We start from the raw sequence: 72,089 nt of genomic DNA, 5'->3' as shown, positions 1-72,089 counted from the left end.
CCAGGTTCTTTTATTCTTCCGACCAGACAGAGAAGACACAGACTCAGAGTGGTCAGAGTATTTATAATCATTTTATTCAATACCTACCGTTCTGCAGATCTGAAGCATTACAGGCCAGATGTGTATAATATAGTCTGCTCCCTCCTCCCCTACAAAACCATCACTTCATCTATTGTAATTATACATGTCTGCCACTTAGAGGCAAAAACAAATGCACCCGAGCTCCTCGTGTCTACTTTTTACGACCCAAAGGTCATTTCCTGTTGTCCTCTTTTAGCATTCCAAACATAGGCGATGGTCTCTGCACAAAGCTTCCTGTTTTCAGTCTTGCTAAACAATCTAATGACCTATGACACAGATTATAACGCAAAGGTGGACTTTAATATCCTGTTGTTAAATGCATAAAACAAAATGCACCACAAATAAGCCCTAGAAAATGTATTTTCCTAACACACTGAACAACCAGTGGTGTGGATATAGTGAATATATCCCATCATACTGATGCTCAAATTTAATCACAGATGAAAAAAAACCAGATTTTATCTTTAGATTGTAATGTTTGGAGATGATGTAAAAATTGTTTGGTTCCAGATTTCAATAGAGATTAAATGTTGGGATTCTTTAGGCCTGAAAAAGAAATCTAATTTCCTGAACTTATGAATGCTGGAAAATATACTAACTATGACACAAAATGTCATTTTTTTTCATCACACTATTCATCGTATGAAGGTAAAATTTTCAAACATTCATTAAATGTTCAAAGCCATACATACATACATAGCAAAGACTTGACGTGGGAAAACAGGTTGGAGACAGGTAGTAATTTTGAAAAACAAAACAAAACAATGAAATCTACAAAACAATGGGCAAGTGGAGCAGGAAGAAAAAGAGAGACCTTTAGTCATACTGGTCTCCTTATGGGAGGTCAGCATGAGAACACATATTCACATCACAATACCATAAACCTTGAGCTTCTCCCAGATCTTATCGGTGCTGCGTTCAATGAGCCCATTTGAGAAATCACAGCGGGCAGCATTGTGGGGTTATGAACAGTCGATTCTCCTTTCTTTAATCTCCGATAAGCCAGGGCCAAGCCAGCTCTGATTAGCAAGAACCCCGTTATCATGGTCTCCAAAAGGAAGATGTCTTCAATGTCCTCGATCGACAGACCCACCAGCCACACGACCCTCCAGTTCTTCCACCCGTCCATCGTGTATCCAACAGGGAATGTCCCTCCAGGAAACACACGCTCCCCGAGCCCAGGCTTCTCATTGAGAAGAGGCTGTCAATTGCAATTCAGGGATCAGTTGATCAAATCCATAATTCCTCTTTTAGGTTTTAAAGAACAGGCCGTGAGAGTGTTCCAGGGCAAAAAGTAGAAAAAGCACACAAGACTAGACAAGGACATTGAGAAACCAAGCAGGGAAGATAAGGGAGAGGGAGAGGAGAAAAGTGCAACTGCCTATGTTACGAGCCAAACAAGAATCACTTGTACTACAACAGTGTACCTAGTTTGTAAAGCTGGTGTTATTTTTCGGGGCCAGCAGGAGTAGTGCCTCTGGGCGGGTTCCTCTGCAGTTTCCAGCAGCTGAGAACAATCTGGGGCAATCAGCCAGTGGAGTACTTAAGGTTGTTGGTGCTGCAGGGCCGCCGGGAAATGATTTTCCAGGCAGCTCATTATAACCCCATGGCGGGGCATATGGGATCTGAAAAAACTCTGGAGGGAATAACGGCCCGGTTCTATTGGCCGGGCATCCGCGCGGATGTGCGCCGCTGGTGCGCGTCCTGCCCGGACTGCCAACTGGTTAATCAGCCGGCCATACCAAAAGCGCCTTTGCGCCCGCTCCCACTCATAGAGGTCCCGTTTGAGCGCATTGGCATTGACCTCATCGGACCGTTTCACCGGAGTGCACACGGCTACCGCTTTGTATTAGTCCTGGTGGATTATGCAACGCGGTACCCAAAAGCAGTCCAGCTGCGCAACATCTCTGCAAAGAGTGTTGCGCAGGCACTGTTTCAGGTCATCTCCCAAGTCGAAATCCCGAAAGAGATACTGACTGACCAGGGCACTTCATTCATGTCTCGCACACTGCGGGAACTGTACGAATTACTGGGCATTAAATCCATTCGGACCAGCGTCTACCACCCTCAGATGGACGGGCTGGTGGAGCGGCTGAATAAGACTTTAAAGTCCATGATTCGTAAGTTCATTTCTGAGGATGAACGCAATTGGGATCGCTGGCTAGACCTTCTGTTATTTGCAGTGCGGGAGGTGCCCCAGGACTCCACGGGATTTTCTTCCTTTGAACTGCTGTTCGGCAGGAAGCCGCGTGGGGTGCTCGACCTGATTAAAGAAAGCTGGGAGGAAGGTCCGAGCCCCGCCAAGAATGAGATTCAGTACATGTTGGACCTGAGAGCGAAACTCCACACTTTGGGGAGGTTGTCACGGGAGAATTTGCTCCAGGCTCAGCACCGTCAGCAACGCCTGTATGACAGAGGGGCTAGACTCAGGCAATTTTCACTGGGAGACAAAGTGCTTGTATTACTCCCTTCTTCCAGCTCAAAGTTGCTCGCCAAGTGGCAAGGACCCTTTGTGGTCACACGGTGAGTTGGGGGCTGTGGACATTTATGTGCTTTTGTGCAGAGGAGTTTTTTTGTTTCCTGTTCTCATGCTGTCCTACCATGGAAGCACAGCATGAGTAGAGGTCTCTTTTTTTCCTCTTGTACTTTCCCATTGTAGTATACTTTTCAGTGTTTTTCTGTAACGCTACCGATCTCCGACTTGTATCCCCATGTAATGTCTGTGTTGTGTGTGTAAGGTCGGGGGGGAGGGGGTTCCCATTTAACTGCAGGGCAACCTGCATGTGGCGAATAAAGCTTTGATTGATTGATTGACAGGCAAGTAGCAGCACTGTCCTCCTTAAAGCTCCCCTTGCTAGTGAAACGTACACTAGTGTCTGCGTGGTTGCTTTCAGTAACAGTTTCAGTTTACCAGCAGGGTTGACTTAAACCCAACATGAGGGTTGTGTGAAGAGCTGTTATGCCGTCCTCTGTCGACCCGTTTGCTCCGGATGCAAACTGGTATGGATCGAGATTTGCAAGGATGGCAGCTTCAGTGTGTAACATGATGAGTTTCTCAAAGCATTTGGTAATTATGGGTGTTAAAGCAACTGGACGGTAGTCATTCAAGCAGCTCACTGTGTTCTTGGGTACTGTAGTGATTGTGGTTGAGTTTAAGCAGGATGGTACTACAGACTGTAGAAGTGAGAGTCAGGACCAGCTGCTTTACTTGCGTTGACTCTGTGCAGTGTGGTCTGACCTGATGCTGCTTCAGCTGGATGGGGGCATCTTCCCTCTGTGAAACAGAAGGATGGGTGATTGTGTCCCTGTTTTGTTGGTCAAAGCAGGCGAAGAACGGGTTGAGAGGGTGTCAGGTAAATTGATGTCCTGGGAGTGGGTTTGTGTGCAAGTGTGTTTGTAGCCAGTAAGTGTCTTGATCCCCTGCCACATGTTTCTGGAGTTGTTTGTGTTAAAGTGTTCCTCGATGCGCTATTTGCGCTTGGCTTTTTTTTTTTTTTTATGTCTTTAAGCAGAGATTTGCCTCTTTGTCAACTTGTTGGTCCCTTGATTTGAAGGCACTGTCACTCTCTCCTCCTCGCTGTTGAGCCATGACTTCTGGTTTGGGAACACTTTAACAGACTTTGTTGTTGTTACACTCTCAGTACAGAAGTTGATGTATGAGAGTACGGCAGATGTGTGGTCTTCCAAGTCTGATCCTCCTGCAAATACATTCCAATTTGTGTTATCAAAACAGTCCTGTAGGGCCGTGGTGGCTTCCGTGGTCCGCTCTCATACAGGTATACTTACCTGTGCTTCTGTAGTTTGGGCGCATTGATCTGCTTGTAGGATTAGCTGATGGTTCATAACAGTTTTACCTTCCAGTGAGTGATATTTTTTTTTTGTGTTTATTGAAGTCTCAAAGTTTCTTCTGATTTTCTGCTAGATCATCCCTTACATTAAGGGATGATCTAGCATTTGGGTGCCTAGAAAAGCGCTAATAAATGCAATTCATTATTAACACTGAAAGGGAGTCAAATTACAATAGAATGTTTGCTGCAGAAAACATTTTCATTTCTTATTGGTGACAAGGTGCATGTATGGAACTTTTTTCTGATATTGGGTGATATTATGCTAGAACTAATATTCCATGGTTCCTCCACAGAGTGGACAATGAGAGCTCAGAGGTTCCCAGTGGTCAGTCTGCGCAGCAGCATCAAACACACCTGGACTCCATATTTATGGTCTGTACATTTACAACAACTACTTTTACATCTCTTCTGCTCACAGTTATCTCCATGCTGCTCTTTGTAGACCAGTGGATTGTCAGTGTGTCTAAAATGGATTCATAAAGTATTCTGCTCCAGCTGCTGGAGGAAAACGTAATCACTTTCGTGAAGAATGAGCTGAAGAAGATCCACAAGGTTCTGAGTACAAATTACCCAGAATGCTTAGAGAGTCAGAGGGAGGATGATGAGCAGAAGAGGAGCAGCAAAGAGGCATTTGTGAACATCACTCTGGACTTCCTGAGGAGAATGAAGCAGGAAGTGCTGGCTGACCGACTGGAGAGCAGTAAGAGGGTTTCTATAAAGATTTAAGATGCTGATAATAGATTTTATATTTATTTATGTATACAGAGATTAACCAACATTTAATGAAAAAAAGATTACGTATTGATTAAATTTTTATGTGCCCCTTTTAAAACTGAATCTTGTTTTTTATTTTTTGTTTCTTTTTATTTAGAACGTTGCCTTGCTTTTTTTCAACATAATCTCAAGTCTAAGTTGCAGACGAAGTTCCAGTGTGTGTTTGAGGGCATCGCTAAAGCAGGAAACCAAACCCTTCTGAATCAGATCTACACAGAGCTCTACATCACAGAGGGAGGGACTGCAGAGGTCAATGGTGAACATGAGGTCAGACAGATTGAAAGAGCATCCAGGAAACCAGACAGACCGGAAACAACAATCAGACAAGAAGACATCTTTAAAGCCTCACCTGGAAGAGACGAACCAATCAGAACAGTGCTGACAAAGGGAGTGGCTGGCATTGGGAAAACAGTCTTAACACAGAAATACACCCTGGACTGGGCTGAAGACAAAGCCAACCAGGACATCCAGTTCATATTTCCATTCACTTTCAGAGAGCTGAATGTGCTGAAAGAGGAAAAGTTCAGCTTGGTGGAACTTGTTCATCACTTCTTTACTGAAACCAAAGAAGCAGGAATCTGCAGCTTTGAAGACTTCCAGGTTGTGTTCATCTTTGATGGTCTGGATGAGTGTCGACTTCCTCTGGACTTCCACAAAACTACAATCCTAACTGACCCTAGAAAGTCCACCTCAGTGGATGTGCTCCTGATAAACCTCATCAGGGGGAAACTGCTTCCCTCTGCTCGCCTCTGGATAACCACACGACCTGCAGCAGCCAATCAGGTCCCTCCTGACTGTGTTGGCATGGTGACAGAGGTCAGAGGGTTCACTGACCCACAGAAGGAGGAGTACTTCAGGAAGAGATTCAGAGATGAGGAGCAGGCCAGCAGGATCATCTCCCACATCAAGACATCACGAAGCCTCCACATCATGTGCCACATCCCAGTCTTCTGCTGGATCACTGCTACAGTTCTGGAGGATGTGCTGGAAACCAGAGAGGGAGGACAGCTGCCCAAGACCCTGACTGAGATGTACATCCACTTCCTGGTGGTTCAGGCCAAAGTGAAGAAGGTCAAGTATGATGGAGGAGCTGAGACAGATCCACACTGGAGTCCAGAGAGCAGGAAGATGATTGAGACTCTGGGAAAACTGGCTTTTGATCAGCTGCAGAAAGGAAACCTGATCTTCTATGAATCAGACCTGACAGAGTGTGGCATCAATATCACAGCAGCCTCAGTGTACTCAGGAGTGTTCACACAGATCTTTAAAGAGGAGAGAGGACTGTACCAGGACAAGGTGTTCTGCTTCATCCATCTGAGTGTTCAGGAGTTTCTGGCTGCTCTTCATGTCCATCTGACCTTCATCGACTCTGGACTCAATCTGCTGGAAGAACAACACACATCCTCGAAGTGGCCTAAATTGATTAACAAATCAAAATCACAATCTCTATACCAGAATGCTGTGAACAAGGCCTTACAGAGTTCAAACGGACACCTGGACTTGTTCCTCCGCTTCCTCCTGGGTCTTTCACTGCAGACCAATCAGAGTCTCCTACAAGGTCTGCTGACACAGACAGGAAGTAGCTCACAGACCAGTCAGGAAACTGTCCAGTACATCAAAAAGAAAATAAGTGAAAATCTATCTGCAGAGAAAAGCATCAATCTGTTCCACTGTCTGAATGAACTGAATGATCGTTCTCTAGTGGAGGAGATCCAACATTCCCTGAGTTCAGGAAGTCTCTCCACAGATAAATTATCTCCTGCTCAGTGGTCAGCTCTGGTTTTCATCTTACTGTCATCAGAAAAAGATCTGGATGTGTTTGACTTGAAGAAATACTCTGCTTCAGAGGAGGCTCTTCTGAGGCTGCTGCCAGTGGTCAAAACCACCAACAAACTGCTGTAAGCTCTGTCATTCTATCTAGAGCTTGCTACATTTGGGTTCTGTTACTATATGCACACAAACACTTTGTTTTTTACAACCACTGAAGGAAGCACCATATACAAATAATTGGCCAATGAGTTGAAGCTGTGCTGAGCAACCCCACCTTGCACTATCCTTAAAATTAAATCCTGTATAAAAATGTTTTTATCTCTTTTCCTATTATTGTTTTTTTTTTTTCCAGACTTAGTGGCTGCAATCTTTCAAAAGGAAGTTGTGAAGCTTTGTCCTCAGTCCTAAGTTCACAACACTCTGTTCTGAGAGAGCTGGACCTGAGTAACAACAAACTTCAAGATTCAGCAGTGAAGCTTCTGTCTGCTGAAGTGGCGAGTCAACATTGTAAACTTGAAACTCTTAGGTAAGATTAAGTGACATTTCAAAATTTTTAAGTTAGGAAACTAATCAAAAAATACTGCATTTCTTCCATGCATTTGTTTTTTTTGTTTTTTTAATTCTTTCTTTTAGTAAAAGTATCCCATTTCTAGCTTGGTTGGGATCCTCACTTTCCTATGTTAAATAATCAACTGAGATCCAAGCCAGCAAATTACAACGCAGATCAAAACAGAAAATTAAATAAGATTTCACTAATAACTTTTCACAGCAACATGAATCAATTTTAACACAAGGATCATTTCTCTTTATGTTAATAACTTTTCAGATTAAGTCACTGTTTACTCTTAGAGAGAAGCTGTGAAGTTCTGTCTTCAGTTCTCAGCTCCCCATGCTGTACTCTGAGAAAGCTGGACCTGAGTAACAACAACCTACAGGATTCAGGAGTGAAGCTTCTGTCTGTTGGATTGGCAAATCCACACTGTAAACTAGAAACTCTCAGGTAAGACCAAAAAAAAATTTTATTATTAATTTTCTTTTATTTATGAAAATAATCACAAAGAATCTGAGCTTTATCTATCTGTTTTTGTTTTTCAAAGATTTTACTAAAACATTCCTAACACATTTCAAACTTGTCTGAAATCTTCACTTGCTAGTGTTAAATAATCAAGTGAGAACATAAGAAGAAGAAAAATATACCAAAATCTACTAACTCCTCACAAATAATTACTTGTGACGCCATGAGTACACTTATGTTGTTTGTTTCTGTCTTCATGATTTTCCAGACTAAGTGGCTGTAAACTCTCAGAGAGAAGCTGTGAAACTCTGTCCTCAGTTCTCAGCTCCCAGTCCTGCAGTCTTAGAGAGCTAGACCTGAGTAACAACTCTCTGAATGATTCAGGACTGAAAATGCTGAAGAGTCTAAACTCTACAATTATCAGGTCAGATCAAGTAATGCACTAATGAATAATGAGACATTATACATATGAAACTTTGTAAATGTCAGCATTTTCATCCATTATGAAGATAAATTGGTTGGAAAAAAAATTGTACACTACAGAGTATCAGGTTTTGTTTTTATTTTTTTATATTATTGCAATCCACCAATAATAATATTATTAATCAGCTGTTACATACAATATATAGACCAAAGCATTAGACCATACATTTTAATCACTGTCTTACTGGGCTTTGGCCGTTGCGTCTTAGTCCCAGACAAGAAAATTCTTAGTGGACTTGTTACACACCGGCCTGGGGGGGGGGGCTGGAGTGCAACACAAGAAAAATAATAAAAAGAAGTAAATCACACAGCCACAGCTTTACAATGACTAGTAGTTTTATTAACTTGACAGGTAGCGAGCGTCAGGGTGGGCACGGCCAAAACAACAAACAAAACACACTGGAAATGAATCAGAACTAACTTACCTATAGTGAGTCAACCCCAAAAGAAAATACAAACCTCTAACCTGTCTCCCTACCCGAAACAGGAGAAAAAAGGTTGTAAAAGAAATGGCTTCCCACCCCTACAGCTACCATGTCCAGATAAACGACTCTCTACACTGTTTTTACTGCAGCCTAGCTCTGTCACACGGCACAAAGGGCCCCAAACGCGCAGCTCACTGGAAACAGGAAGTAGGAGGAGGGTCTGCCGTCCCAGTCAGGTCCCAATTTGTAGCTGGCCTCATTCCCTCTTCCACCAATGGTCAGCCTCCACCTGGAAACTTACATAACACAGACATCACAGAGTACACACAATGCCCCCGCATGGTGTGGCAAGTAACAGCACCACACGGCAACAATGACCTGGGTCATAACAGGACTGTCCAAAGTCAGTGTCTGACTTCTTAAATCCTCTTCAAACTGAATGGGAAGAAATTCCCACAGAAACATTCCAAAATCTTGCAGAAAGCCTTCCAGAAAGACTGCAACCTATTAGAACAGCAAAGGGACAGTTCATCTTAGTGTATTCCACACTTGATGATGCCATGTCTGATTGTTTTGGAATTTGCCTCTAGTGATGTCTTCCACTGTTCCACTGACTTCATATATATTATCAGTGTACTGTTAGCACTCCAGTATTATTTGTGGTCCTTAGGGCCACATTTTTGAACATCTGACAGAGCATTCTCACCCTGCACAAAATAATGACTTTGTATGCAACATTTGTGCCTAAATTATATAATATATATACCTATTTAATTTTTTTTCCCAACGCTATGCATATATTAGTAAATCATAATTGTCCTAAACCGATGGCCTTGTGCTGAGCATAATAGAATTGTTGGGGTTTGTGTTTTTTTAAGCACAAGATATAAAGAGCTGGTGATTTGCTGTATATATTCATTATTAGTAGGAGTACTAAGAGTAGGAGCCTGACTTCTAAGACAGACAGGGTCTGATTTATTTGTGCATATGGTCAAAAGGATTTTAAAATATGTTTGTAAAGTATGAATAAATTCAGGTAGTAAAATATTGCTAAATCATGGATCTACACATGAAGGATTCAAAAGCACCATTAGTAAATGAGGTTTATTGAGTGCAGGCTTTCGTATGGTCAATCCATGCAGTGAGGTCCAGTCTGTCTGGTGTACCGCTCTATCAATTACTGTCTGGTGCTTTGAGTGTTTAGTGTTATACCTGATGCCCTGCTGAGCTGTACTCATGTGTTGACTTTTCCCCACTCAGCAGAGAGTCAGTAATTGGCTTTTGTTTGGCGGTGCTGTGCCTTCGCAGGGACCCTCCGTGATGAAAGAAAAGGAAACATGTAGAGGAAACATGTAGACCTTAAAAAAGAAATTGGTAAAATCAACAGGTAGAAATCAGCAGCTAGATAACGTAGTGGTAGTGGTACTTGCCTTTGAAACTTCAGGTCAGTAGTTGGATTCCTGGCTACATGTTCAGAATGTAAGTATGCATTATATGTTTCTTTTTGTTTGATTAGATATTGAAACAGGTTTTAATCAGGTTGGTACAGTTGTTGTTGTTGGATCATTTCTTATTTTTATTGCACTAACTAAAAGCTAAACTTCAGCTGAAAGCAATGTCTAATAGTCAGCATTGACAGCCCTACTTTAAATACTACCTGGTTAAAAGAAATGAAGAGGTAATTTGTATTTTTTACAAGTGACTTGGCAAACAGGGGAAGAGGTACATTTAGTAAACAGCACTGGGGACGTACTGGCTTCTTTAGCCATGTATCATCACATTATACAGCTGGTGTAGCATTTCTGTTAAAAAAGACACAATTAAAAGATGGTAATTTCAGTAAAGAAATCAAGCTTCTGTTTTAGATCAGTGATATAGAAATCAGAAGAAATGGGAATGATTTCAACTAAAAAAATAAGGATGTTGCAATAACATCAAGGAACCATATTTCTAAACTGAAAAAATATAAACACAAATGACTAGAAGATATGCCTAAAATAAAAAAATAACCAAGAGAATATAAACTTATTTTATGAAATGCAAATGTTATCAAATCTTAACCAAATCAAAGGCTTGTACTAGAAATGAACTTCAACACAGCCAGGTTTTCTTTGGGTGAGCTGGCTCAGCAATACATGAAGCCCCAATCAGAGATGATGGGTATCACAATGATGGCTCTCTATTTCAAGCTCTGAGAGTACACAAATGAAAAGGGGCATTTTACGTGTAATGTGACCCTTTTTCCACACAAAATGATACCTGTGAGTGGTGCCTCCTCTAATCACTTGTTATCAGATAATAATGATAAAATCCAGCACTATAAACTATTTTCCATTTTCAGGAAAGGGGACCAGAGGTTGAACTTGGTCCTCATATGTTGCATTAAGTCATACTTGTGTCCGATGGGTGTTTAACTTTCTCAAGGCTGCCCTTTGTCAGTGATTCTCTTCATAATTTTTATGGACAGAATTTCTAGGCATAGCCAAATGGTTCAAGGCTTCCACTTGGGTTGCCTCAGAATCTGTTTTTTTTCCCTTTTCATTTTAGCAGATGATGTGGTTCTGTTAATTCCGTCCTCAACTGGAAAAGGGTGGCGTGCACACTCCGGGACAGTGACAAGTATCAAGTGAAGGAGTTTAAGTATTTTAGAATCTTGTTCATGAGTGAGGGGATAGGGGAAAAGGAGATTGACAGACGGACTGGTGCTCTGGCTGCAGTGATTAGTCTGTACCAGCCCATTGTAGTGAAGAGAGAGCTGAGTGTAAAAGCAACTTTCTCAATTTACCAGTCAATCTATGTCCCTACCCTCAGCTATGGCAACGAGTTATGGGTAGTGACCAAAAGAATGAGATTATGAATTCAAGCAGAAGAAATGAGATTTCACTGAAGGGCGGCTGGCCTCTCACTTAGAGATTGGGTGAAGAGTTTGGTCATCAAAGTAATGAGCCAGTTGAGTTGATTCGGGCATCTGCCAAGGGTGCCTCCTAGGCAACACCATGAGGAGGCCTCGGGACAGACGCAGGACACACTGAAGAGTTTATATCTCTCTGCAGCCTGGGAATGCTTTGGTGTTCAAGCTAGAGGAGGTGGCTGGGGATAGAAAGGTCTGGTCTTCTCAGCTTAGGCTGCTGCCACAGCGACACAGCCCCAGATAAGCAGGAGAAAATGGATATATGGATAATGCTACATTTAGCTCATGAAATAAATATTTTAATTCAAGTTAATTTTTTCAGAGCATGCTCATTGGTACTCTTACTCATAATCAGCTTTTATTCACAGATCAGAGATGAGGAAAGCTCAGGGGAATAAACACATACTGGATATATTGTTTGGGAAATGGGATGTAGGCTACAACCCTTTAATTTTGTTTATGACAGGAGAATATGTTTAGCACCCTTTCTTAGTTTTCTACAGCTAAGTGCATTAGGAGATGAGGTGTTCTTTTGATTAGCCAACTTTCATGATGTGTGTTGATTTTGGAAGTTTAGTCAATAAAAGGACAGTTCCACAATTACACTGATGCATGCTCAATCGTTCAGATAAGGAATTCCCAAAATAGTTGATTCTGTTCATGTCAAAACTATTTAGGGATGAGTTTAATTTCTCAGCAAACACACTAATCCTTATGTTACTGTAAAGAATCGTTGGACGTTCTTCCGAAAAAAGTGAAAACGCTACAATCATTTGAACAGAATCAACTTTTTGAGAGTTCCACAATTGCTTGGAGACTTTTTTTGGCATCAGTTTCCTTATAGAGGTGACAAAGAAAGATGCAACACGGTTCGCCCAGAGTCACGTACAGTCACGATCAAAAGTTTAAGACCAATTGAAAAATGGCAAGAAAATCATATTTTGCATGGTTGGATCTTAACAAGGTAGAGCTTCAGCATGCAACAAGGAGAAATGGGAGTGAGATAAAAAAAAAAATTGAGCATGCAATTTATTGAAAACAAACTTTAAAGGCTGTTTTACAGCTGATCAAAAGTTTAGGACCACATGCCTTTAAAAGGCCAAATCTGTACAAAAATGCATATTCATTGTCATTTTCTGTCAGGTAGTCAAACTGTCATGACGTTCCTATGGCAAAGTAAAAAAAAAAAAAAAACGTTCCCTTTTTGAGTCTAAGGAGCTTGGAAAGAAAAGCGTCTGGACTTCTTTAAGTTGCTTGAAGACGTTTCACCTCTCATCCGAGAAGCTTCTTCAGTTCTAAGGGTCAAATGGTGGAGAGTCCCAGATTTAAACCTAGTGGGAGTTTCCCCCCCACTTTTCTTTCCCCCCCGCTTTTCTTTCCAAGCTCCTTAGACTACAATGACCTGGATGACTGAGAACCTTCACAGACATGTTCCCCTTTTGAATGTGGTCAGGTTATTGATCTGAATAAGCAGGCTCTCTCACAGCTCGCCATCACTGCAGAGGTGAGACGCAGTAAGACAGTCATTTAAAATATCTTAGATAATCCTGAGGGTTATGGAACAAAAGAGTCAAGTGGAAGTCCCCAAAAATATCACCAGCACTTAGTCAGAAGATCCAATTGGTTGTCCGTCAAGACACTGGACGATCCTCGACCTAAATTAAGGCCGTTACTGGTGCCGACTGCAGCCCCATAGCCATTAGACAGCATCTGAGACTTAAGAGCTTAAAAAAAGTAAAATAAAAGGCCTCATCTCCTTGAATGCCACAGAATTGACCATTTGGACTGTACAAGAGAGGACCAAACATGGGACATTAAAAGGGGAAAGAAAGCTTTATTCTCGGATGAGGAAAAAAACGTAACCTTTACGTTCCTGATTATTTCCAATGTTACTGGCATGGTAAGCAGATCCCACCTCAGATGTTTTCTACACGCCACAGTGGAGAGGGCATCATAATGGTCTGGTGTGCTTGTTCCTTCAGTAGAACAATGGTGCTTCAGGAGGTGAAGTGGCATCAAATGGCCACTAGCTATGTCCAGAGAGCATCCGACATGACTGAGGGCCCTTGTCTGTGTGGTAACGGCTGGTTTTTCAACAGGACAATGCTGTAGTACACAATTCCAGCAGGAAAAAGGACTTTTTCAAGGAGGACAATATCACTATTTTCCACCATCCTGCGTGTTCCCCTGATCTAAATCCAATTGAGAACATGTTGCATGTTGAAACTTGCTCTACTTGAAACTTGCTAAGATCCAACCATGCAAAATATGATTTGATAGGATTTTTCAAGTGGTCTTAAACTTTTGATATCTTCCACATGGCAAAATTGGTATTGCGCAGATCTGGCCCACACAATGTGCTTTCACATGGCCCACATACCACAAAGAATGACGGCCCTTTGGTGGCACAGATCTGGTTTGCCAGAGGTGGCCCATACATGGGCCAGCACAAGGCCAGTTGCAGACACACTGGTGGTCCTTTGCTGGCCCATGTGTGGATTATCTCTGGCAAACCAGATCTGGGCCACCAAAGGGTCATCATTCTTTGCAGTATGTGGGCCATGTGTAAGGTGTGTGCAACCATGGGCCAGTTGCAGTTTCAGCTCTGGCCCCAGATGTCAGCCTGATACGTACCTTAATTAAGCCATGTAATAAAAACATGTGCATAATAGTGCAAAAGGAACATAACAAAACTCTGTTCAGAAAGTGAATGGACTGCTTCTTATAGAGAGATGCTACTGTTGTTCATTTTATTATTTTTTAACATTGCATGCTAACCAGCAGCAGTCACAATTTAACACTCATCAGAAGATGAACAGGTTTCAGTCTGTGTATGAAAGCCATGTAATATCCATGTGTGCATGCTGAAAGAGACTGTGCTGCTCTGACCCCCCTCCTCCTTTCAGAGTGGAGCCTGCTGGAGTCAAATGGTTGAGACCAGGTCTGAGGAAGTGTAAGTGTGTTTTTAATGGGATTCATGAAAACAAAGCAGCACACATTCAACCATCTTCATCATTCACATCTCTGATGTCAGGAGTCATCATCAAAGTGTCAATCAATGAACAGATGATGGATCAATAACTGCAGCTGGATTGTGTTTGTTCTCTCCATCAGATTCCTGTCAACTCACAATCGACACAAGCACAGTGCACACAAACCTCCAACTGTCTGACAACAACAGGAAGGTGACACGTGTGGAGGAGGTTCAGTCATATCCTGATCATCCAGACAGATTCAATATTTGTCCTCAGCTGCTGTGTAGAAATGGTCTGACTGGTCGCTGTTACTGGGAGGTTGAGTGGAGAGGTTGGGTTGATATGTCAGTGAGTTACAGAAGCATCAGAAGAAAAGGAGGAAGAAAAGACTGTTTGTTTGGACGGAGTGAACAATCCTGGAGTCTTTACTGCTCTGATGACATTCCTAGCCATTTTTGGTACAATAACATAAAAACATCTATCATCTCCTCCTCCTCCTCCTCCTCCTCCTCCTCCTCCTCTGTCTCTAACAGAGTAGCAGTGTATGTGGACTGTCCTGCTGGCACTCTGTCCTTCTACAGAGTCTCTTCTGACACTCTGATCCACCTCCACACCTTCAACACCACATTCACTCAAACTCTTTATCCTGGGTTTACAGTCTGGTCTCCTGGTTCCTCAGTGTCCCTGTGCTGAGTTGAGTGTAAACAGTGTCCTCCTGTTAGAGAAACACTCTGACTGTTGAACAGATAGTTCAGTCTGTACATGTCTGTGTCTTTCACTCACAAACACGTTTTCAGATTCATGGATTCAATCAGTTGATGTTTGAAACTCTTCTAAATGATTCCTTGTAAACTTCTTCCTCTTCAGTCCTTTAAAGATGGAAGCTCCCATTATTCCAGGATCCACATGTTGTTTTTCTGTCTTTTTCCACTCAAAGCTTCACAGTGAATATCAGTATGTTGTGTTTCTCTGAAGCTCAGTTCACAACCAGCTCCTCTGCATTTTCAACAAGTCTGAGCTCATTAAAATCAATCCAAATGTTTGATTTCTCATTCTTAATTGTATTTTTCCACCATGGCTGATTAAGTGGACATCCAATACTACTCATTGTATCAAATATTAAAGACATTCACCATCTCTCATGTTTCTGTCATTCTATAAAAAAAGCTGCTTTTAAAACGGATCCAATCAAAGAAATATGAACTTCCATATTGATCCGATCAATACGTACAGCTCAGATGTCACCAACATCTCCTTGAGCTCTTCATTGATGGTGATAAACTGCATGATGTCAGTTTAATGAGCACAGATGACATATGTGCTTATTAAATCTTGTTTATATAATAGTTTAGGGTTCTGCTCCAGGAAACCGCTTCAACAAACTCTGCCTTTCAAAATAAGACCTCAATCTGAGTTTTTAAAAAAGCTCTTATTTTGGAGGGAGCTAACATTTAAGCCAGATCGCTGTGTCGATGTAGGAGGGATGACGATGAATCCAAAACTAGTACAGACAGACTCCAGTTCACTTCACACCAAGATGGGCGTATAGCAGCTAAATACTGAAAAATGTCTATTTAATCAGGTTGAATAGGATTTCCTCATGAACAGAAACAGATTTCATAATGAAAAGGCTTCTGAACATTACTCTTTTGCCACGAGCATCATCTGTATGATGGAAGTTGAGCCTGGAAATAGTTTTTCGCTAGTATATTACTTTAGCTGACATTAACTTCTAAGCACACCATGAGAGTGTTAAATACATTACTATTGTTCAGTTACACTTTACTAGGTCACATCTGTGACACCCGTCATTTAAATAAAGAAGGAAATATTGGTGTTATGGCCCTGGCCATAATTTGTTGTGGTGGCTGTGTTTCTTTGTGTCTGTGTCCTTAAGTCTTTGCAGGTCCCTGATTGGATGAGCTGGCGGCTGCTGATTGGTCCCCTGATCATGTGGTCACAATCAAAATCCCTCACCAGCAGTTGTCCCGGGGCAGCCACTGACAGCAGTAGCAGACCTGACCCTGGCCTCCAAAACCCCTGACATTGGTGCCTGTGACTTTTTGCGACTTTCGCAGTTCTGTATATAGTGTGTACATTAGTTTTCTGTAAATAGCACATTGTAAATAGCACTGGAACAGAAGGGGTGAGCTGCCTTATTGTTTTTCCTTGCACTGTTTTCTCCTGTTTATCACAGTTAGGGAGTAAGGTGTAGCGCTTTTCTTTTGTTTGGTTTTTGGTTTCACATAGGGTTTAGACAGCACCACCTCCTGACTTAGCTTGTTTTGTTTGTTATTTTGGCATTTGTTCACCCCTGAGCTTCGTTATTCCAGTGTAGCAAAAAAAACCCCACCATTCATTAAGAAATTGGTTTTTCACACCCACCCACACAGGTAGGGCCTTGGGGTGCGGGTGTGTCACCAGGGTGCAGGGGAGGCATTCCCCCCCCTCTGTCCCCTTCTGGCCACCTGCGCCTCAATTTTATTTCACAACTTAGACATCCACATTATTCACACTCTCATAACACACACACACACACACACACACACACACACACATATATATATATATATAGGGCCTTGAGGGTGACCAGGTTAACGGCGTCCAGTGGACGGTCTGTGTACTCAACCCTACCTCTGGCGTCGGTGCCCACCTCTCAATTTTAAATCCATGTAGACATTGAGGGTTCTCGGGAGGGGCCGTGCTAACACCTGCTGCTCTCTGGCAGCAGCACCATGCCCTCCTTGTTTTAAATGCACTTTAGAACAACACGCAGCAACACTACACATGAGCGGGAGGAGGGAGGTATGGGGTCTCACACACCCCCGTTCTCTACTGGCCATCGGGCGGGGGCTGGGAGGAGGTGTTGGCCGTCCGATTGGCCTCCCTGCTGCTGCGGAGCCTGGGGCGGTCTGCTTGCCTCCACCCCGGGGAAAGGGTCACATATCTTGGGTCTGGTGCCGTTTCCCCTCTGGGGGCGAGGGTACCTGGACCCGGGGCATAGAGTATGTTTGGGGAGTATGATTGTGTGTACATGTCTATGTATGTCTGTCCCTACGTTGGGTGAGTGCTGAGTGTTTGTATATGTGTGCATGAGGGTGGGAAAGCATGTTCATGTCTGTGTGTGCCTGTTTGTCTGTGTCTATATGTCAGGTCGGGTCTTAGACTCCACCTCCCTGGGAACTCCCAGGCCCTCCAAGTGTGGAGGCCTATCTCCTTCACCCACTCCCTGCTGGTAACTGATGCCCTCAGGGGTTGGTGCATTGGTGGTTCTTGGTGTCCGGGCTGGGCGCTCAGGTATGCACCAGCTCACTCCCGGTGGCTAATTGGCGGGGCCTGGTGCCTGTCGCCGGTCAGGCCTCTTCCGAGAGCAAGGGGCCCTCGGGCCTCCGGCCTCGGGCCTGCAACTCGGTTCACTCTGGCACAGCTGGCTGCCGGCAGAGCCGGCGGGCACGCCGGTGCAGCCCCTCTGGCTTCTGCCCGTGGCTACTGGGTGACCCCTCGTCTGGGGATCTCCTCAGCCCTTCCCAGGAAGGTGGCACGGATGCCCCTCCGGTGGTACTCCTTGGGCTCTCGCACTCTGGGGCCTCTGGATGTCTGGAGCCTGGATCTCCTCCATGCCTGCTTCATGCCCTGGGGACGGGGCTATGGGCCTCCACACCCTCTAGCAGACCGTTACATGGGGAAACCTTTTGTATACAAGCGTTGATCCACACAGGTGTGCACACGGTGTTCACTGTTCATAGACAAACTACACCTTTCTTAGCTGCTACTTCAAAGCACATTGTGCGCTGTCTGTCCTGCGTGCTGCACAACAACTTTCAATATTTAGTATTTACTGCTGTTCACACTTAGCTAGATTAACGTGATGGTGTTGTGTTTAGTATGTTGCTTTGTTGTTGGTTTTTTTGTTGTTTTTTTTTGCTTGTCTTCTCCTTTTTCTCTCAACAGGTGATCCAGGAGATTTTTTTTTTTTCTCTTTGTCTTTGTAAGTGCCCTTTCTCACTGTCCCTTTTCCCTTCTGTTTTTCTTTTCCTTCCTCTCTTTCTTTCTCCCTTTCCTATCCCCCAGTCATGTCTGTCCCATCTGTAACAACTGAAAATAAAATAAATAAAAATAAGAAAGTTTGATCAAATGGACCAATACGGCAATGCCATGATGATCCATTTGGCAAAATAAATCCATTTGGTATCCTTGTTGGTCTTCAGACAACAATTCTGACGGCTTAAGAACCAAATGGGACAGACAAAAAAAAAAAAAAAAAAAAAAAAGAAATTGGTTTTTCTTTGTGTATGGTTTTGGGTGGGGACCAGGGCGGGGCAATCTTTTCAAACTCATGTTGCGTTCCTGTACCCCTAGACTGGGGCGTAACAATTTGCTCTGTTTTATCTGCTGGGCCCAAAAGTGACTCCCCGTATTTAAACTGCTATGAATAACTTGTTGGTCTATAATATGTGAAACATGTGTCAAACGTCTCCATCATGAAAGATATCAGGTCATCTTGAGCCACAAAAACATTCCTATCATGAGGTAGAAGCTGGAATCAGTTTGTTGCAAAGGGACGTTTATATATCCCATATTTATACAGTTAAAGTCACATTGAAATTCAAAAATGTCTTTTCAAGAGTCGTCTGTCCAAGAGGAGCAGAAACTGCAACAAATATAACAACAGTTATTTAAGGCTGTTTTAAAGGCCACAAAGGAGCAGATTGGTTATAATGCAGCTTCACTGTTGTGATTGGTGTGGGGGTAGGGACAGGCTTAGGGCGTCGGGGGGTTCCCCGGGAGCATCTTCCTTGGGGGGCTCAACCCGGGGTAGCGGTCATGGCCAATTAGGGGCTCTGTCGGCTCTTAGGTGACGGTTTCCTCGTGGCTGCGTGCAGCGGGGCTAGGGAGGGTCTGTGCTGACGGACGTGGGTTACTGACCTGGTAGCCTGGCTGCCCCGGGGTGGATCCGGGACGGGCGTGAGGTTCTGGGGGCGCTCCGTCTCTGGGCAGGGGCCCTGGCCGGGCCTCAGGGGCTTGGGTCCTTGTTGGTGTGATGCCGGGGTTGTGGGCGGGTGGGTGTATGGGGGCCCAGCCCTGGCGCAGGGTGCCGCCGGTGCATCGAGCCACCTGGGGGGCTCTTCAACTGGTGGAGGAGGTTGTTACATCTTGCAGGAGCTTTCCTTTCTTCAGGAACTCTCTCTGCAGGAGGGGGAGATACAGGAGAGGTGAAGGAAGATCTCGGCCTGGGCGTCTATTCTCTTGTGTAGTCTGGAAGATGAGTGGATGATGGGGTGGGTGCAGTTTTCTCTGTGGTGGGGTCGGGTGGACTGTCACGGGCTCTGTGGGGCCGGGCGGCGCTGCTGCACTGGGTCCCGGTCTGGATGGGCCTGGGCCCCCTTTCCCTGGCGGGTTGCGGAGTATGGGGGTGCCTACTGGGGTCAGCGGGGGAGCTGGCCCCAGGGAGGGGTCAATTGCCTCTCCCTTCCTTCCCTCCCCATCTCCAGCTGCCTCCCTCTTCCAGCTCCACGACAATCACCCACACATGCAGGGCCTTGGGGTAGGGGTGTGTCACCAGGGTGCAGAGGAGGCATCCCCCCCCCCCTCTGTCCCCTTCTGGCTGCCTGTGCCTCAATTTTATCCCACGACTTAAACATTCACATTACTCACACTCTCATTACACATACATATAGGATCTTGGGGGTGGGCACGCTACACGGATTCCAAATTACCATCAGGGTGTACACCTCACCCCTTGTGTCGTTGCCCACCTCTCAATTTTAAATACACGTAGACAGTGAGGGCCAGAAGGAGGGGCTATGCGCTTACCTGCTGCTCTCTGGCAGGTAGCTCCATGCCCTCCTGGGTTTTAAATGCACCTTAGAACACACATTCATCAACACTACATATGAGCGGGTGGAGGGAGGTTTGGAGTCTTCTCACACCCCCGTTCTCTGCAGCCTGCTGGAGCGGGGGGGCTAGGAGGAGGAGTTGGCCGTCCAACTGGGGTCTGGAGTGTGGGGCCTCCCTGCTGCTGCGGAGTCGGGACGGTCTGCTTCTCTCCACCGCAGGGAAAAGGGTAACACCACCTGTGTCTGGGCACAAGGGTACCTAGACCTGGGGCTTAGAGTACGCTTGGGGAGTGTGATTGTGTGTACACCGTCTCTTTATGTCTGTCTCCGCGTTGGTTGAGTGTGGAATAATTGCCTATGAGAGCATGAGGGTGGGAATGGATGTTTGTATCTGTGTGTGCCTGTTTGTCTGTGTCTATATGTCAGGTTGGGTATCAGACGCCACCTCTCTGGGGACATCTCAGGTCCTCCAAGGTTTGGAGGCCTATCTCCCCCCACCACTTCCCCTGCTGGTGGCGGACGCCCTCAGACATCGGTGAGCTGGTGGTTCTCTGTGTCCGGGGTTGGGCGCCCAGGTACACACCGGCTCACTCCTTGGCGGCTGCTTATCGGGGCTTGGAGCCTGGGGCTCGCTCGGGCTACTTCGGAGGTGGGGTGCCTCGGCCTCTCGGCCTGGGGCTCGGTCACTCTGGCACAGCTGGCTGCCGGGCGGAGCTCACGGGCACGCCACTGCAACCCCCTGGCTTCTGCTCCGCGGCTGCTGAGTGACCCCTCATCTGGGACTCTCCTCAGCTCTTTCTGGGATAGCATGCTGCTGCCCCTCTGTTGGTCTTCCTTGGTCTCTTGTGTTCTGGGGGCCTCTGGATGTCTGGAGTTTTGATCTCCTCCACACCTGCTTCATGCCCTGGAGGACGGGGCAGTGGCCCCCCACACCCTCTAGCAGATCATTACATGAAGGAACCTTTTAAAAAAATCAAGCGTTCATGCTCACAGGTGTACACACGGGTGATCACACACACAAACCACACACCCTTTTGGCTCCTACCTCAAAGCACACTGTGCGCTGTCGATCTTACGTGCTGCACAATAATGTTTAACATTCAGTATTTACTGCCATATTCCCATATATCATTGTGATGTTGTTTATTACTCTTGTCTTCTTCTGCTTGCTTTCTTCTTTCTTTCTCAACAGGTGATCCAGGTGATCGATATATGTATTTTTGTCTGCTTATTCTGTTGGTTTTGTTTTTGCCCTTTTTTCCCGTCCCTCTTCCCCGCTGTTTTTCTTTCCCTCTTTCTTTCTCCCCTTTCTTTCCACCAGTCAAGTCTGTCCCGTATTCAGCAAGTGAAAATAAAATAAACAATAAAAGGTGAATCAGATGGACCATTACGGCAAGGCTGGGATGGTCCATTTGGTAAAGTAAATCCGTTGGGCATCTTTATTCACCTTTAGACAATAATTCTGATGGCAAAAGATCCAAACGGGACAGGCAAAAAAAAATAAAAAAAAAAAAATATATAATGCAGCTGCTTCAGAGGAATAAAGATGAAACACTGTTTTTATTTCATGTGTAACACCTTTCAATAATGTGTTGACTAAAGTCTATTGACCAGTATAAGTAAAGACATCACACACACACACACACTGAAACCTGTTTTTGGTGCAGCAGCGGTCCCAGCTGCTCGCCTTTATCTAGACTGGGTCGGCTGCTTATCTCAATATAATCAATGTTTAAAGTTCTCAGTGTTTCTGTGTTGCTTTCAGTATAGGATCTCCCAGCATCATCACTGTGCTGTCCAATCATTGTGTGCTAGGTTACCCTTATAGTGCAATGTGTGTTTGCACAAAGAGAAGCATGTGTGTCAAATATAAATAAGCACAGAACAGAAAAAGCTGCCAGTTTCTTCTATTTAGAGTCAAGTTAGTGTTTTGTGTCTTTGTTTGAGGCCTAATGTCAAGCAGAGGTGTGTGTAACTGGACTGCTCTGTTATATGTGTGAAATGTGTGCTTCAGCATCATCTTCGTCACTGCTGATTCCTTTGTGTCATCATGTGTTGAGAAGAGAGAACAGTTATAACGGAGGAGCAACAGGAAGCCCTGAAATCTGCATCAACAAGGAAGTGTTGGCTCACCAGTGATCCCAGCAGAGCCACTGGTTTGGCTCCAGTTGTTCTAGATTCAATGATGTTGTTCCTACAGATACATGTTAGCATCTTTATTGTAGTAAAGTCTTGTAATGTGAAGCTAGAAACAAGGCAGGAAACAGCTCCATGATCTGATCTTAATGATGTTGTTTTTATTTCTGTCTTTCAGAACTGGATTGAAACTATCAAAGGTCTAAAAACAGCCTCAACCCTCCCAAAGACAAACTTTACACACGTCATCTTTCAGCTACAATCTTTGTTGCAGGGATCTTCTGCCAAACAAGGCTGAGAGAAGATTTCTTACAGCTGTCATGTTGATGCTGTTTCAATCTTTGGGCAAACACACTCATATATTAGGGCTGATATCAGGGCTGCACAAGTTCTTTGTGTTTGTGATCATGAATAATAGAAGTGTGCCTGTTGAAGATCATGTTTGCTACATGATTATATGTCCTGTTATTGTTCTGTATTATATTCAGCTTTCAGCATCCTTTCCCAGCCCCTGTTACACCATCCATACAAAGCCAATCTGACTGTGAGCCAATGTGTTTGATAGTTTGTGTTGGATCAATAGATTTGACAGACTTGGTTCTCATCCAGAGGGAAACAGTCCAAATTCAGATCTAATGAAATGATGGAGGCTGTTTCCTACCACGGTGCTAATGTGTGACTAACAAGGCTCATGGTCTCCAGCAGACAAGCGCCTGGAATGAGGTGAGCTGAGTGTTGCTTTGGTGGGTCTGTGCCCACGTCATGCATCAGGATTCATATTGGCAATAGTTCATATCTCTGTTCTTTAGCCTTCATCACAAAGCTGTGAAGGAAAAACAAACATCTAACAGGATTTGATGGATGCAAAGTCCACTGAGCTCTTTGTCATTTACAAACTTGTCCAACCAACAAGAGCACAGATGAAAACACAGTGACACTTAAAGGATTTTGCCATATATGAGCATAGATTACTTTCATATAGATTTGCAATGCAGGCTTTTGGTGAGCCGCTGGGTTCTGTCTAATAATCATCTCAGCATTTTACAATAGAATAGCTCTTTATTAGCTCTTCATTTATTGTTATTGGACATGAAACAAGGAAGCTGTGTTTCTCATTGGATGTTAGTTTCATGTTCATCAGGATCATTTTCTAAAGAGCTGATATTTAGACCATTTACTGCACTGGCTGCACATTCTGTCTACATTTCTCTGTATGTGCTGTGTTTGTCTTTCATATTTCTCCATATTGACACAAACAGTGAACAGCAGTAGATCTACTCTTCATCTGTTTTAGGCCCAGTGAAAGATCTGAAGCAGAAATGGTGTCATTAGGAGAAGAAGAACGGCGAGGAGGCAGCAGCTCTTAAAGATGAAACACAGCAACTTAGCCCTGAGCTCAGAGAGCTTCACATGAAAAAGCTCCTCAAGCAGATCATCATTGAAGCTCTTCTAACATTCTGGAGACAATCAGTCCATGAATCTGTTCAACACCACAACAATTTGACTTCAATGTGAACGTTTGCCATTAAATAACCTTCTTCATCCAGCTGACAGCATCCTTCATTCTATGATATGAACAGTTCCTCCTGTTGATGACATGTGTCTATATATATGTACCATTAGATGTTATTGGAATGATTGTCAGCTTTGATAGTTTCATGTATGTTTAGCTGGACGGCTGTTTGATCCTCCACATGTTTAAAGGTGTCCAGTCCTGAGACACTGGGGGTGGAAACAGCTGTGATGTCATTGGACTGTCACAAAGACAGAAGTGCATGAAGTGAGCAGCCAAGGAGCCGCTGATGTTTTGGATTCAACAGCATTTGAAAGGTTGACACAGACACATTTGCACATAGAAAGCTGAATTTGTCATATGCCACAGTGAACTCACTGTTCAGTGTTTTTCAGGAAGCTTCTTAACTGCCTCTGCTGCCAAACAAGCAGCTGATGTCCTTGAGAAGAAGCTGAAGAAGTCTTCAACAACAAATACAGGAAGTGGACTTTCAAATACTAGATTCACTTTAGACTCACAGAGAAATGACTCAACTAGCTGTGTTTGATTGACTCCTTTGACTCTATGAAAGCTCAGTGTGTGTCTGTACACAGACTGTTGTGTTGGACTATTATTGAGTTGTCTGCTTTTCAAATGTCTGCATCTCAGTGTAGATGAGGCTGGGGGTCATGGGAGGCCACCATAGCAGTCTCTTCAACATCATGACATCATCATAAATGCTGCTGGACTGTCTGATGGGCTGACGGTGAAAAAGCCGTCGGGAAGGAAACAGAAGACATTTCAGAGGCTGCAGCAGATTTCTTTGATTTGGGGCCTTTTTCAGCTTTATTGGACAGAGCAGTGAAGATAAGTGACAGCAAAGCAGAGGGAGAGAGAAAGGGGCGTGGTCAGAATCAAAGCCAGGCCAGCTGCTCTCCACCTCGTGGCACATGGTCACCTGCTCATCCTAGTGAGCTCCACCAGCAGCCCTTTCACACAGTTTACACTGTCAAACACTGTGTGTGGACCTCAGCTAACAATAGGCTACATTTAAGTCTGGACTACATGCTTTTATATTGAGGCAGATTTTTACCTGTTTTTATTCCATCAGCAGCTCAACATCATGAGCAGCTTTGACATAAAGACATCAAACTCAAGCTGACTTTAAACTGGATCTACTTTTAATACAGGGGCTCAAAACAACTCACATCTTTATTATATATCAGGACAGAAAGTCATTTCATCTCAAATGGAAAACAGCTTTATTTGGAATAATCAGCACTATCAACTGGTTTGGGATCTCCACCAGTTTCATGTCTTTACAGCTTCTCCAACAAAGTTCCTGTAAAATCAGCATCTTTATTGGTTTGATAGTGATTGATTATTCAGTCCCAATCTGCTGTCATCTAAAGAACAAAATGATGTTTCTATGAGTCAAAAAGCTCCAGATGTTGTTCACAAAGAAAACAAAGATTAGGAACTTAAACACAAAGTGTTTGGAGCCAAAATGTTCCCAAGCTGCTCTTTTTGAAATGGCAGAGGTACAGTGGTGTCTAACAGCACACTGTGGAAGGCAAACATGTTATTGTTGGATGAAACTTCATGAATCCTTTGTAGATTTGAGCTTTTGGAGCCTTTCTTTTCTCTTCAGGTGTACAGAGGCTGAGGAGGCAGGTGAAGCAGGTGGAGCTGTTGTAATGCTGGCAGAGGGTGTGTCTTAGTAACTCTGTGAGGTAGAACTGGATCCAACATTGTGGATGTGTTGATGTTGGAGCCATTAAGATTCTCTGCACACTGTAGGATTTCCTGTGATTCACTGCGGGGCATTTTGGAGTCTGTCAATGAAACTCTTCATATTTGTGTTTGACACCAGTTTATAGAAACACAGAAATGTGTCATGCTTTTGTTCGGCCTCCACAAATATACACATTTGTTCATTGGTTGGACTTTTGGAAGGAGACACATTGAAAACCATGTTAATAAGATCTTGTTGTTTCCTGTGGATCCGACACAGAGAGTGGACTTCAGACAGAAAGCGTGGAAGAGATTTTAGAGGCGTGTGTGGCAACAGGAAGTTTCTGTATGTTTGCTGATCTTACATGTGGAAAACAACACGTGATGTTTGTGAAGTTCTACAATGATCATTGTTCTGACAGCATTTTGAGTGGGAACAGTTCAAACTGGGAGTAGTGGGAGTTATTTACTGATTGAAACAAGCTGAATGTTTCTGTGCACGATGAAGATCAGCAGCAGCAGCTCAGCTGATCAATGAATTGACATCTATCAGTCATTTCATGAGATGAAGTCATCAGCAGACATTTGTTCTAACTGTGTGATAAATGTCAGAACGTCAGGGCTCTGCTTTAGTCACTACTTGATGATCATTGGCTCATTGTTGAATCCAGTGGCTCGGTCTGACCTCTGACCCTTTGCTGCAGCTCTCCTGTGTAACTGTAACTAAGTGTAAGTGTAACTGTGAGCTTTAGGAAATGAAACTAAATGGACTTTTTCTCCTTTATTTATAAGAATCAGGGGAATTAATTATTGAGGGATCTGATGGATCTCCACGGAGCGTCCTGACTCTGTGTCACATGTTACCTTCATGTGGGTCAAAGGTCAAAGCTGCTGACTGTCAGGAAGCTTCAGAGAAGATCAGACAAACATCATGAAACACCCCTCTGACCTCAGAGCTCCAATCAGAGCAGGAAGGATCCGTGACGGAGGCCCTGAGACCGCACCCACACTTCCTGTCAGTCACTCTGATTGACAGCTGAATCCATCACGTGATCCTCAGCTTCCATCTGTCACAACATGACAGAAACACAGAGCTGAAGATGAAGCAGATCTACATGTGCCTGTTGATGGTTTCAGATGTAATCAGTGTCACAAATAATCAGATCAATAAATAAATAAATGAATGGAGACCAAATGTAAGTGTGAGATAGATGTATGTGCAAAGGAGCTATGAGCTTGATATGCAAGATTAGCTGATGTGCAAACATTACTGTTAAAATAGGTCAGTTGTTCAAGAGTCTGATAGCTGTGGGGAAGATGGAGTTGTTGAGTCTGGATGCTCTGGATTTCACACTTCTAAGCCTTCATCCTGAGGGCAGAAGTGTGAACAGTCCGTGTTGGGGGTGTGTGGGGTCTTTGAGGATGGAGGCAGCTCTCCTCTGGACTCCGCGATGGTCTGCAGAGAGGGCAGCAGAGCCCTGTCATCTTCTCTGCAGTTATTATCACTTTCTACAGGCGTTTCCACTATTCAAACTATACCACAGATGAGAGGAAAGCACATGGTCACATGGTTTGTGTCTGATGTAGAAATAAACTGATGAGCAGTCCATAGGAGTGGTCAGTGTGTGTAAATGCCGGCAAAGCCACTTTACTTTGTGCTTTTATTTTGAAGAGTACCATAGCACTTCCTCTTTTATTGTGTCAGACTTCCTGTTCTGTTCTCAGTGAAACGACACAAACGCGTTGCTTCAGAGTGAGTAAAAACGTTTATTTTATTTTTTTAAAATACTCATGCAAAACTATGTATTTTATTTACCTGTCACATGCTATAACTTTGGAAAGTTTACACAATGTGGTTGAATTCAGTTTTTGTATATGCATGTCATTTGTTTGTGGTGTGGAAAGACTGGCTAAGAGATGCGCATGGAGGAGGTTGGCTAGCTGGTTCAGCATGATTAGCACCCTTGGGAGCAGAAAGAGGTTTAATGATTGTGAATGATTGTTTATGTATTTAAGAGACAGAAAGGTTGTCATTAATTCATTTCATTAAATATTGTAACATAAATTGTTTTAAAAGCTATTGATTTATGTCAATGTCACTATTTGAGTTAATCAAAATAAATTTCTATAGTAAAATGTGAACATTTCTGCACTTTCTACTCAAATGTTATAATGGTATTTGTTTGTGCATCTTTATAGTTTTCACGGTGCCATATTGTCGGTGGTTTTAAAAGAGAGAGAATAAAGTTGCATCAGTCGAAGCTCTCTGCGTCACGTGTGGTAATTCCAAGTGGGCAGCTACAGTGTGCTCTCCACAGTGCAGCTGTAGAACCTGCTGAGGATCTTGGGAATGAGTTTGGGAGGGATGACTGTATTGAAGGCAGAGCTATAATCAACAAAAAGCACCCCGAGGTCTTTGTTTTCCAGATGGGAGAGGGAATAGTGAGGGGCAGCAGCGATGGCGTCTGACGTGGACCATTGGGCTGGTAGGCAGACTGCAGGGGATCCAGAGTGTCTGGGATGTTAGTCTGGATGTAGACCAGCACCACTCTCTCAAAGCGTTTGGAGTGAGTGCAACTGGTCTGTAGTTGTTTAGGCAGGTGGCTGGCCTTTTCTGCACTCTGGCTGACGGAAAGGTTGAAGATGGAGGTGAGAACATGGACTAACTCTCAATGCAGAGCTGGTTTAAAGCCGTGGAGACTTACTGAGGAGTAAAGTGGACATGAAGGAGTCACAGAGGGAGGAGGTGAACAGTGACGTCTGTTAGACATGATCAGACTGAAGAGTGAACATAAGAAGGCTTCAATGCTGGATTTGAACAGAACAGGAAGATAAGCTCCGCCCAGCAGCTGAGTCCTCTATGCTCACACTGGTGTTGGACTGCAGACCTCAGGGAGTCTGCTTCCACATCTGGTTTCCACAGCTGGAGGAAGGAGGACTGTCCCACGAGCACGCCTACGCCCCTCTGTCATTACTGAAGTAGTGATGGTGTTTAATCAGTGTGTGACTGTTTCACTGGTTCAAGCAGAGATTTATATAAATGAGCTTTTATGAGTTATTATATTATCTGATCAGGCCGTTTGCTCCTGTTAAAGATAAATGTGCATCGAACTTTGTGGATATTCATGAGTCTAACAGTTCAAACCTGTGTGTGACGTTGTGTCTTTGAACGGCCCTGACAGACGGCTGTAGGCCATAATATTAACAGATCATTGTCCTGCTGACTAAAATAAGCAGCTGAGCTCTGTAAGGGGAGAGCTGCTGCTAACAGGTGAGTCTGTTACCTGGACTGGACTGAGTGAGCTGCTGTGTCACAGCTTTATCAGTGACACACTCAGCATCCAGATGTGTGTGTGTGATATGTCATAGTGCTTGAAACATATATGAAAATATATTAAAGGTTGATTCTTTTTCCTTTTGGTTTGCGGAAAAAAAATCAGCAATGAAGAAACGCTGGCGTAAAACTTAGTGTAGAAGCACAACAAATGTAAACCGGCTCATTTGACGCTGTGACACTTGAAAATGATTTGCGCACCTACATCGTTATTTACGGTTCACATTGTGCTGCCTTCAGGTGCACCTGGTAAATTCAGGAATCTCTACTCCAAACCACAGCAGGTTGTTTTAAAGGCTTTTCTGGGTTAATGTTCCTTTGTTGGCATAAACATGTCTGTGATCGCTGTGTTGTTCTTTTTGATGCAGTATTTCATGTAACTAAATTCATAACAATAAAGTAAGTTTATTACTTTATTACTATTACTACAAGTCTAGTGCGCATGCGTCAACTAGCATGCAGACTGTTTCAGTTGCTCCTGCTTTTACTCTTTAACTTTTTCTGACTTATTTCTTTGTCCTTTACTGAGTGTGTTCATCTGTTTGGTTAGCTTTCTTATCAAACATGTGGATCTGCTGTTACTTTCTCTGAGGAATGGGACCGCAGCACAGCAACTACACGCCACACAGTTTGTTTACCCTAGAGATCAGCTGATTGCCCTGATGCCGGTGTTCCAGATTAACTCGTGTCTCAGATTAACTGGTGTTCCAGATTAACTGGTGATGGTGTAACAGATGTGTGGCAGACTTGCTTTAAGGAGCCGCTGCCAAAAAAACAGCAAATTTGTGGGGTTACCTTAAACACAGTCCATCATTCTTTTTACTCTTGAACAAAAAAATATTTAAAACTGTCTCGAGTTTATTTGGTGATATTCTCATGCACGAGTTGAAAACAGCCAACAAATAAATGTCACAGTGATTCTTTTCCCCACACTGAGCCATTACAGCTGATTGTAGGCATCCTCCACCTGCTGAATCCACTTTAGCCTCTTCCTGCTCATGTTCTTGTTTAGAGGCACAGTCAGCCTGTACAATGGCGTAAACTGAACACAGGAATATTTTGATTTTCCTTCTTTTTCTCTGCTCATGTTCTACTTGTCTGATTCAAGGTGGGAATATTTAATTTAGCCTGAAATAAAGTGAATAATATTATTTTATCGTTACGTTGATGTAGCACATGGTTCAGTTAGCTTTGTATAAACATGTGTGTTAGAAATGTTCTTCAATCAGCTCTTTTTACTCTCTTCCTTTTTAACAGCAGTACTTCTACTTCAGTACAGAACGTGTGTACTTTTACCACCTGTGTCTGAGACCTCCTTCAGGGTCCACCTGAAGCTCTCAGGCTGTGTCCCAATTAAGAGACTGCACGCTTGAAGTATGCATTTTGAGTGCGATTACGTCACCGCCACACAACGACGGCTGTCCCAATTCAAAGTGTACTTCAAATGCGTACACCAAATGCGCCGTCGATTTCCCCAAATATCAACTGTGGTCCGGTGCACACTTCGTGGTCCCATATATCCCACAATTCATAGCGCGGCGGTGGGTGTGGATAATTTTGACACGAAATACAGCAGACGGCAGAAGGGAGTGGCCGAAGAGTAGAAAAGTTTAACATAACTAATTGTCTGTCCTGAATCAGTCTTATTAGGTAATGTTCAAATAATGTGATCATCCCAGTGTTTTCAGTGTGGGAGAAAGTACTCAGGGCCTTCAAGTTACACACTATGAAAGGCAGCAACAAGTTTAATATTCAGAAACCTAAAGTATGTATCAGCAGCAGAATGGAGCTAAAAATAAATGTTTGTTTCAGTTCTATGAAGCTTTTGGATTAGTAGTACTGCTGTGTTTGTTGCATCATATTGCTGTAATTGTTTATATGCTTTATATATTCTGAGGTAAGTTGATCTATAGTGTTACATCATATTCTATAAGGATGTTATGTGTTTGTAGACTTTCTGCCCAGTTTGACCCATTTAGCAGAAGTCAGCCTGTTTAAGGCTCTGATATCTATTCTGTATGACTTAAAGCAGTTATGACATGGTCTGATTTTCTCACCCAATAAAGGAATATTTCATATATCAGTCTGATCTTCATTCTATCAGACACAGTTATCACAGCTCGTACATTTCCTTTTTACACATATATGTAAGCATTGAGCCAAATGTAATAATGCCAACATATTAAACAAACAATATTTGTCTCTTATGTATGATACACCTATATATACACTGTCAAAGATACTTGTCTTTGAGTGAAGATTTAAGGTGATAGGAAATATAAATAACTGCAACTTGAATCTTTGACCCAGAGTTCAAGCTCACTGCTGCAATATATATATATATATATAAGATAACCTTTATTAGTCCCACACGTGGGAAATTTGTTTTGTCACAGCAGGAAGTGGACAGTGCAAAAGTTATGAAGGACAATTAGAATAAAATAAGAATAAATACAGTACACAACTGTACAGAATAGAATAAAAATAAAATACTATATACAGTAGAATAAAATAGAATAAAATATACAATAAGATAAAAATAGAATACAAATGTTATATACAACAGAGTGAAAAATACAACGGTTGCCAGAAAGATTATTGCACATTAGTGTTATTGCACGTGTGGATGTGTGTGTTTGATCAGTTAAAGTCTTTGTTGTGGAGTCTGACAGCAGTGGGGAGGAAAGACCTGCGAAATCTCTCCGTCCCACACCGTGGGTGCCGCAGTCTCCCACTGAAGGAGCTGCTCAGTGCTGTCAGAGTCTCCTGCATGGGGTGGGAGATGTTGTCCAACAGGGATGAAGCTTAGCCACCATTCTCCTGTCACTCACCACCTCCACTGGGTCCAGAGGGCATCCTAGAACAGAGCTGGCCCTTCGGATCAGCCTGTTCAGTCTCTTCCTGTCCCCAGCAGAGATGCTGCCACCCCAGCAGACCACACCGTAAAAGATGGCTGAGGCCACCACAGAGTCATAGAAGGTCTTCAGGAGTGGGCCCTCCACTCCAAACGACCTGAGTCTCCGCAGCAGGTACAGCCTGCTCTGCCCTTTCCTGTAGAGGGCATCTGAGTTATGAGTCCAGTCCAGTTTGTTGTTCAGATGAACACCAAGGTACCTGTAGCTGTCCACAGTCTCAATAACCATACCTTGGATGTTCAGTGGTTGCAGTGGAGGATGTTTGTGCCTGCGGAAGTCTACCACCAGCTCCTTGGTTTTACTGGCATTGATCTGGAGGTAGATCAGCTGGCACCAGTCCACAAAGTCCTGAGTCAGTCCTCTGTACTCCTTGTCGTCCCCATCAGTGATGAGGCCGACTATTGGAGAATCATCAGAGAACTTCTGCAGGAAGCACTGGGTGGAGTTGTGGGAGAAGTCTGCAGTGTAGATGGTGAAGAGGAACGGAGCCAGAACCGTTCTCTGTGGGGCCCCCGTACTGCAGACGACCCTGTCCGACACACAGCCCTGAGTCCTCACATACTGTGGTCGGTCGGTGAGGTAGTCCAAAATATATATATATATATACACATACATATATATATACACATATACATTTATACATATATATATATATATATATATATATATATATATATATATATATATAAATAACTGTTCAGTACAGAAATGAAGCCCAACAATCATGTTTTACAGTCCTGTGGTCTCAGCCTCAGATACTCAACTAATCACAGTGATGTCATGACAAAAATGAATGACCAACAAAACATTTTTCTCCTTCATTTCTGTCACACAAAGCTGTATGACACGTTTCTCGCGGTTAGTATCATGGTTGCTAGGCAACCTGAACAGCGCAACGAAGGCTAGACCGTCCCATTTCAGAAGCCTCTCACTTCCGCACTTCCCGTACTTGTAGTACGCACCGTACCTAGTATGCGTAGTGTGCGTAGTGCGCGTACTTCAAGCGTGCGGTCTCTTAATCTGGACACAGCCTCAATCTGCTGTGGAAAAAGGAAATCCAGGTGAGTTTCTTCTGATCACCCAAGGCCGTCATTACTGTGTGAACTTTACCCACACACCACTCCTCACTCCTCCACCCACTGCACATAGTCACTGAGTACAGACCGGCTGTTTCCTGTAAAGGGAGAGGAAGGAAGAGGCGGAACAAAAACGAGAAGTTCAGCTTCATTTGACAGAAGTGAAAGTGTGAGAGAGCAGCAGCAGAGCTGCAGTTGAGTCCTGTTTGTCTCTAAAAGAAGATTCTATCAGGTTTCTCTCAGCAACAGTGGTGAGTGCAGCTGATCACACTTCCTGTTTCTACACAAATCTTCACTCTGTTCACTTCATCAGGGCTCTAGAGTGCCATTTCTCAATGGTGTGACTAAAAACATCCTAGGTTTTACTGGTGCGACCAGCCATTCGAGTAAAGAAAAAGTCTCTGCAACTCTGAAAGTGTCCGTGTGGTCAACAACAGACACACATTATGCCCATTTCATGGTCGAAACCAATCAGAGATAGTCACCTCTGTGATTGGTCCATATATTCCTGTAGGCCAACGTGTGTGGGCTCGTTTGAAAGTGCAGGCGGATAGAGAGAGGTGAGTAGCCTGGGCCTGATGGAAGTGGATGTAGCTGTGGGTAATGAGAAAAGAAAGTGGCTTGACACTGACAACATGATGCACTGCATTTACTGTGGTGAGTGTGGAAAGACCATGGCCAGTCTTGTGCCAAGGTAGGTATCCCTGACAGAATTAGTTTCCCCTGCGTCGCTGGGCAGGGAGAGCAGATCCAACTGACTCCGCCTCCGCTACAACCAACTAGATAAAGTTAAATTTAGTTTAGTGAAAACGTGAAAAATGAGAGTGACCGTTCAGTTTGTGGGTTACAAAAGAATGTGACACATCTATTGATCTCACGTGTTATCGGATGAGATTATTTCAACAAACAGTTTGACTAATAATTATTTGTATCCTTCTGTAACTGTGCAGAACTGTAATGAGCTAAAACCTTATTGTCATTCTAAGAAGTGTTTTTCAAGTGGGTGGCTGTAGCTCAGTTGTATAAAGCGCTTTGAGTGCTCAGGCAGAGTAGAAAAGCGCTATTCAATTCAATTCAATTTTATTTATATAGCGCCAAATCACAACAACAGTCGCCTCAAGGCACTTCATACTGTACAGTAGAAACAGAGAAAAACACAACAATCATATGACCCCCTATGAGCAAGCACTTTGGCGACAGTGTGAAGGAAAAAACCCGTTTTAACAGGAAGAAACCTCCGGCAGAACCAGGCTCAGGGAGGGGCGGGGCCATCTGATGTGATTGGTTGGGGTGAGAGAAGGAAAACAGGATAAAGACATGCTGTGGAAGAGAGACAGAGATTAATAACAGATATGATTCGATGCAGAGAGGTCTATTAACACATAGTGAGTGAGAAAGGTGACTGGAAAGGAAAAACTCAATGCATCATGGGAATCCCCGGCAGCCTACGTCTATTGCAGCATCACTAAGGGAGGATTCAGGGTCACCTGGTCCAGCCCTAACTATATGCTTTAGCAAAAAGGAAAGTTAATCCTAATCTTAAAAGTAGAGATAGTGTCTGTCTCCCGAATCCAAACTGGAAGCTGGTTGTGGACACAACTTCTGCAAAACCTGCATCAGTCAGCACTGGGACATGAATCAGAGCTGTAAGTGTCCCATGTGTAACGAGACTTTCAACATTAGACCTCAGCTGAGGGTCAACACCTTCATCTCTGAGGTGGTTGCTCAGTTCAGACGTGAAGCTCAGCAGAAAGCCAGCAGCAGCAGCTCAGAGCAACAAGCTGCCAAACCAGGAGAAGTTCCCTGTGACTTCTGCACTGGAACCAAACTGAAGGCCCTGAAGTCCTGCCTGGTGTGTCAGACCTCCTACTGTCAGACTCACCTGGAGCCTCATCTGACAAAGGAAGCTCTGAAAAGACATCAACTGATTGATGTTGTGGAGAACCTGGAAGGCAGGATGTGTACGAAGCACGATAAACTCCTGGAGCTGTTCTGTAAGACCGACCAGACATGTGTCTGCACGCTCTGCTCTGTTTTAGACCACAAGAACCACAAGTTTGTTCCTCTGAGAGAAGAATATGAAGGAAAGAAGGCAGAGCTGGAGAAGACAGAGGCTGAGATTCAGCAGATGATCCAGAAGAGACGACTGAAGATTCAGGAGATCACAGAGTCGGTGAAGATGAGTAAAGATGCTGCAGACAGACAGAAAGCAGAAGGTGTTCAGGTCTTCACTGCTCTGAAGGAGTCTGTTGAGAGACGCCTGAAAAAGTTCATAAAGGAGATCGAAGACAAACAGGAAGCTACAGAGAAACAGGCTGAAGGTCTCATCAAAGATCTGGAACAGGAAATCTCTGAGCTGATGGAGAGAAGCTCTGAGGTGGAGCAAATCTCATGCTCTGAAGACCATCTCCACCTCCTCCAAAGCTTCTCCTCCCTGAAAGCTGCTCCACCAACCAAGGACTGGACAGAGGTCAGAGTGCGTCCACCATCATATGAGGGAACTGTGGTGAGAGCTGTGGCTCAGCTGGACGATACAGTCTGGAAATATATGAATGACTTGTTTGATGCTGAGCTGCAGAGGGTCCAACAGTATGCAGTGGATGTGACTCTGGATCCTGATACAGCACAAACTAATCTAATCCTGTCTGATGATGGAAAACAAGTGCACTGTGGTGATGTGAGGAAGAATCTTCCAGACAACCCAGAGAGATTTTCTTACTGTCCTATTGTTTTAGGAGAGCAGAGTTTCTCTTCAGGCAGATTTTACTTTGAGGTTCAGGTTAAAGGAAAGACTAAATGGGATTTAGGAGTGGTCAGAGAGTCAATCAACAGGAAGGAAACATCACACTGAGTCCTCAGAATGGTTTCTGGACTGTAGTGCTGAGAAATGGAAATGAGTACATAGCATGTGCTGACCCTCCAGTCCGTCTCTTTCTTCTTCCTGGTCCTGAGAAGGTGGGGGTGTTTGTGGATTATGAGGAGGGTCTGGTCTCCTTTTATGATGTAGGTGCTGCAGCTCTGATGTACTCCTTTACTGGCTGCTCCTTCACTCACAAACTCCACCCATTCTTCTGTCCAAGTCTAAGTTATTGTGGTAAAAACTCTGCACCTCTAATCATCTGTCCTGTCAATCAAACAACATCAACGACTGGTTTTATTTGAACTGATTGATTTTTATTGAAGGGAAGAAATGAACATATTGAGTGTAAATACTCTACAGTGTCTGAATTGACCTAGCTAGAAGTCTGACTAGCTATCTAAACAGCTAAACATGAACCCAGAAACTCCAAAAGTAGATGAGCTCTTAAGAAGTTTACTGGTTATTTCATTTTCTGAAACTGCAACAATAAAGGGAATGTGCACTTTCTGTGCTCAGAAAGTGAGGACAGTGAGCTTTATTGTAAAGTAAAAAACATTGACTATGATCATATAAATGCACACAAACACATCTCTCCACACATATGCAAATGCATTATATTGCCTGAAAAAATGGGCTAGAGGCAACGAATGAAAATGAAGAGTTTTATTGTATGAATAAATTTTAAAAAGTAGAACAAACAATCAAATATGCTTCTTAACATATTCATGCACATACAAGTATATTTTAATATACATTTATTTCACTATAAACATGTAAAATAGTGATCTTTATCTTGCCTCCTAATGGAGATGTCTCTCATGTAGTGCAGCTTGCAGAAAGGGTCCTCCCCCAAAAATGAAAGTCACACCACCTTCAACTCATCATTTTATTGGAAAGAGATGTGTCTGGTAGCATTATTTGAAAAAAAATAATGCTGTTGGTTTTTTTTGAAGGGCCAGTGTAAGGCATGAAAATGTGGTTTGTTGCCTCAGGGCATTGCTATGCTGTAGAGGGTTAAGTTATTTAGCCAGACTGAAACTGTGCAGAACAGGAAGCTTTGTGCAGAGTTGCAGAGGACATCGCCTATTTTTATGCTGCTAACACCCCAAGCTGTTTCCTGCTAACAGGAAACAGCTTGGGGTGAAAGAGTGTTGAGACTGTAAGTGAGGTGCCTTAGAGGGGGGAAGTTAGCTGTGTATTTCCTCTTTGAGATCTACCGGACTGCACTTTGGGTGGTGTCGGGTGGATCTACCACATATGTGCTTAATAAATATTTGTTTTTGACTGGACCTGCTCTGAGTATTGGTTATTTATTCTCAGCACATCAAAATGAATTGGAACAGGCACTTGGCCAGAGGTGGTGCTGGTTGACTCCATTTGACTGCACACAAAGTAAACTGCATGCTTTAATTGTGAAGCAGAAACGCTGAAATCGGAGAAATAAAACATACGAGGGGAACAATAACAAAGACAAGATTTACTCTTGCTGTCCTGTGAACAGCATTGGCGTGGTGTTAATTGTTTGCTGTTTTCGCGATTACGTCACGCATGAGAATATCACCAGGTAAACTCACGACATTTTAAAACATTTTGCTGTTCAACAGCATGAAGACTGACAGAGTGTGTTTGAGGTAACCTCACAAGTGTCACAGATGGCACATTTGGTGTTTATTTGCTGTTTTGTCTGTAGCGGCTCCTGCAAAGCAAGTCTACCACACATCTGTTTGACCAACGCCAGTTAATCTGCAACACCACCTAATCTGGAACACCGGCTTCTTTGCTGTTCCGCTGCGTGTTGTTGTTTTGGTGATGTATCTTCCGTCGACCAGACGATTGGTCGTCTACAGTGGGATTCAGCGCTCCTATCGGCCCGAGTCTACAGTGTCTACACTCACCGTAGATTCCGGGCCAATAATCTGGGTCCAAAACTCCGTCTCCATGAAAAGATGCAGTGCTTGAAATGTTTGATGGATGTTACCGTTTGAAAGCTTCAGTAACAAAACAAAGAAACCCCAAGAAACATCAGCCGTCTTCTTCAGGTCCTAAAGTCAAACGAACACTGCTGCATCACTGAGAGTTACAAACTGACTAAATTCTTTCATCTCTAATAAAATGATCAGCGTTGCTGCTTTACCAGGTGTAACAATTAAGTTTAACATCCAGGCATCCATGAAAACAGAATTTGTTGCATTTAACAGAGTTAGAAGTTAGAAGAAGCTAAACATGATATGTAATTTTCTGACTGAGAAATTTCTGAAAAAATTCAAACGTACAGCACTGCTATCACTTCCGACATAAATGAAGAAAACTAAACAGCAGTGACATTGGTAGGGTTACTGAAGCTAGCTGGTATATAATGATGTGCTATGTGATCACTAGCATAACAGCATAACACAAACACCGTGAAGCTGGAGGATGAATGCTAACTTTTTTCTAATTGATAAAAGTTTACACAAGGGTTCCTGACGGTTAGAGACAAATGCAATCGCATGGCAGGATGCTGTAAACCAGGGGTCTCAAACTTGCAGCCCATGTCACCTCTACTTGCGGCCCACATTTTGATGTGAAGAAATATTTTACAAAATTATTATTCAAAAAATGATTTAATATGAAGGCAATATGAGCAGAGTGTTAGGCAGGCATGGCCCTTTCAGACTGTAGCCTCATGGGTGGTGTAGTCCTTGCTCCAGGAAGAACATGTGGGACTGCCCCTCCATCTGTGTGTGTGAGCACAAGGGAGAGAGAAAAAGGAAATATGAAAAGTATGAGGTGCTACCGCCCAGAAAAGGGAGATGGAAGCATGTAAATATAATAATAACCACTGCAGCCAAAAAGAGTGCCTCACGATACAAGTTGTAAGTAAGCTATTAAGACTTGACTGTACACTGTGTTTGTGTTTTCCTCTAAAACAAGAAAGTTCAGCCTTTCAATGCCTCTCTCTGTCTCTCGCTAGCAAAGTTGACCCAGACAGTAAAGCTAGCTCCCGGCTACGAGCCCGACACAGAACCCAAAGTATTAGCCAGAGGTCTCCAAACATGTTGAGGGATTGGCTGTGTTAGTTCAGTGACAGATTTATTTGGAAAGAAAAAAACATTTTCACTTGCAGTCAAAAACTAATGTGTAAGCTTCAATCAATTTCCTGTTGACTCCTGGGGAGCATAGGTCATAACAACACCATGCCAACGAACTCTGTTCTGGGCTGTTCTCTTTAGCTGGGTCCACGTCACATCCGCGGCCTTCACTTCGCTCTCGACAGATCTTCTCCACGTCTGTTTGGGTCTCCCATTTTCCTTTCCCTTGTGGGTTCCAGTCCAGCGCTTGCCTTGTGATGTTGTCGAGTGGTTTTCGAAGTGTGTGGCCTATCCAGCCCCATTTTGTCTTCTTGATTTCTTGACGGACCGGGTTCTGGCTGATTCTCTTCCACAGCAGGGGCGGATCTAGAAGGGTGGCATGGGGTGGCAACTGCCACCCTAAAATGATCCCTTGCCACCCAAAGTGCCACCCCAGTTTTGCATATGACAGTGTTGTTAATTAAAATAAGATAGCATTAACAGTTTGAGTGTAGTTACAGTCAACAGTGAATATAAATGCTAAAACTGAATATATTCCATAGTGTTCCCCCCCTCCACCATTAACAAATGGTTCAGCCCATAGCAGGACTGACTTTTTTCTTGTTTTCAGTAGCAAGTGATGTTTATGATTGTGCCAGAGCACATTTTGAACAACACCATGGGAATTTCGGATTTTACACAGGTGGTTGGATGTTACATTCTGGAAATGGAAGGAAGGTGAGTGCATGTCCACGGACACGCTGCACCTCCAAATCACATGACTATTTTAAGCTGACATAGCAACAAGCTGCAGCCACGCTGAGTCTCTGTTTCAGCCCACATTGAAAGTTCGGACTTCAAAGTTTATAAATTTTAATTACAGGCCAGTAAATCCAGAGTTATGATCATATATATAAGCCACGCTTTTTTCTAAATACTGTCCTCACGTTTTTGTGTGTGTTTTAAGCGTTTTCTAAGGACAGCACGAAAACAGTAAAGAAAGGGAAAAAAAACACCTCTTTCCTATTGGTGGAAAATGTACCATGTCGACCAATTTTAAAAAAAAGTCAACACGTGGGATTTGGTTGTTTAAGAAGGGGATAGTTTGGGAGTGACGGTAACGGCAGCGAGACAGAGCGAGTGAGTGAGAGAGAGAGAGAGAGAGAGAGTTTAGATGTGGGAGATTTGTGACGTTTAGTGTGGAGTGTATACTTAGTGTGTTGTGTTGTCTTGTGTAGTTGTTCTGTTGTGTAGTCGTTTTGTTTTGTGTGTCAGTGAGGGCACTAATGAATGTCACAAAGGCACATTTGCAGTGTACACGCTGTCACTAAGTAGAAAACCAGCGGAGTGATACACCACCTGTTGTCAGGCCTGCAGGTTTATCCCTGTGCTGTTCTCCTCTGTCTTTTGGTGGATAAACTTTTGTTTTATTGGCACACACCATTTGTGGAGCATCTTATTGCGAAACCTGATTGTTCTCTCATTTTAGTTTTAGTAATATTTTTAAATGGTTGTGCAAAATTTAAAAACTCAGCAGGTGTATTGGCTGCATTTTTAGATAAATAGTTGTATATGTTTACAAAATGTACAATTTATATTTGCATTTCAAATTATAAAGATTTACTCAACATGTCTGTGGTGTTTTTACAGTAAAAAAAAATACTACTAATATTTTAAGTTCTTTATCTGATTTCAGATCAATAATAGTACTGTTAATAGTAACAGTAGTACCAATGCAGTATGTCAGTGAAAAAAACAACTAAATTCAGTTGAACTGAAAAGAATGATACCAAACAAGCCAAGGGAAAAAATAAAATAAAACAATTTGAGGGTGAAATCCAGACGTAAACTCAAAAGCAGTCACAAATGGCGGTTGTATTTCAGACCTCGGTGGGTTGATCCAACAATTAATGAAAAATTAGGTTTCAATTTTTTGTTCATGACAGTGCAGATTTCTGACATTTTGTGTAATTTAAGCATGTAACAATGTGATTGTTTTCTAACAAAAACAGTGTGAAACTTAATTTAGACTTGTGTTTGGAAAAGATCTGCCCCATATTGTGTAGCTTTCTGGATTTTATACTTATTGGGCTACATATTTATTTATTATACAGGCTATACAGATTGTAGTGAAGTAGATTTTGGGTTAGGATGTTACATGATGTCCATAAACGCACCACTGACATCCACACCTTTCAGCTGACAATTACCCGGCTATAAGAAACAGCTGCGCTTCAGTACTGAGAGAAGGCATTTGGCAGTCTTGGCAATCCAAGGTGGCTGCAGCACTAGGCAGTCGAGCGCCACATATCTCTTAAGGAAAGCTACTCAGTTGCCCTTAGACAGTGGTAAGTGTGACCTTTGTTTATCATACTGTGGCATAGTAGGGTGGACTCTGACTACTGTTTCCCTCTCTTGTTGCAGGTGTGCATTATACTGCTGCTGTCTTGTCAGATGCCATTTTGTTTGTTATGCACTACTTTTATAATGTATAGTGATTTGGGATGTGTTTTTATGTAGATCTTTTATTGATTGTTTAACGTTTTATCTTTTCTTTCATTTCTTTAGTGGAGGTGCGGCCGCTTGTCTAGAGGCTAGGCACGTGAGGTGGAATCCCCTCCCCGATGCATGTGAGTGTACACACCGGGCATAGGCAGATTGCACCATTTAGAGTTTAGTGTGAGTGAGGTTTGCTGTGAAATCACACGGGTGAGTAATTGGTGGCACCCTTGGGCACTCCTCCCTGTAGGTTGCCTCCTCAAGTGGCCGGTCTCCACCATTTTGTCTAGTTGCTTCTTTTTAATATATTGTGCTTGTTTTAGGGTAGCATTGTGGCAGGGAGTATGTCGTTTTAATCATCGTTTGGTAATAAAGTGTTTTAATTTATTATTTTACTCTCTTACCCCTGCTACCCTAGGTGCCTTTTTAATCTTTTAGTTATGTTTTAGTAGTTTCTCTTAATAAACTTTGCATTATAAACTTCCTTTGTCTCACCTCTGCCTTTTAAATAACGAGTCTGTGGGCTTTGGTAGCCAATGCAATCCTCTCATTGGCTAGAGAAATCTTTCCTGGGGCTGTAGCGCCCTCCCCCAGGTGGCGTTGTCACTACTTTAGTAACCGTCTCCGGTTATCTCTCATTCGCGACACCACAATCACATGAACTCAAAACTCGCATGTTTTATGTAACTAAAGTGTGTAATTATGTGGGCTACAGACAATTAAGTTATAGACTATATTTACATGAAAAACATGTATACTTACTGCATTTGAATCATTTAACCATAACCACCTGCATATGTGTTTGGGGAAAAAAAGGCTTTGATTTTGCCACCCATTTGATTTCTTTGCCACCCTGAGAAAATTTCTCTAGATCCGCCCCTGTTCCACAGGTCTGTGTTTGAGATCTTCTCAGGCCATCTGATGTTGAGGATGTGTCGCAAGCACTTGTTGATGAAAATCTGTATCTTGCTGGTAGTGGTCTTGGTCACCAGCCACGTCTCGGACCCACACAGAAGGACTGCTTTCACATTGCTGTTGAAGATGCAGATCTTTCTGTGCTGAGATAAGGCTTTGGAGTTCCAGATGGGTCACAGGGTATTGAAAGCAAGCCTTGTTTTGTTGATCCAGCTCCCAACGTCTTCATTTGCGCCCGCCATCGCTGTTGACTATGCTTTGCAGTTTTGTCTTCTTATACAATCTTTGGAATTAAATAAAACCAACAGAACACCACATTTTAGGAAATATTAGTGTGTTTTCTTGTTTGTTTTTTGTACTATTTGAACACTAAAGTGGCCCTCCATCAGTGGCCCACAACTCATTTGAGTTTGAGACCCCTGCTGTAAACAGACCAAACTTCAGTCAAGAGAACAACTGAGATAATCCATCCACAATACGAGGTTAGTCATTAATATACTGCAACAACACGGAATAGAAAAGCTGCCAGAGAATTCAGCATTAGTGAATCAATGGCAGAGGAAGAAGCAAGAAGAATGAGTTGAGTAAAGTTTGACTTATCTGACTGTTGTATATTGTAAGGTAAATACCATACAATAATTGCACTGTAAATGTTTCACATTGACAATCTATTGTCAACAACTTATTTTCCCAAACAGATATCGGAAGCAAAAACAATAAATGAAAATTAAATACATGAATGCTACGTAAATGTTTTAAAATGAACAGATTGTGTATTTTTAAAGACTGTAATATACAAGAATGAAAAACTTTAAAATGAAACACAATTGTTTTAACATGAAACTGAGTAAACCACAAGAAATAAAAGCTTTTTTTGACATTTGAAGAAATTGTTTGTTTTTTGCGGTTAAAAAAAGAAAAAGTGTTGCAATTGTATCACTCATAAAAAAAATCCATCTTTATCAAAGTTCAAAAGAAATCACATATTCTGTCTCTTAACATGAACATTAACATTTCTTTTTTGTGCAGAATGTAATGTAGTGGCATGACTGCATAAAATGAGACAAAATTTCACACCTTTAAAATAAACTGTTCTCTACTGTTCTCGCATGTATTGGGGAGACACAATTATCACTCCACTTAAACTGGTATAATTTCCACAAAAGTCACCAAACTCACTGAATTTGTTTTCTGAATCTGTGTGTTGTGTTTGATCTCTGCTTTGTCTTGGTAGAATCTGTTCTTGATATCTTGGTCCAAAATGATCTTGAATTTGTCTTTCTTCTTTGTTGTCACATAATTTTTCTGTGAAGCAATCACTTTCCTTTCAGTATTTTAACCATCTTAACCATTTAGTGTGACAATCAGTTCATGATTTAGAGTTCAGATTTAGAGTCATTTCTCCTCTTTGGCTTTTAAGTGCTTCTCATTTAGCACTTTTATTATTTTGGTGTTTTTTTTCTTTAACTTCTTTATAATTCCATATATGGTTGGGTACTGTGAAATGACCATCTTGACATTTGGTGATCTAGTTTCTAGCATGAAAAATATCCATGATAGTAATATCAAACTCAAACATTCAAACCTTCTACTTCATGTTCTTTAATTTTGTTAGTTGACTGTTTTGTCTTCTCAAGCTTGGCTGACCCAATTTTAACCTCTTCCTGCATATTCACTAAAATCCTAAAGGCTGAAGAGTAAGGTTTTAATAGAAACTTGATTAGCCGGCCCAACACCTGCTGAGGTCACTGCTCTGCATCTGAACACATACTCTGTGTTTGGCTTCAGATCTCTCACTGTGACTTCTTCAGCCATTGCTTCTGTCTTTTGCTGCCATCCATCCTCTCCACTGACACAGTACTCAACAGAGTAGGAGGTGATGTTCTCTTCTCCAAATCTGGGTGGACAAATCTTCAGTGTCACACTGTCGTGGTCTATGTCAGCTGCTGTCACAGTTTCAGGCTTTGAAGGAGGCTCAAAGTTCTCACTGACAGGAAATCCACCTTCATAAAGGTAGATGCTGGAACCTTCCAGTGTCTCATTAGTTAAACCCACTGTCAGGAACTTAATGTTCTTGTTTTCCTTGTTGGCCTCTGCAAAATCACTGAAGAGTTTTGCTTTTTTCCTCATTTCATCTGTTACGTCTTTTGAAAGGTACCATTGTTCCTCCTGTATTTCATTAGTGTAGTCATTTTTAGGGTCATCATGTTCATTTGTTCCATTTAAATACTCTGATAAAGATGAGAGGTATGATTCATCCTTTCCCAATGAGGTGAAAATGAAACACAGGGCATGGTCTTCTTGATATAGATGACTTTGCAATGCAATGATTTTAAGGTTTTTTATCTTTTGAGTGGAGGATTTTAATATACTGATTTCAGTGTCTTTACAGTCCATCCACTCGTTCAGGTTTTTGCTGTTGAAAAGTGAAGAATGTCTCTTTTTCAGGATCTCTGCAAGCTGGGCTTCCTCTTCTTCTCCTCCTCGGATTGATGGAAGTTTCTTGGCCAAATTTTGTTGGAATTCTAGCTTGTAGTCAGAGCACATTTCTTTAAAGCTTTTAACTTTTTTGCCAATCTGTGGGAACTGCTGTGCAGTGGTGGTTCTCAGTACATCATTGCACCTCATTTCCAGCTCAATGAAGTCCTCCAGGACTCTTTGTGCCATTTGAATTAATCCTATGCTGATCTCACGGATGAGTTTAGGAGCAGAAGAATCAAAAACATGTCAGTGGCAGAAGACTTACTAACATATAGATATCTGGCAGATCTAGAAACTTTAACAAAATTACACAATAAACTTGCCTTCAATGACACATCGACATTTAATGCTGACGATTTGTCCTCGATTGATTCAGATGCAACAATTTCAAAATCATTATACAGCTGTGGTTTTTCTTGTAAATTCATTTTGAGCTCATCATTGTCCCACAGCGTCACTCCTGAAATAGAAAAAAATATAGTTAATAAAGAGATACTTGACCAAAAATAAAGTCAGTGACTGGGGTGGGAGGGTCAACTTATTTTTGGTTCAAGTGAAGACAGAGAGGGTATTGGGCTTTAGATCAGAGATGCCAGTATTCCAAATTGAGATTTTGTGAGATGAATAAACTTAGAATCCAGGGTATATGAAGTTTTAGTTTAAATCCCAAATTTATCTTTCTAATTACAGTTCTACCTTCATGTCAAATTTACAATGTAAGTGTAATGCATTACCTTCATTTGACTTTGCTCTCAGGCTATTCATGTGCCATTAGATGTGTTGGATTGAGGTAATCAAGCTTGAGCTTGAGGGCTGACTTTCAAATTTAATTCAAGGCGTTTTGCCATAATTATTGTCCCAATCTTATATGACAGAGGATTTCACCTACTCAACAGTTCTGGGCCTTGTTTTTGGTGTTTTGGTTTCACAATGCACCAAACATTTTCAACTGGTAAAGGTCTGGACTGAGGACAGCCCAGTTTAGCACTCTCAACTCTTGTACTCCTGATTTTACCTTTTCAGATGTTCAAGATGCCAATTCCACTGGCAGTTTGCCATTTTGTCTCAGTTTATTTTGAATTACCTTTGACCCAAAGAAGACTGCAGCATTTGTGTGATAGAGCTTTAACTTGCATTTGTGGATTGCACTGTGTGCATAGTCAATGATTTCTGATCGAATGATGCCTGTTTGTTATGCAATGCTCTGATAAGGTCCAAAGACCACAGGTATCCGATATTGATTTTCAGTATTACTGAGATTTTCCACATTCTTTGACTATTTTGGTTACAGTGGTCCCTTGTTTATTGCGGGAGTTACTTTCTAAAAATAACCTGTGAGGGTGAAACCGTGAAGCAGTCAGCTTTATTTTTTTTACAATTATTATAGATGTTTTAAGGCTGTCAAACCCCTCACTACACACTTTAAACAAGAGAGAAAAGTGTGAAAATGTTCATGCCTGTCTGAAAAAAGTGTGTAAAGTGACTGAACACAAAGTTCAAAGAAGCCAATCAGGACGCAGAACACAATGCACTTTAAAGAAAGAAAAAAAGCACGCAAAATTGTACAATAAAAATCTGCGAAACAGCGAGGCAGCGAAAGGTGAACCATGTTATATCAAGGGACCACTGTATATCATATACTGTAGATGATGTAAAGCGCTATACAAATAAAGGCCATTTACCATGATGACATTTTTTTTAGATCTGTGCAGACTTATTAAGATTTCTAGCTTTCTCTCTTTGAAGTCTAACCAGTGGTTTTAACCTTGTTCTAAACCCTCTGTGAAGTATCTTTCGATTGTAGGGCTTGACAAGAATATGCCTACCTCACCACTACTTGTGGATACTTACCAGGGATAAGTAAGTCATTACGGCAATCATACAACATCCCAAGGCTGAAAGGCCGACCAAGAGCTGCCACTTCTATTGTCCCATTGGCTGTATTAGCCATAGTGCAATCTATACAAAATTGAAAACTATTTGTGAGGAGATTTTTCTGATTCTTCTGTTGTTTAGCTCGTTATTTTGCACTCATTATTCATCAAATTGGTCTGACATCTGACTTCTGAGGTAAATGGAATGTAGCAACAGGTTCCAGAGAGGTCTTTTGTAGGTCTTGGAATGTTAAATGTGTAACAGGTTTAACATAACAGACTTTTTCCAGTTGTAACATAACAGAGGTTTAATCCTGAAAATACACTAAGTTAAAATTTAAACAATCAATCTGATCTTTAGGCTTTGGAATCTTAACAAGGTGAACACGCCAACCCAACTTGCATTAATGCATAGAGTAACTAAAAATGAATAAAATTTGTATAATTATGAATCACATTTTTCTTCCTTCCATTGTTTTCAGGGAAAATAATATTTATAAATCATTACTAATTTAAATGTACTGTAAAATTCACACATATTTTTATTAGTGTATATGTCCAAAGATATCGATCAGATAATGACATAAATGGGGATTTGATTCAAGCTTCTCTTTGTAAATGTCTGTATTTAAAAAAAACAGAACAGAATATACTTGAACTAAAATAAAAGATCTGTTTATAGAAACAAGCACAGATATAATGTGTACATTTCTTTGTAATACTGATATTGATTTGAACATGCAGAAATTCAATTTTTCTTTAACTCAAAAAATTAAATAATCACACCTCATGTACTCACACCATGCAGGAGTTTATCCTCTGAGGTTGTTCTTACTTCTGTTTCTAAGTTGTCTGTAGAGTGTAGACGGGCGATGATCTGATTTATCAGAAACAGTCTGACCTGTATGCTGCCACTTAAAAGAAGGAGGAAACCAGTCAAAAACTTTTCAGACGTTTGTCTCAGATCCTCCCACAAACATATAACAATTAGTAAGCTGAAGCTTTATGAAGCTTTGTAATGAGATTAGCATCACTGGGGAAAAAATATGTAAAATTATTTGAATATTCCAGCAGTTCAGGCACCAGAAAAATACGATAAAATAATGACAACTAAACAGCTTTTGTAATTTAACAAAAATTACTTACATCTGTAAAATCAATGGAGTTACCTAATAATATGATCTGGTTCAACTAGAAATGGTCTGTTTTTCTCCCCAGAACTGCTGGCTAGTTGAGAGTTCATCTCTTCCATAGAGTTGAAAATATCCCAGAATCCACAATAACCCGTCTGTAAAGTCTGTTTCCTTGCCAGATTTTTGCTAATTTGAAAATTGAGTGCTCCTGAATCAGCCCTGTCACTTCTTACTGTTATTCATTATCTTTATATTAAAATATTTACAAAAAATAGATTTAAAATTTTTAGTGTAAAGTTTATTAAACATTAGATATGTACATTCATCGTATTTGTATTGACACAAGCCTTTAATTTTACTGGTATTAAAAAATTACTGTTCAAACTTATAAAATTTGTGCATATCCTAAGAACAATACTGAATATGTGTCTATGTTATTATTTTTCTGTAAATGTACCAATTAACACTTTTTTAATACTATTTATATTGCCAATACTAGCTTCTATAATGACACAATAAATTGGTTACACAAATTATATAAAACTACAGAAAACCATCTTTTTCTGTCATTTTGTATTTTCACACAGTAGATCAATTCAATTCAATTCAATTCAATTCAATTTTATTTATATAGCGCCAAATCACAACAAAAGTCGCCTCAAGGCGCTTTATATTGTACAGTAGATAGCACAATAATAAATACAGAGAAAAACCCAACAATCATATCATATGACCCCCTATGAGCAAGCACTTTGGTGACAGTGGGAAGGAAAAACTCCCTTTTAACAGGAAGAAACCTCCGGCAGAACCAGGCTCAGGGAGGGGCGGGGCCATCTGCTGCGACCGGTTGGGGTGAAAGAAGGAAAACAGGATAAAGACATGCTGTGGAAGAGAGACAGAGATTAATAACAGATATGATTCAATGCAGAGAGGTCTATTAACACATAGTGAGTGAGAAGGTGACTGGAAAGGAAAAACTCAATGCATCATGGGAATCCCCGGCAGCTCACGCTCTATTGCAGCATAACTAAGGGAGGATTCAGGGTCACCTGGTCCAGCCCTAACTATATGCTTAAGCAAAAGGAAAGTTTTAAGCCTAATCTTGAAAGTAGAGATAGTGTCTGTCTCCCGAATCCAAACTGGAAGCTGGTTCCACAGAAGAGGGGCCTGAAAACTGAAGGCTCTCCCTCCCATTCTACTTTTAAATACTCTAGGAACAACAAGTAAGCCTGCAGAGCGAGAGCGAAGTGCTCTAATAGGGTGATATGGTACTACAAGGTCATTAAGATAAGATGGGGCCTGATTATTTAAGACCTTGTATGTGAGGAGCAGGATTTTGAATTCAATTCTGGATTTAACAGGAAGCCAATGAAGAGAAGCCAAAACAGGAAAAATATGCTCTCTCTTCCTAGTCCCTGTCAGGACTCTTGCTGCAGCATTTTGGATTAACTGAAGACTTTTCAGCGAGTTTTTAGGACATCCTGATAATAATGAGTTACAGTAGTCCAGCCTGGAAGTAATGAAGGCATGAACTAGTTTTTCAGCATCACTCTGAGACAGTATATTTCTAATTTTAGAGATGTTGCGCAAATGGAAGAAAGCAGTCTTACATATTTGTTTAATATGTGCATTGAAGGACATGTCCTGGTCAAAAATGACTCCAAGGTTCCTCATAGCATTACTGGAGGCCAAGGTAATGCCATCCAGGGTAAGGATCTGCTTAGATACCATATTTCTAAGATTTTCAGGGCCGAGTATAATAACCTCAGTTTTATCTGAATTAAGAAGCAGGAAGTTAGCGGCCATCCAGGTCTTGAAGACATAGTCTTCAAGACATTCCTGCAGTTTAACTAATTGGTGTGTGTTACCTGGCTTCATGGATAGATAGAGCTGCGTATCATCTGCATAGCAGTGAAAATTTATGCTATGTCTTCTAATGATGCTGCCTAAGGGAAGCATGTACAATGTAAATAGAATTGGTCCTAGCACTGAACCCTGTGGAACTCCATAATTAACCTCAGCATGTGAAGAGGACTCTCCATTTACATGAACAAACTGGAGTCTATTAGATAGATATGATACAAACCACTGCAGTGCAGTTCCTGTAATACCTACAGCATGTTCTAATCGCGCTAATAGGATATTATAGTCAACAGTATCGAACGCTGCACTAAGGTCTAGCATTCACATTGATCACATTTTAGATATATATTTAAAGCAATGAAGTAAAAATGAACAGCTTTATCTTTAAATAAAAATTTCCTATTTGCGAAATTATGTTTGAAAGACCAGAAAGTCTGGCCAGAGTAGAACTCAGAACCTTTTGCCATGAAGCAACATTGCACCACCATGCTGCCCACCATTACTTGAAGAGCCTTTACTTGCCCAGCTGTCTTAGCTTCAACCTTCCTACAGCTTTAGTGAAGGTCTCTGTGCTGTCGTTCGATGCTGTTGTTAATCAGCTATGTACCACAGGCCTTCAAGCTGGCTGTATCAGGTGACCCTGAATGCCCCTCAGTTACCTTGATTCCCATGATGCATGTTTTTCACTCACTCACACACACACTAACATTAAATCATTAATCATTATTAACCTCTGGCTGTTTTTTACAGTTTTCCTTTTGTTGTGTCTTTCTCCCATCATCTCCAACCGACTGCAGCATATGTGTGCCCCAACTGGAGTTTTTCCTTCCCACTGTCACGAGTTTCTTACTCATAAGCAGTTATCTGATTGTTGGGGTTTTCTCTGTGTGATTGTATTATTATTATTATTATTATATCTTGAGGAAACTGTTATTGTAATTTGACACTATATAAATTGAAATGAATTATTGGTCAAAACATAGTCACTACAAATTTGCCAACCATAAAACTCTGCCCTCTGTTGTTTTCCACTTACTTTTGTTTTTATTGTTCATTTGCCTGTTACTTTCACTTACACTTTAGCTTTGAAAAACTGGACAAAATGGGATTATTTGAACCTGTAGAAAGTATAAAGGGAGTTTAGGCTACAGTAATGCTTCTACTGATGTACAGGGTTGCTATTCTAACATGTCTTTCACAAACCAACACCCCAGTATTGATCAAGCACAAATAGTTCAATGGTACAAACATGATTTGCTAAAGGATGCTTAAGGAGAAAATTCAGCTTTCAAAATGAAATGAAATGTGTTTTAACAGGCAAATTATCTAAAATGCCCTAAAATGACTAGAATGCTTTTCTTATAACAAGAATACATATTTCCTTTATCATGAAATTAAAATTTTTAAATATGGTATCTAGAAAACACAACGGGAAAAGAAAAGATAAAACAATCACTCCACATGTACTCACAGCAGAAACGAGTTGATCCTCTGACCCTGTTGAGATAGTGGACTCTTATAGGTACCTGGGTGTTCACCTGAATAATAAACTGGACTGGAGCCACAACACTGATGCTCTTTACAGGAAGGGTCAGAGCAGACTCTACCTGCTGAGGCGGCTGAGGTCATTTGGAGTCCAGGGAGCGTTTTTAAAGACCTTCTATGACTCTGTGGTGGCATCTTTCCTTTTTACAGTGTTCTATGTTGGAGCAGCAGTTTATCGGCAGCTGAGAGGAAGAGGTTGGATAAACTCATCAGGAAGGCCAGCTCTGTTCTGGGATGCACCCTGGACCCAGTGCAGGTGGTGGGTGACAGAAGGACTCTGGCCAAAATAACATCTCTGATGGACAGAGTCTCCCACCCCATGCATGTAAATGTTGCTGCAGAGCTGCTTCAGTGACAGACTGCTGCATCCTCGATGCATGAAGGAGCGTTTCTGCAGGTCCTTCCTCCCTGCAGCTGTCAGACTGTACAATCAGAACTGCTCCCAACAATAATAGATGTTTACATCAGCACTGTAACTGCAATAAGTTAACCAACCGATTCGCACTACAACCTGGTTTGCCTCTTATCTGTAGTTATTTTTATTTAATTTAATAACTGTACAATACTCTGTATATAGTAACCATTGTCCTTAATGTAAATATTTAAGAAAAATTGTGTATGTTTCTGTTCTGTGTCCTGTGTACTGTTTGTTTGTATATGTGTCTTTCTGGCTGCTGTTATAGCCAAATTTCCCCTTGTGGGACAATTAAAGGATTATTCTATTCTATTCTATTTTACAGGTGTTTCGTGCCAGAAATGGAGTGTCCACTGAAGACTGAAGATACTGAATCTCTACGCTCTATTTATGTCTTACACAGCATCAGTCACTTGGATGAGAGACAAACGTTTCTCCCACTAAACGCTACGTCCAGATGAACAGATTCAACTTTTGGAGACTTACGCAGCATCCCAACTCTTTAGCTAACTTAATAACTTTAGCTAAAGTGAATAGTTAGTCTAATTCATTAGTGCAGTATTACTGGATCACCTCTGTTTGAAGTGATATAATATGTGACTATCACTGTGTTTAACTACCATAATAATTCTTAGGGTACTGAGTGCATGCTTAATTAGATTTTTTTTAAACATACTGCTCCATTGCTATGTTTGACAGGCTGAAGTTGTCATGTCACCTCCTAAATCGACCATCTCTTACAGGTGTTTTGTGCCAGAAATGGAGTGCCCACTGAAGATACTGAATCTCTACGCCTTGCCATTGATCCCTCTTGTGCCTTCATCTAGACAAGAGACATCAACTTAACCACTCTCACATGCTCTGTACCTACATCACCTTCCCTGACAGTCGTAGCTTGGCTCATCTGAGGGTGAAATTATAAGAATGTGTTATTTTGCAAAGTGCTCTCTAGGGTTCCTAAATAAAATATGGCATTGGGGTCATTTCTTTTGAATTAATCCCTTCTTCTGAAATATAAGAACCTCTCCTGGTTTTAATGACACTTTGGATTTCCTTACTTTCTGTTCCACTCCCAACCCCAAATAGATGCTGACAAGCTGACAAATAAACTACTACAAATAAACCTAATGCCTAACAATGAAAAATGTAAAAGAACAATAATAATAATACTAATAAAGATAAAAGATGAAGTAACAAGTTTTTAGTTTTTTTTATTCCAAATGATCATCCAGATGTCTGTGACATGTCATCACATGGACACACTACCAGGCTCTATTTTCCTTTTTGATTTCCACTGATGCTTCTATTGTGAGTCTGTCAAATCCAACAGGACTTGTGCAGGTTCACAATGAGCCAAACTCCAGACTGACAGTGAAACATCAGGCCAGTGTTAGAAAAAGTTCAAAAAGTTTCTTCATGGTTTAGAAGATGGGCTCGTCTGTGTCCCCGTTTCACAGAACAGCATCTTCAAGATGGCACAAATGCTTCCAAAGTTTCAGTTTGACGAAGCCTCACTTTGCCCATCGCTGCTTTTAAAACAGTGTTTGTGCTGCCAAGGACATCTTGTATTGGTCTCATGTCATGAATGGGAGTGTTTCAGGAGGCAGACTGAACCTTTGATGAGTTTGGTGTCTTAAACTGAGGAATAAAAGGACACGAGGAACAAACTAAAGAGACTCTAAAAGAGGCCGGCAGCACATGAGGAGGAGAAACTGACACTGACATAAAGACTGAGGGAAGGACAGAGCCATTTATACACCTGAGGTCCTCACAGGAGGGTCATGTGACACAGCTAAAACTTATCTAGACAATGTCTGACACCAGAGACCATACTTACCAAAATAAAACAGGTTAAAATGAACAACTATGAGTAGAACAGCGGAGTGAACTGAGCAGCAGGAGGGAGGGCGTTTCTCCAAAACATGTGTCCATCACAATTATGGACAGTCGTGTATAATAAGTAGACTTCTCCAAAAGTTGAATCTGTTCATCTGGACGTAGCGTTTTGTGGGAGAAACGTTTCGTCACTCATCCAAGTGACTTCTTCAGTCTCAGCTGACTGCAGGTTTCCCCAAACCTTATAAACAGTACATTTGCATAACGACTGAAACCAGCCCACTGAAGAAACAATGGGCTGTGAGGTCAGTTCCTTAATCATAATTATGCAAATTCTCATAACCATTGATCAACAATCACTGACCAAAACCCACTGATCAAAGAACACTGATCAATGGCCATGAGTACCATTCACAGAGATTTGGGGAATGGCTGCAATCACAGCATTGTAAGATGGCGAAAGATGTACCCTTAGGCCCCCTCCTCAATTCAGAGATGGTCTTTCCCTTTTCACGTAAATGGCCTCCTTGACTCCGCCCTCAAACCAGCGTTCCTCCCTGTCCAGGATGTGTACATCCTCATCATTGAAAGAGTGTCCACTGGCCTGTAGGTGTAAATAGACTGCAGAGTCCTGGTCTGACGAGGTAGCTCTTCTGTGTTGTGCCGTCCGCTTCACCAGAGGTTGTTTGGTTTCCCCGATGTATAAATCCTGGCAATCCTCCTGGCACTTAACAGCGTACACTATGTTACTCTGTTTGTGTCCACCGAGGGAGCTCGTGAAGTACTACCCGGCTTTCTTTAGACCGTGAAGGCCAGGTCCTCAGGTGGAAGCAGCCTCTGAATTTGGACACCCCCGCTGTTTCCGGGCCGACCAAAAACAACGGTGACATTTAACGTATTTTATCCGATAAATAAACACTGTAAAATGTATCCCCCCCCCAGCCCTTTTGAATGTCTCCCTGGTATGGCCACAACACCTCATTTTTTTGCCACATGTATCGCAAATCACATCTCAGCTGTTTGTGGAGGTAAAATACGCCCGCATTGGACTGCAATTACACTCAGCCATTGTTGTGAGTGCGCACGCCAAGGGGCTGCGACACATTTATACAGCCGTATTTCGCACATGACTATGAAAGGTGGAAGAGGAAGTAGTTCCTTTGAATGTAGACAATCCAATCCAAAACAATGTTATAGTTTCTTTCCACTGTGTTGCTGTTAATGATAAACAACAAATTTACCCTAAATTACTAAAATACCGATATTTTAATGTGAGAATCGATTCTAGAACATAAATGATTGGTATCGGAGGAATCGATATTTCAGGATCGATCCGCACATCACTACATGTTAGTGCACACAAAGTAAACTGCACGCTTTAGTTGTGAAGCAAAAACGCTGAAATCGGAGTAATAAAACGCCCGAGGGTAACGATAACGACGACAAGATTCTCCCGATCATTTACTCTTGCTGTCCCGTGAACAGCATCGGTGTGGTGTTAATTTTTTGCTGTTTCGGGATTGCGCCGCGCATGAGAATATCACCAGGTAAACTTGCGACATTTTTAAACATTTTGTTGTTCAACAGCATCAAGACTACAGAGTGTGTTTGAGATAACCTCACAAGTGTCACAGATGACACATTTGGCGTTTTTTGCTGGTTTGTCAGTAGCAGCTCCTGCTCTGCCACACATCTGTTCGACCAAATCCAGTTAATCTGCGACGCCAGTTAATCTGGAACACCGGGACCAAAAAGGAGGAGATCACGTTTAATCGGTTATAACACGGGGTGAGAAATATAAGTCCAGACATGTGTGGTATCTACAGAAACCTCAGAATCTCAGCTAAAATCTCATATAAACCATTTCTACAACCACAAAACTCAACGAAAACAAGCCATGATTAAACGAGCAGTAATGTAAATGCGCACTAGTCCGCTAAACAAACAAGGCGAACCATAAATTCTCCACACTTCATTTAATCGGTGTTGTGCCAAAAAGTGATTGCCTGCCAAAAAGTGATTTCCAATGTTTCCGTGTATTTTTTATGTGTAATATCTTTACATGTGTTGGTAAATAGACTTTGGTGAACAGCATTTACAAAGGGTTATATATAGAATAAAAATGTATCTGCTTTTTCAAGTATCTTTACAAGTCTGTGTTTTGTACTTACTTTATAAACAATCCGGTCCTTTATCCCCACTTAAAATATTTTACAGAACTATTGTAATATTTGCTGCCGTTTCTGCTGTCATCTTGGCCAGCTTACTCTTACAAAACACATTTTTAATGTTATTGACATTTTTTTAACAGCATAAATAAAGGTTATATAAAAATCGCTGCCAAAAACTGATTGCGCCTTCTACCTTGTTACACGAATGTTGTTTGTGGCTCAGTATGACTTTGTGTCATCCATGAGGGATGCATTTGACATATGTTTCACATATTATAGCCCAACAACTTCCTTATAGCAGTTTAAATAAGAGCAATCAGTTTTGGCAAATACCGAAATCAGTTTCTGGCAGACTATCACATTTTTGCACAACACCGCTAAAGATAGCTCTGGTAACCAGCCTGTCACCAATTCCACACACCAAATTTCACCACGCCTGACCAAAATACACCGAATGAGCCGCAAAAGAATACCACAAAACACACAGCGCGCAAGAATGCGCTTATGACAGAAATTGGCTTACCATCCAGATTTCCTCCGTTATTTTCGCCGGTAGCCGGTAGCAACGTGATTATCAGCAGTTACCACGCCTACCTAGCCGCATCAGAGCCGTTTTCCATCAACAACCTCCATTTTAGACCCACCTACAGACACGTGGGTTTTGGCCTTGGAACGCCTGATTGGTTGAAGAAACGTGAATGTGGCATCGTTACTGTGATTCTATTGGCTTAAACAATTAAAAAGAGGTGTCAATCATGCAAATTGACCAAAAGCAACCAGTTACAGCCCCTCAGAGTTTAAAGGGCCAGAGGCCAATTAAGCGCTCCATGCGGACGGCAGAAAAGGCCCATTACCATGTAAATGTGTGGTTTATTCTTCAAAACATGTATTTTAAAAAAAGCATTTTTAAGGCATGTTAATAACATTAATTAATTTCTGCTCTTAAATACTAAAAAAAAAAAAATCAACTGGCATGGTGTCCAACTGAGTGCCAAAATTGGACATTTTTGTACGCCTGGATATTCTTATATTGACAGCGCTGTAATTTTTCACTGTTTCACTTTAAAAACATAAATCTTTGCAGAGATGATGTTTATATGTTGGTTACTGAAGTTCTTTAAAAAAAAGTGAACTAAAGCATATTTTTAAAAGGGTTATATGCTAAAATAAAATTAAAAAAAGGCAAGGATAAAATCTAGTTACTTTTTCTGTGTTCCAGTCTCAGTAACTTTGACTCTGATGAAATTTCACAAGTTTTAGCTTTATTTTGATACCAAGATTGTAAGGACAGAGTTGTAATTGCAGAGAAATAATCAATTAAATTTGGGCATTGCATTTTTGCAAGAGGAAGCTCAGAAGCCCCTTTGGGGCTTAAGAGGTTAAGGTGATACTGGGCAAAGGAGGTAACACCTCAAATCTGATGAAACAGCTGGCGACGCATAGTGCTTTTTAAAAGCTGAGAAATGCATCGTATTTGATAGCTTGCTGCAAGACCTCACACAGAGCAAATTTACTGCAGGTGTGATAAATCTCCATTAGTGAGTTAGCGTGGATGGCCCGCACGTAGGGCTGGACGGTTCTTACCATTTTGCAGAAAATAAAAGACAGCTAAAAATAAAAACATAAGAGGTTTTTGGACAAAGTTTGTGTTCTCCATTCTTTAAGCACTGGTTCGAGCACCGTTTAAGCACTGGCACCATTTCAAAAGTACCGTTTCGCACCGGTATCAGATAAAAACTAAACGATACCTGATAGGTTTGTAGCTTGAAGACAATTTAATTACACAGCAAGCAAGACCCGGAGTAGGCAAAGTTCTTTATGTTTTACGTGCACGGTAAAGAACCGGACAAACGCTGCTTCCTTCGCTTGACCCCAGTTGCTCTCGTCCGCCTCCCCGTAACACTGCTCTTTTATTGTGGTTACATGAATATGCATAGGGTCATTAACATATGACATCTTACATAGGTATACATGTGAACAAAGAATACCCTGTGTGTGTGTGTGTGTGTGTGTGTGAACCCATAAATGACTTCCTAAAACTGCTGGCCTGGAAGTCCAGCAGTTCATCTAAACAAAAGGCACTTAGCCTAAAACAGATATACAGGGAGTGCAGAATTATTAGGCAAATGAGTATTTTGTCCACATCATCCTCTTCATGCATGTTGTCTTACTCCAAGCTGTATAGGCTCGAAAGCCTACTACCAATTAAGCATATTAGGTGATGTGCATCTCTGTAATGAGAAGGGGTGTGGTCTAATGACATCAACACCCTATATCAGGTGTGCATAATTATTAGGCAACTTCCTTTCCTTTGGCAAATGGGTCAAAAGAAGGACTTGACAGGCTCAGAAAAGTCAAAAATAGTGAGATATCTTGCAGAGGGATGCAGCAGTCTTAAAATTGCAAAGCTTCTGAAGCGTGATCATCGAACAATCAAGCGTTTCATTCAAAATAGTCAACAGGGTCGCAAGAAGCGTGTGGAAAACCAAGGTGCAAAATAACTGCCCATGAACTGAGAAAAGTCAAGCGTGCAGCTGCCAAGATGCCACTTGCCACCAGTTTGGCCATATTTCAGAGCTGCAACATCACTGAGTGCCCAAAAGCACAAGGTGTGCAATACTCAGAGACATGGCCAAGGTAAGAAAGGCTGAAAGACGACCACCACTGAACAAGACACACAAGCTGAAACATCAAGACTGGGCCAAGAAATATCTCAAGACTGATTTTTCTAAGGTTTTATGGACTGATGAAATGAGAGTGAGTCTTGATGGGCCAGATGGATGGGCCCGTGGCTGGATTGGTAAAGGGCAGAGAGCTCCAGTCCCACTCAGACGCCAGCAAGGTGGAGGTGGAGTACTGGTTTGGGCTGGTATCATCAAAGATGATCTTGTGGGGCCTTTTCGGGTTGAGGATGGAGTCAAGCTCAACTCCCAGTCCTACTGCCAGTTTCTGGAAGACACCTTCTTCAAGCAGTGGTACAGGAAGAAGTCTGCATCCTTCAAGAAAACATGATTTTCATGCAGGACAATGCTCCATCACACGCCCAAGTACTCCACAGCGTGGCTGGCAAGAAAGGGTATAAAAGAAGAAAACTAATGACATGGCCTCCTTGTTCACCTGATCTGAACCCCATTGAGAACCTGTGGTCCATCATCAAATGTGAGATTTACAAGGAGGGAAAACAGTACACCTCTCTGAACAGTGTCTGGGAGGCTGTGGTTGCTGCTGCACGCAATGTTGATGGTGAACAGATCAAAACACTGACAGAATCCATGGATGGCAGGCTTTTGAGTGTCCTTGCAAAGAAAGGTGGCTATATTGGTCGCTGATTTGTTTTTGTTTTGTTTTTGAATGTCAGAAATGTATATTTGTGAATGTGGAGATGTTATATTGGTTTCACTGGTAAAAATAAATAATTGACATGGGTATATATTTGTTTTTTGTTGTTGCCTAATAATTATGCACAGTAATAGTCACCTGCACACACAGATATCCCCTAAAATAGCTAAAACTAAAAACAAACTAAAACTACTTCCAAAACATTCAGCTTTGATATTAATGTGTCTTTTGGGTTCATTGAGAACATGGTTGTTGTTCAATAATAAAATTATTCCTCAAAATACAACTTGCCTAATAATTCTGCACCCCTGTAGATACGTTTATCCTACCATAAAACAATAAGACAAGGTACGACCTCTCCCATGCTCCCAGAGTGCTCTGAATGCACACAAAGTTTGCAGACTATTAAGGATTAAAACCTCTACCAATCTACAGCTAATTATAAAACTCTAGGAATATATAAGTAGATCTTTCTAAGCATAAATGACAATCAACAATACAAAACCTAACAATACCCCATCCCTAGTCGTGCCATCAGTTAACCCTTCACGTGTGCCTAGGGTTGCCGACCCCTGATTTAAGACCTTGTATGTGAGGAGCAGGATTTTGAATTCAATTCTGGATTTAACAGGAAGCCAAAACAGGAGAAATCTGTCTTCTTTCTAGTCCCTGTCAGTACTCTTGCTGCAGCATGTTGGATTAGCTGAAGACTTTTCAGGGAGTTTTAGGACATCCTGATAATAATTAATTACAGTAGTCCAGCCTGGAAGTAATAAATGCATGAACTAGTTTTTACACATCCTCTGAGACAGGATATTTCTAATTTTAGAGATGTTATGCAAACTTAAAAAGCAGTCTTACATATTTGTTTAATATGTGCATTGAAGGACATGTCCTGGTCAAAATGACCTGTTCCTCACAGTGTTACTGGAGGCCAAGGTAATGCCATCCAGAGTAAGAATCTGCTTAGATACCATATTTCTAAGATTTTCAGGGCCGAGTACAATAACCTCAGTTTTATCTGAATTAAGAAGCAGAAAGTTAAGGCCATCCAGGTCTTTATGTCTCAAGACATTCCTGCAGTTTAACTAATTGGTGTGTGTTACCTGGCTTCATGGATAGATAGAGCTGCGTGTCATGCATAGCAGTGAAAATTTATGCTATGTCTTCTAATGATGCTGCCTAAGGGAAGCATGTATAATATAAACAGAATTGGTCCTAGCACTGAACCCTGTGGAACTCCATAATTGACCTTAGTGGGTGAAGAGGACTCTCCATTTACATGAACAAATTGCAGTCTATTAGATAGATATGATACAAACCACTACAGCACAGTACCTGTAACACTTACAGCATGTTCTAATCGCGCTAATAGGATATTATGGTCAACAGTATCGAACGCTGCACTAAGGTCTAGCAGGACAAGCACAGAGATGGTTGGAGACTGGCCTATAATTAGCTAAGACAGCTGGGTCTAGAGATGGCTTTTTGAGTAAAGGTTTAACTACAGCCAGCTTGAAGGCCTGTGGTACATAGCCGATTATTAGAGATAGGTTGATCATATTTAAGATCAAGAATTAATTAATGGCAGGACTTCTTTGAGCAGTTTTGTAGGAATGGGGTCTAAAAGACACGTTGATGGTTTGAGGAAGTAATTATTGAAGTTAACTCAGAAAGATCAATTGGAGAAAAGAGTCTAACTTAACATCGATGGTACTAAAAGTAGCTGTAGATAATATTACATCTGTGGGATGATTATGGGTAATTTTTTCTCTAATGACTAAAATTTTATTTGTGAAGTTCATGAAGTCATTACTAGTTAACGTTAAAGGGATGGTTGGCTCAACCGTGTTTGACTTTTGTCAGCCTGGCTACAGTGCTGAAGAGAAACCTGGGTTGTTCTTATTTTCTTCAATCAGTGACTAATAGTAAGATGTTCTGGCTTTATGGAGGGCTTTCTTATAAAGCAGCAAACTATTTCTCCAGGCTAAATGATGATCCTCTAAATTTGTGACACGCCATTTCCTCTCCAGCTTACGTGTTATCTGCTTTAGGCTACGTGTTTGAGAATTATACCACGGAGTCAGGGACTCTGATTTGAGGCCTTAGTTTTCACTGGAGCTACAGTATCCAGAGTCGCACGTAGTGAGGAGGTAAAATTATTAACAAGATAATCGACCTCTGTTGGAGTAGCGCTCAGATAGCTGCTCTGCTCTATGTTGGTACAGGGCACTGATGATGATAACAGTGGGTGGATTATATTCTTAAACTTAGTTACAGCACTTTCAGAAAGACATCTACTTTGATAAAGTCTACTCTCCACTGCTGTGTAATCAATTATTGTAAATGTAAATGTTATCAGGAAATGATCAGACAGCAGAGGGTTTTCAGGAAACACTGTTAAATGTTCAGTTTCTATGCCATATGTTAAAACAAGATCTAGAGTGTGATTAAAGTGGTGGGTGGGTTCTTTTACATTTTGAGAGAAGCCAATTGAGTCTAATAACAGATTAAATGCCATGTTGAGGCTGTCATTTTAGCATCTACATGGATGTTAAAATCACCATTAATAATTATTTTATCTGAGTTGAGCACTAAATCAGATAAAAGTCTGAGAAATCAGAGAGAAACTCTGTGTAAGGCCCAGGTGGACTATAGATGATAACAAGTAAGACTGGTTTCTGAGTTTTACAGCTGGGGTGGATAAGGCTAAGCATCAGGCTTTCAAATGAATTAAAAGTCTGTCTTGGTCTTTCGTTAATTAATAGGCTGGTGTGAAAATTGCTGCCACACCGCCCACTCAGGCCTGTGCTTCGAGGTTTTGGTAGTTAGAACAGAGACTTAGAGGAGAGAGCTAATATTTAATAATCCACATTTCACTGTTTTACTTTTTGTTCAGATGTGGATACTGTATTGTTCTTTCTTTGTGATTTTTTATGTTTAAGTTGTTTGTTGCTGGTTTTAGTTTGTTTTTCTGTCTGTTTGGGAGCTGACACAGTCTCAATGGAGATGGGGTTGGGGGGTAACAGGAGGAGAGAAGCTGCAGCTGCAACTTGCTTCCTGGTCCCAACTCTGGATAGGTTGGGACCAACTATGCCTGGTTGCCATTATAGTTCATTGTTAATTAGATTCCCTTTGTGTCTTCACCCCTGTGATTAAGTCCCCCTCGCCCTACATGTGTTTCATGTCTCATGCTTTATGTTGCAGAGTTCGTGTTGTCATGTCAATGTCTCATTATGTTTCCTGTTTTATTTTGAAAAGGTCTGGTGTCCCATGTTCAATTCAATTCAATTCAATTTTATTTATATTGCGCTAAAACACAACAACAGTCACCTCAAGGTGCTTTATATTGTAAGGTACACCTTATGAATAAATATAAATAAATATAAATACATTGTTATTACTTTTACTTTCTCTGTGACATCATTATGTTCATTCCAACCAGCCATTTCTACTTCCCTTAATCACCTCCTGCATTTAGTCTGTGTGTTTTCATTCATTCCTCATCCGGTTGTCTGTTATCTCTCTCTATGTATCCATGCCAGGTCTCTGTGTTCCAGGTTTCTTCATGTTTTATTCTTAGTTCACCCAGTTAAGGTTACTGTTTAGTTTCACCTTTGCCTTTTGCTTTGTACTATGTTGCCGGACTTAATAAACGGCTTGTTTTTTGTTATTCTTAAGTTTTATGTCTTCAGGTGTTTGCAGCCAGACTGTAACAGCACAACTGGACCATGGTGGACCCAGCGACAGCCAGTCCCCGGATGAGCTCCCGAAGAGGCTAGTTCATACTGTGGAGTATTTATGCAGTGCGTGGTGGGAGCTATCCAGAAAAGGGGCTCAGGAGGAAAAGGTTAGCTGCAGGGATGCTTTGAGTTGTTTCCCTGGTTATGGCGGGTCAGTTTTGTTTTTAAGACAGACAGTAAATGGGTGAATATTTTAGGAAGAAAGTCTTCTACAAAATCAAATTCTAATATATGAACCAGCAGCTCTGCAAACACCTACGTGATACAGACAGGAATCAAGATTTAGATTGAAGTCCTGCTGAAATGAAGAAAAACACAAATGGTGAACCAAAACAACTAGTAACCTCCTAAATATAGAAATGTGGTGTCATTAAATACATAATAATGTTCATTAATGCCCAACAGACACCAAAACATGTAATTAGGACATTCTATTCCTTAAATAAATAAAAAATAAAATTTATATATTATGGACAAAATCACTAAATTAGGATGAATGATTTTCTTAAATAAACAGACACATGACTGAAAAAATTTTAAACAGTAATTCAGGGTCTAATAATCTATAGTCTAATAATAATACTAATGTAAATAAATGTAAATAAAGGTTCACCTGACAACTCTATAAAGGTTACCTATTTATGCAATAATATAATTCACATTTTAAATGATCATCTGTGGAAAAATCTAAATCCTGACCTTTAATTTTTGCACAAGTCGAGGAGAGTGTCAGGTTACATTTCACTGTGTGTTATACTTGTATAACTATGCATGTGACAAATAAAGAACCTTGAACTTGAACATTAATAGTGGAGCTACTTTTATACAGGTGAAACTGATCTAACCTATAAGGCTACAGCGGTTACTTTTCATCAGGGTTAGTAGGGAAGACATCTGGATAAGGTAGTTAGTACCAGGTGAGTCCCCTCCCCCACATCAGCACCAGAACCCTGTATTATCTACTGCGTAAGACTGCCTGTTTTATTAAACTATGGCCATTACTACTGTGATCATTTGCAGCCCACTGTGCCACCCACTCTGCTGGGATGAACCAATTGAGCTCACCCAATCATCCCTTTCTCTCAAGAAGAAGTGAAATAAATATATTTATCATGTTACGAGTCTAATATTCTTTAAATCAAACTGTAATGAATAAATCAAGCAAGAAGATATGGTGGCTCCAAGTGTTGTAGAAGAAAAGATAAACATCTCATTTTGAGAAATCAGCCTTTAAAATTAAGTAAGTACTGTGAATAAAAAACAAACAGCGAACCAATCAGTAGTCGCCAATATCCTTCTATTTTTATTCCTAAAGAAATCAAATATATATATTATGGGCCCAAAGGAGCTTAAATCTTTAAATTAGGCAGTACATGAAGTATTTTTAAATAAACAAAGACATGACTATAACAACTTTTAAAAGTAATTCAGAGTCCAATTATCCACTCAGATTTAAATAAAAGTTCACTTGACAGCTGTATAAAGGTTACCTGTTTATAAAATAATATAAATCACATTTCAAATGATCATCTGTGGAAAAGTTGAATCCTGACCTGAGAGTTTCCACTGCACACTGGGAACTCTTTAGTCCATCAGACAGAAGCTTCACTCCCGAATCCTGCAGGTCAGAGTTACTCAGGTCCAGCTCTCTCAGACTGGAGGCCTGGGAGCTGAGGACTGAGGACAGAGCTTCACAGCTTCTCTGACAGGTTACAGCCACTCAGTCTGAAAAATAAAAGACATATTCATGTAAAGTTTGTTAATACAGTATATATCACAGTATTAAATCCTGTCTTTTTATTTTTAAAGGAAACCTTAACATACTAAGATACAACATCATATAGATGAACTTGATATAAAATTTAATTGGTGAATTTTGAAAAACAAATGTAATTTGCTCTGACCTCAGAGTATTCAGTTTATAGTTTAAACTTTGTAGTCCAGCAGACAGAAGCTTCACTCCTGAATCCTGCAGGTTTTTGATGCTCAGGTCCAGCTCTCTAAGACTGGAGGACTGAGAGCTGAGAACTGAGGCCAGACCATCACAGTTTTCCTCTGAGAGTTCACCGACATTGAGTCTGAAAACAAAACTGGTGTTAAAGTGTAATCATGGTGCAATAACTAATCCTGTAATTTAAAAATCCTTATTGTCTTGTGCTGAGCAGGTTTGTAAAACTTTACTTTAACTTAGAAATGATTAAAAATGCTAAGAAACAAAACTAAATGGATAGTTTACCTTACAGGCTAAACTGTTTCACTGGTTAATTTCATCAGTTGCTATGAAAAAACAAAAACCCAAAACAGAATACAAATTGATCTGACCTCATAATAGCCAGTTTGGCGTGTGGGCTTCCACTGCAGCAGACAGAAGCTTTACTGATGAATCATTCAGGCTGTTGATACTCAGGTCCAGCTCTCACACCACAGGACTCGGAGCTGACGACTGACAGCAAATCTTCACAGTCTTTCTCTGAAAGGTTACAGCTGCTCAGCCTAAAAAAAGAGATATATATTTGTGATTAACTGAAATCTATGTTGAACCAGTCAATGTAATATGTCTGTGTACAGTACTACAAATAATTAACTAAAAATGTAAATAAAATTTAAGTGTAGGAAAAGAAAACATCTTACATTGGTATAATAGTGTTTCTAGAAATTTATCTAAATGGAAACCAGTGAAAAGCGGGTAGATTTAGTGACACTAGTTCAGGTCGTGTTGGCACCGCCTGTGGATACTACAGTACAGTACTGTTGGTCATTTTATTAGTTTTAATATATGTGATTACTGTAACTATAGTTATAAGTAATTTATCACATGCTGGATCTTGGTGCAGACTCTCATTTTATTTTACAGTATTTCTAACACAAGTTGCTTTGGTTTCATTCTGTCACAGAACTGGGTCTGTGACCCAGTGTCTTTGTGTGTGTTTTAATTATATTCTTTGATTATTGTAATTCATTCCTTTGGTTCTGCTTTGTGCCATATTTTTAGTCCTAGGACTTTGGTTCCTGTTATTTTGCCTTTCTCATGTTCCTCATCTTGTCACGCTTTGTCTCCATGTTCCTCTGTCCTTCCAGTAGGGCTGCACGACACTGTTAGAAAATCGCGATCTCGATTCATATTTACTTAAGATCTCAATTCCAAATGACAACGATTTAAAAAAAAAAAAAAGATTTACGACGATTATACCGCACTTTGATCCGGGACATAACCTGCATGAAAACAAGCGCCACTCTTCCTGCTCAACAAATGACAAGGGCGGAGCCTTATACCACGTGATACAGAAGCTGTGCCGTGTGATGCTCAAATTGGCAGGAAAGAAACAACGGAGAACACGCTCAGGGATGCCGAGAAAGTGACAGGAGAAAATCTGTCCCGTCAACCAATTAAACATCAATAACGGAACCTTATACAGCGCTTCCCTATACACGCCGAACTCCCGCAGGCACAAAGAAATTACGGAGACTATCACTTATCACCTGACCAAAGATATGGCTCCCATCAACACTGTGCAAAACGAGGGATTTAGGAAAATGATCAACACCCTAGACCAGGGATCGGCAACTCAGGCCCGGAGCCGCATGCGGATCTTTAGTCCTTCTACGGCCCGCGTGGTTTGGGGAAATAAATAATTTTTGTAAGTAATTAGCTAAAGTCTATTTTATTTATGTTAGTTCTTTTTTTTAACTCGTAGTTCTAAATTGAAGATTATTGTGATATTGAAATATAAATATAAAATTATATTCTATTAGTTTTTGATCGATCAAAATAAGCGCCACACTTGCGTAGTCGATATACCCGCCAAACGCCCGCCAACCCCAGGTAGGCCAATTATGGATCTTCGGATCCACATTATGTCAGCAGCTGTTCTCCAAAACAAACACGCTCACGCCTCACAGACGACAGCTTACAGTCGTATGTGAAGATGAAAGTGACTTCAGACAGCCCCGATCAGACAGCAGACGCCAGCGCAGAGGTTCAGGAGCGAAGTCCCATTGTAAACATATCACGGCAGACCCGACTATGTTTCCATGAACACGCTTTTCAGCATCTTTTATTGACCACTTTTCAAACACGGTTGCTTTTACGATACAGCCGGTGTTAAAGTCGCAGCCCCGACACACACCAACACAACAGCATAGGTGGCACAGACGTTAAGGCGGCGAGGCGTGATTATGGTACCGCTTAAGCAAAGGCTCGCTTTCCCTGCAGCGTAAGGCGCAGCAGTCCACGCCCGCCACACATATTAACCAGGTAAAATACATACTTAGGCGGAGTTCAAAATGTGTTAATTACATAAATAAATGTAATTTTTCTGTACCACTTCATGCATTTAAGCAACACACCTTAGTTGTTCAACCAAAGTATAAAGGTAAAAAAAAAACAATATATACAGTGTTATGTTCATTTTAGATGTCAAAAAGTATTTATGGCTCCCAGAGTTTTTTTGTGTGGAAATCGTCCAAATGGTTTTGGGTGTTAAAGGTTGCTGACCCTGCCCTAGACAACGCTACACAGTGCCGCCCCGCAACTATTTTTCTATTGTTGCACTACCTGCTCTATACACGCAGTGTCGAGCAACGGTGGAGACGGAATTTCAGCAGTACAACATTTTATGGCAACGACAAAATGTGAGGCATTTATTGTTTTTATGTTTATTTATTGTTTTTATGTTCAGTTTCAACTGTTACGTAAGTTGATGTGCAGTTAATAAGTGCTATAAATATTTATATTGAAAAGAAAATCATGAGAGAATCGTGATCTCAATTCTAAGCAAAAATTGTGATTCTCATTTTTGCAAAATCGCAGCCCTACCTTCCAGTCAGCATTTTCTTTTTCCGTCATCCACGCTGCATGCTTTTTTAAAGAGAGGTTTTAAAGATGGATCATTTTCCTGTCTTTCTCTAAAATTATTGGGAAACTCCCACTGAACATCAATAGGGGGAGACATTGGTAAGGTTGGTTCCGGAAGTTTTGCCCTACCACTGTTTTTATTTTTCTCCTCCCTACGTTGGCCTTTTGTTTTCCTGATTTTACTCCCTCCTTCCAATAAGTCTTCATCTACATCTGGCAGTGGTTCTAAACCCATTTTCATTGAACGAGTGACAACAGCACAGGAATAGGCTTCGGAGTGAACCAAACTGTCTAAGATTGGTAAGTCTTCTCCCAGAATGACATCATATGCTAACTGGTCCAACACTCCTACAGTTAACATAAATGCTTGGCCCTCAACTTCAATAGTGACATCTGCTGTTGAATAATCTTTTGACACCCATGAACACAAGAAATATTTACAGGTTTGTTAAAGTTTGTTAAATCTTCTATGTTGAGCAATGTATTACCTAGGGTTTGTGAGCTACCAGTGTCAGCAAGAGCCTTTACTGTTTGGCCATTTATTAAAACATCTACCACATGCTTATGCGGAACTAAACCATCACCAGTTAGTTCACCCTCAAGACCTGTAGAGGGAACTACACACAACTCTCACCGACTTTGGTTTTCTTAGGGACATAAAGAAGCTTTTATGACCAGGCTGCTGACAGTAATAGCAAATGAGGTTGTACTTTGACTGCAATGTATAGGCCTCTTACCACCCCTAGTGTCCAAGCTTTCAACACTAGTCACCCCTGAGGTTTTACCTCCCAAACCTTGGTCTCCCCACAGTCATCTTTGACTTAGAAGGTTCACGATGAGCAACTAGGTAACGCTCAGCCAGATCTGCAGCTTCCTCCTGTCTTTGGGTTGTTCTCCTTCACCCATGTGCGGACGCCTGGCTGCAGCACACGAAGAAACTGTTCCAAAATAATGGTTTCACCAATCTCTTCTTTGTTCGACTGTCAGGACGCATCCATCGCTTATAGAGTCCCTTTATCCGATTGTAGGTTTCACGCACACTCTCTCCCACTGGTACACTGGTGCTCCGGAACCGTATCTGTAGGTCTCTCTGTTACATTAAACTTGGATAACACTGCAGCTTTAATGGCATCATAAGAGTCAGACTGTTCTTCATCCATGCCAGCATAAACTTAAAGGGCTTTTTCCAGTCAATAACATGACCACTCTAGCTGCCCATTCAACTTGTGGCCATCCCCACGCTTTTAGCTATGCTCAAATCGCACAAAGAAACTTTCAGGATCCTCACCTTCCTGAAGTCAGGTATTCTTGGCTTACCTCCGCGGTGTATTTCTGCCTGCACTGAGCAGGTTGAACAGCATGCATTTGAGGCTGTGCATGCAGTGGTTGAGATGGAGGAGGCAGCTCAGCTTGGTGCTCAGTGACCCGTGAGGTGGCTGCAGAGCTGATAGTGGAGGCAGTTGCCCAGCCCTCTTGCTTTGGGAAAACAGCTGCTATAGAAATGTCACTCTGGACAGAAGGCTGAAGTTCAGAATGTGCATCATGTTGCTGCCTTGGTATATTGTCACCAGTTGTTTAATCTGTTCAAACAGTATTGCTTCTGTTCTTTTGGTATGCCGATAAATTTCTAATTTTATCAAAGATATCCGGTTCAGAAAGTTCTTTACTCACGACACCAACTGCAGTCTGCTTAGGTCGTACTACTGGTTCAAAATCATCCTCATCAGCCAATGCTCCTTCAGGTGGTGGACCTGGCTCAATTGTTTGTCCACCTTCTTTCTTCCATGTCAGCAAGGGGCTTTTCCTTGTCCCACAGTTTCTTCCACGCCCCACACCCCTCATTCAGCGTATTCTCTCCCTCATTCACAGGCGTAACCAAATCCCACTTCTGACACCACTGTTACGCCGGGAGGCGCGGTGAGGGAAACATTAGACTTCACACTGTCTTAACTGAAGTAATTGCTTTATTATCTCATGCCAATATCATGAACATACAGACAGCAACTTCTCAAATGGCCCCCACTCCATTCCCTGCTCCCTTTAAATACTCTAAAGACCACGCCTTCTCAATTCAGACTGGCTTATAAAGGAGCTACCATTGAGGCAGGCCTCCTCTTTACTGGAAAACAAGATGGCCACCACACAGGTAACCTGCAAAACACTTTGTTACATGAATGCTTCCCAACATCGTGTCTCGTCTCAGTGTCAAGTCCGCATCTCTGTGTTTTACTTCCTGTTTTGCTTTTGACAGTCTGTGTCCTTTCTCAGTGTATTCTGCCTTGCTTCCTTTGTCTCATTAGGCCAGCTGTGTTACCACCCATTCCCCATCCTCTCGTTAGCCTGCCTGTGTATTTAAGTACTGTGTTTAAGTACTGCTGTACCCTCACCGTGCTTCTCAGATGAAGTTTACATTTTAGATCCACAGCAGGATGTCGCCGCTCAGTAATTTTAATGCTCATTACTCATGGACTGTGAGTAACACTAGATTTTAAATACTAGCTGTATAAAACTCTTCATGTTAAAAGGTGTGTATAAAGGGCATGACCTGAAATGCCATCCATCCTGTGTCTTTCACTTAGCCCAAAGAGAGAGACAACCATTCTCACTCACACCTGGAAGCAAGATAGATCACTGTTTAACCTAACGTCATGTCTTTGGATGGTGGGAGGAAACTGTAGTACCCAGAGAGAACCAACTGTAATTCTGTGGAAACCCTGGTTACGGCAGCCTTACAGTTAAATATGGTTACTGACAAGAAACAGGATTTTATGGTAATTTCAATTATGAAGTCTAAGTTTTTCCTTCCATACTGGATGCAATCCAGCCATAGCAAAGATTAATATTTTAAAAATGGAGAGAAATCAGGGATTGCACTGAAGGTGAGACACAAAAAACCAGAACTTGGATTACAAACATCAGATAAAGGAGTAGGTTCAGTTTGGCAGCAGAAGTATATGCTTGAGGGGGAAAAGAACCAAAGAAGGTAGCGTAGGCCCAGCTAGCTGTCTCCTGGCAGACTGTCCTGAGGAGCCGGGGAAACAGGATGGCTGGGTGACAGTGAGGGGGAAACAGTCTTCAAAAGAAGCCCCAGGTACACCACCAACCTGTTCATGTGTTCAACTGTTTTTCCCCACTCTGTGACACACCCGCCGGGATCAAACTCTGGTAATTAGTGATTCTGTTCTCAGACATGTGAAGCAAGGGTTAGGGGACACCAGAGGCCAGAGCAGCGACATTGAACGAAATTTAAAACTGCTGGCTAAGGGTAAATGTAAATTCAGTAAAATCATAATTCACGCCGGCAGTAATGACACCCGTTACGCCAATCGGAGGTCACTAAAATCAATATTGAATCGGTGTGCAACTTTGCCAAAACAATGTGGGACTCTGTAGTTTTCTGTGGTCCCTCCTCAATCAGACCAGGAGTGACATGTTTAATGCATGTTCTCCTTAAATTGATGTCTGTCTGAGTGGTGTCCAACAAAAAGATGTGGGCTTCATAGATAATTAGGCTTATTTTCCTCAATGTTAATCTATCCTTTTGCCGGTTACTCAAAGTTCCATGTTGAGCTAAGTCCACCTGTCTTAACACACTAAAGCATACAATTAATATCATTTCCATTTTTTCTCTTAAACCTCCATTTGCTTCATCTGCCTAGAGTTTAACTTCTCTCTCACTCTAGGTGCACACTTGTCACACTGAGTACCTTTTATGGTCATGTAGTTCCTTTTCACTATTTCCTGTCCCACACCACAGGCACAGGCTGTTTCTGCAGACTCTGTCTGTCTTTGTATTTTACAGTCTACAAACAATCAGTAATTCTACTAACTCTTGACCTAAAAACAATACACCTTCATTTCACCACACCACCATTCTTTAGGTCAGTTTTGTAGCATCAGTCACACAATCATTTCTTAAGTGGGTGTACCAAGTGTATATACTTATGTGTTTTCTGAACTCGTAGAAAAAGAGACTCAACCTCTCATAACATCACTCATGCATTTCTTGAATTACAAGCACTCTCTTTACATCACAAAAGAAATATATTTCACACCCTTATTTATCATTTAAAACCTTCTAACTCACTCTGGATCCTCTGACCAAAACGCTGGTCTAAAAATATGAACAGTTTCTTTATTCTATTTCCTAACTCAGTCACAGATCCTATGTTCACTATAATCACTCAACACTATTTATACTATTGTAGTGAGGAAAACCAGCATCATACTTACAGGCATTTAGCAATATTTGCAAACAATAGGTATAAAGCTCAATACTCTAAACCGAAACCAACAATCTCTCTGTGCGCCACAGCTCCTCATTTGCATTCACACACACACACCGCCTAAAAATAACTGCAGCACTACCTCAGACCTCGCTCTCACAGAGATCTCTTATTTTATATTACAAAGACGCCTTATAATTACAACTGCACAGATTTTAGGCTCTCTAAAACCCTGCCGAATTTCGACAACTTTAATAATAACCGCCCAGTGGAAAACTCCCTGAGTTTTTTGCGATCAATTACACCAGTCTCGGTCCCGGACCGTGGCCTGATTTCTACAGCCCTAACACAATTTAAAAGCGCCAACCAACCCAAACTCTGCCAGAAGCTCTATTTTTGGCCTTCCACAGCCAAGGCTTCAAGTTTTAAGTTAAAGTCAGACGCCTGAAACCCGGTTTCTACTGGCCAAAAGCGCAAT

At 41.6% G+C, this 72,089-nt stretch overlaps 2 protein-coding genes and 1 pseudogene across 2 annotated transcripts; 2 read left to right on the top strand and 1 right to left on the bottom strand.

Moving 5' to 3' along the window:
• Positions 1-4,238: 4,238 nt before the first annotated feature.
• On the top strand, positions 4,239-14,975 carry LOC116328904 (NLR family CARD domain-containing protein 3-like; the record flags this gene model as incomplete). Its single annotated transcript, XM_039604100.1, has 7 exons — positions 4,239-4,301; positions 4,425-4,629; positions 4,801-6,601; positions 7,300-7,473; positions 7,757-7,912; positions 14,214-14,260; positions 14,422-14,975. Coding segments are annotated over 7 exons (3,000 nt in total), but the record flags the coding sequence as incomplete, so codon positions are not given.
• Positions 14,976-34,289: 19,314 nt separating this feature from the next.
• On the top strand, positions 34,290-36,089 carry LOC120437939 (annotated as a pseudogene).
• Positions 36,090-38,316: 2,227 nt separating this feature from the next.
• On the bottom strand, positions 38,317-44,830 carry LOC116312939 (verrucotoxin subunit beta-like). The gene is made up of 2 exons (XM_039604098.1): positions 43,902-44,830; positions 38,317-38,383 (listed from the first exon to the last, which is right to left on the bottom strand). The coding sequence occupies exons 1-2, from the start codon at positions 44,795-44,797 to the stop codon at positions 38,317-38,319; spliced, it is 963 nt and encodes a 320-aa protein (XP_039460032.1). The 5' UTR covers positions 44,798-44,830.
• Positions 44,831-72,089: the final 27,259 nt, after the last annotated feature.

This window comes from Oreochromis aureus, linkage group 3 (assembly GCF_013358895.1).
Source record: "Oreochromis aureus strain Israel breed Guangdong linkage group 3, ZZ_aureus, whole genome shotgun sequence".
Taxonomy (NCBI): Eukaryota; Metazoa; Chordata; class Actinopteri; order Cichliformes; family Cichlidae; genus Oreochromis; species Oreochromis aureus.
This window is presented reverse-complemented; position numbering and strand designations above follow the sequence as displayed.

Excerpts from the sequence above, each read along its gene's own strand:
- LOC116312939 (XM_039604098.1), bottom strand. The coding sequence starts at position 44,797 with ATGGCACAAAGAGTCCTGGAGGACTTCATTGAGCTGGAAATGAGGTGC. Across the intron at positions 38,384-43,901 it reads GATCTGAAGCCAAACACAGA|ATGGAGGGGCAGTCCCACAT; the intron begins GTATGTGTTCAG and ends TCACACACACAG.